Source organism: Hyperoodon ampullatus (genome assembly GCF_949752795.1).
Source record: "Hyperoodon ampullatus genome assembly, chromosome: 3".
Lineage (NCBI taxonomy): Eukaryota > Metazoa > Chordata > Mammalia > Artiodactyla > Ziphiidae > Hyperoodon > Hyperoodon ampullatus.
In genome coordinates this window covers 45,860,560-45,932,648 of record NC_136916.1, presented here as the reverse complement: position 1 = coordinate 45,932,648, position 72,089 = coordinate 45,860,560, and the positions used below count along the sequence as shown (strand labels likewise).

The following is a 72,089-nucleotide window of genomic DNA, read 5'->3' as shown; positions in this document are numbered from 1 at the left end:
AGGGTGGAGAGGAGGTCCCGCCCCCACCTCGCTCTCCTTTACGGGAAGTGATGTGGGGCCCGACGGAAAATACCCGCCGAGGACCCAAAAAAGGCCGTCAGAGGGTGGACGCGGCGCGCGCAGAAGGAGCGGCGTGGGGACCGCGGGCGGAGCAGGTGAGGCGACGGGCGCGGGCGGGGGAGGCGCGCTCAGGCCCGGGGCTCCGGGAGGCTCCAGTCACCCCGCGGGGCGACGGAGCGGGCGAGCGCAGGGTCTGGCCCTGGGGCGGGGGGGTGCAGCTGCATCTCCTTCTCTCCCCGCCTGTGGGCGGCTGAGCCCACCGGAAAAGCTGCTTTGCTTCTCCCAGGCCCTCAGCACAGACCCCACGATGACAGTGACGGGGGTGGGGGTCAGCTTGGGCGAGGTGCTGATTAGGTGGAGTCCCAGGCTGGGACGGGGCTGAGGTCACCTCCGGGCGGCATCCAGGTGCGAGGCTCCCCATCTCGGGGTGGGAGGAAGGAAACTTCTCTGGCAGGAGAGGAGGAAGGTCCCAGACCTCCTGCACGCCCCCCCTCCGCCCCCCAGCCCCCCGCCGTTCTTTCCTCCCTCCCTTTGTTGTCGGTTGAATGATTTAACGTCTTGACACCTTTGCTGGTGAGGGTCTGTACGGGCAAACTGCCCGGGTGGGAGAAGGTTCTCTCTTTCCCTGCCAATCAGACAGAAAACCCTACCAGGCAGCCAGGCTCTCGGGTCTTGACTGGTGGTAGGGCTGATGTGATGACTCGTTTTGGTAACTATTGCCAAAGCTTTTGTCTCTGTCCCAGTAGATCACCGATTAAGCAAAGTCAGGCCTGAAGTGAAGGAAATCTTGTGAGCCCTTGACTTCACCTTCCCAGCATTTCGGCTCCTGCAGGCCACATGGCTTCCTAATCTCCTGCCAGGGGGGTCCTCTTTCTTACCTCTATGGGCTAACAGCTATTTTTTCCTACTGGATGGATTATCACTTTTGGGTCAGCTCATCATTCAGATGTTGGGAAGGGGAGTAGTGTTATGCTGTATAAATTTTCTATAATTATTGGTGATATAATTTGTTGGTGCTTCACTGTTCTTGTTCCATTTATTTATTTATTTACTTATTTACTTATTTATCTATTTATTTATTTTAACCTTCTTAGAAACTTGCTTTAGGGGGAAAACACAGTCTGGAAAACAGAATTTCTGCAGACGGTTACAAATGAAGAAAGGTTAATGTAGTGCTGAAAAGACTTGACTGACCGTTATCCTTTTCTGTATTTTATGTTAGTTTTCATTCCTACTTTCTTCCTTTCCTTTATTCTTTCTTCCTTACTCCCTCCCTTCCTTAATTTCCATGGCCTGCCTTGATTTTTAACTTTGATGAAGTACAATTAATTTATTTTTTCTTTTGTTGCTCTGCTTTTGGTGTCAAATCTAAAAAAGCATTGCTAAATCCAAAGCCATGAAGATTTATGCCTATGTTTTCTTCTAAGAGTTGTATAGTTTTAGCTCTTACATTTCCATCTTTGACTCACTTTAAGTTAATTTTTGTATATGGTGTGTGGTAGGGGTCTAACTTAATTTTTTTGAATATGGACATCCCGTTCTCCCAGCACCATTTGTTGAAAAGATTATTTTTTCCCCTTTGAATGCTGTTGGTGCCTGTGTTGAAAATAAATTGACTGTAAATATGAGGGTTTATTTCTAGACTCTCAGTTCTACTCCACTGATCTGTATGTCTATCCTTATGCTAGTGTCATACTCTCCTCTTTATTAGCTATGTACGTGGTAAGTTTCGAGATCGGGAAGTGTGAGTCCTCCCACCTTGCTTTTCTTTTTTGAGACTGTTCTGGCTATTCCGGGTTCCTTGAATTTCCATATGAAATTTAAGATCAGCTTCTCAATTTCTGTTGCCTTGGTTTTAAAAGAGATATAAGGGTCTTAAAGTGGGCAACAGTCTCTAGGAACCAGACTCTTGATTTTCCTCTTCCAAACCCGCTTTCGCTTAGTCTCACCTGTCTCAGTTAATGGCAACTTCACTCTTCCAGGTGCTCAGGCTGAACACCCCAGGGTCACCCCTGATTCTTTTCTTTCTCTCACACTCCACATCTTGTCCCTCAGCAAATCTCATTGGTTCTATTTTGAGTCTATACCTAGGATAGGAAATTTCCATTTTCCACTGCTTCCACCAAGTTCCTTTCACTTCTGTCGCCTGGATTACTCAAAAGCCTCCTACAGGGCCACTCTGCTTCCACCCTCACCACTCTACAGTCTGTTCTCAACGCAGCAGCCAGAGTCAATTACGTCTCTCACTCCGGTGCTCAAAGCTCTCCAGTGGCTTTTTATCTCAGAAGGAAACCAAAGTCCTTACTGTGGCCTGCAGTCCCCTTACATGGTGTGGGGGGCTTCATCTTCTATCACTCCCCTCTCTTCACACTCTGCTTAAGCCACACCTCAGGACCTTTGTATTTGCTGTTTCCTCTGCCTGGAATGTTCTTCCTTCAGATGTCTGCACAGCTTACTCATTTCTTTCAAATCAAAAGTCATTTCTTTAGAGATGCCTTCTTGTACCATCCCATCTAAAATAGCATCCTTCACCCCCCACCCCCCCACCCCATCATTTTCTTCCCCTTTCCCTTGCCTTATTTTTCTTTAGAGTATTTATAGCACTTACTGTCATCACACACACACACACACACACACACACACACACACACAGAGATGTTGTACACAACATCTATCTCCCATTGGTGGAATACAAGCTCCATGAAGGTCAGGAATTTGTCTTGTTCACTATGGTGAGCATAGCACCTAGAATGGTTTCTGGCACATATTAAGCCCTAAAAAATCATGTTGAGTGAATGAAAAGGGAATGAGAGGCTGAGAAATGGGGATCACTCTGCTATTTCTTTCTCACTCTTCTTCCCACTTTATCCGAGAAGCAATGTCCATAGCTACATCGCAACTCCTAAATCTCTCCTCTTCTATTCTCCTATTTTCCTCAAGATAATGGCCTTACCCTCCTTGGAAAGGGAAAGGTCAAACAAGCAGAAAGGTGAGGACTTTGGGTCCTTCCCACCGTGGCAGAAGGGAGCCCTCTTCTCTGTAGCCTGGACAGACTGGGTGGGGGCATTCAGCATCTGCCTCCAGTGATTCAGTCTCTTGTGCTGATCTAGGGAGAGAGTGAAATCTCTTGGAAATTTGAGAAAATGGAATTTCATTTCCTAATGAATATTTTGCAGTACAGTGAATTTAATCTTTTTCTGACTTCTAACTGAAATTGCCAATTCTGAGACTCATTTTGGCCTTTAATGACTTAACGACTTTAGACTGTCAACTGATTATGTGTACGTGGCCTTATTTCCATGAGTAGATTGTAATATCCTGGAGTCAGAGCATTGGCTTTAGCTCCTTATGTGTACGTGGCCTTATTTCCATGAGTAGATTGTAATATCCTGGAGTCAGAGCATTGGCTTTAGCTCCTTTGTGAGTCCTATACTGCGAGCTATCATAGACTAAGAAAGAAGTGTTCAATAAACTCTTGCTGAATGTACCCATAAGTTAATGAATAAACTTGGATTTGTTTTCCTCATTAGAAACCTCTAGTCCATATATTTAGTTTTTCTTAGTGTATAGATATAAGTATCTTGTCTTAGTCCACCTCATCCTGCTGCTCCTGATAGAGCAATATTGGCAACAGTTGAGAGGGGTTTCCTGCGGACCTCTCTCAGTGAGAATTGAATTAACTGGCCCAGACAGCACAGTAATCAATCTTCTGTGTTATTTTGCAAACTGAACTAGCCTTCCATTGTTATTTAAACTTACCTTGGAATGTGCCCTGTCTGTATCTTCACTACAAACAATGAAAAAGGATTATTTTTACATACATGGAATATATATATATATATATATATTTCTAATAAATTATGATAGGCTTGATACCACCTGAAAAACTAAACAGGGCTCACATATTTAAAGTGTGAGTCCGTAATTAACTGGATGGGTGGGAGAATCCCTCTCACAATGTATATGTATATCAAATCACCATGATATACACTTTAAATATCTTACAATTTTATATGTCAATTATGCCTCAATAAAGCTGGCTCACAATAAAAAAAAAAAAAAAAAGTGAGCCCCTAGGCAGCGAGATTGTCTTGCCATTGTTAGAACAAGATTGCCTTCTGAAGAGAGGAATTTTTCCCTTTCACTGCCTTCGCTTTTTATGCTGTGTGCAGGTTTTGCTTGGATCATATTTATTCCTCTGCCTCTTGGTCAGGAAGTTGCAGTTTATGGTCTGGTTTCCCTTAAGCTGATTATCTTGGGAGCAGATGTGAGCACTGAGTTGGAGGAAGAGATAAAGGGTTTGTAATTAGCTTTATGTCCAGAGGGTGAGAGGTGTGGAGCTGTGAGCATCCAGCTTGTTTTGGCCTCCTGTCTGGTCGTGCAGTACACCACATTCTTTTTCTTGTATGACTGAGGTCTGCTAACACTCATATTTCACTTACTGTTAAAGAAAACTTGATGCCTCACTTACTCAAAAGAAATGTTGGAAGTTATTCTTCCTTGCCTGTTTTTGTTTTGTTTTTTGCCTCTGTGTATGTTACCCACGAGAAGCCCTCCCATTTGGTGCCTCAGCCACGCTTGGCACCACCCACAAATATGAAATCAGACTTTTGAGTCTTGAAATTGAACTTTTAACATGGGGTCGGAGGTAGGGTGCCAGATTTAGCAAATTGGGAAAAAAAAAGAAATTTGCATTTTGGATGACCAACAAGTAATATTTTACTATAAGTATGTCCCATGCAATCTTTGGGACGTACTTATGCTAAAAAATTAGTTGTTTTTATGAAAGGCAAAATCAACTGGTGTCTTGAATCTAATCTGGTAACCCTGGTTTGGTAAACCTAGGTTTATGCACAGGGAATGCATTGATCATGATAATGTCCAAAGAATGACTGAGCTATGGCTCACTTTGGTGATTGCACATGTGTCCATCTTAAGGAAGGAGGGGGCTTGTAAACTCAAGGAGTATTAGAACTAGAAGGAAGTAGAAGATTATTTTACTCTAGTGTTTGGTAGTTAAGGAAATTTTTCTCCAGAGATGTTAAGTCATTTTCTAAGGTCACACAGTTAGTAGCAGAGCCAGAATCGGAACTCTGGGTCCAGTGGTTAGTCTGCTACATAATGTCTTCCCTTAAGAGATCATGTGTAAGTTGCTTATGTTTTTGTGCTGACCTTTAATCACTTCTTTTGCCACCCTCCCATGATTGCTCCATTATCCTGCTGTCCTTCCAGTCCCTAGATCCATTATGTGGCAGGCAAAGCCATCCTCATGGATACCCTTGTCTTTTCTCTGAGAACCATAGGACTGTTTAAAGCCACCATTGGTTGTATTTCTGTGGTGATGCCAGAAAGCCAGAAAGCCTGTCTTTGCATGTGTTTTTATTCCTTTTAAGGTCTGGTTAATATTTTTGTCACCTTTGAGTGTTCATTGGAAGATGCTTTGATTTAGGAGGACTTGCTGAGAATAATTCCACAGCCACCAAGTACTGTCTCACTGTAAATCACTTGCTTTGTGTGGCCTATTCCTTTGATATTCCGTATCCTTTTGTATTTTGGTAGAATAAATATGGAAGCTACACGGTAAGGACCAATGCAGTAGATAGGTATATGTGACTTCCTATTTAGAGATGTGTCCTTTTAAAACACTGGGTTATTTTCTTACTGTTTTAAAGTTATTTGTACTTATTTGAGAAAGCAGTCTTGAAAACGAATATGCTTCCTCTGACTGCCACGAGAATACCATATTTCAGAGCCACTAATCCTGTTTTTTCATAGCTTTGTTGATTAATTCATATAAAGCCTGACCAGCTGCCAGGTCAAAGCATAACAATAAAATCGGTTGCCAAGAGACTGAAAAATCTGTTCGTTCTTACTAACTGCTGCTCATCTATCTTGCTCTGATCCCACCACATGGGCAGCTGGTCAAGTCTTATCTGAGTATGGCTGGTTACTTATCTCCTGTATATTTGTATCATTTGCAACCAAGACAGGGTCTCAATCAGCTAATAAAACTTACGGTAAGGTATTGTTTAAATTCTTGCTGTACTAGCCCTAATACGGGAAGGAATGAGACATACACCTGAGAATTTTAAAATATAATCCATGGTTGTGGTCGGGATTCCTTTGTTTCCTGCAATGTGTGAATCATTTTCATAATGAATCTCACCACTGCAAGGGAGCAACCCCAGGCATGAGTAAAAAGGTCTAGCAGCCCTTGAAAAGATAAGGTATCGTCCTTCTAGTCAGATACTGGAGACCAAATGTGGCCAAACAAGCTGCTAGCTGTTCCAGGCTGGGCTTCCTTCATCAGGGACAAGGTCAATTCTCCATTGCCCCCACTCTGCTTAGGCACAGAGGGCCGTGAAGTGGGTTGTGTTATTTCCTCAGGGAGTGACTCATCCCTGTGTTCCACAGCTCCTGCTGGAATGTGGAGGAACCAACACAGGCAGGAATTAGTGGATTGGTTTTTAGCTTCTAACACTGCCAATAATTAACTGATATTACGCCAGCGTTCTCAGTTGGGCTGGTTCCGACTCCCTCCTCCCGCAGAGGGCACTGGGCAATGTCTGGTTGTCACACCTGGGGAGCTACTGCTGGCATTTAGTGGGTAGAGACCAGGGGCGCCTCTAAACATCCCACAATGCACAGGACAGCCCCTCATGGCAAAGGGTCAGTCCTGCCCACCATGTCAGCAGGGCCAAGGCTGAGAAACCCTGCGTTACACACATCGTTGAACCTCTCTGGTGTGCAGTTTCCTGAGTTCCACATTCTCTCCATCATGTAAAGTTAACTAAGCCTAACTCTATCACTCTTGCCTTTCTAACCTCTCCCTCACCCCAATTCTAAGTCATTAAATGTGAAGTAGGACCCAGGCATCTATATGTGTACATAGTTTTTAATCCCCACCAGGGATGCTGGTGGGCAGTTGGGACTGAGAACCCTGTCCTCAGGGATCATGGAGTGAGGTGCCAGGTGGACCATTTGAGGGGAGTGGATGGTGTGGGGAGAACCTGCCAGTAGGAAGTGAGAGCCGGGTGGCAGGGCCTGGCTGCCGTGTGATTCAGCGCAGGTGGAAGGCTGCCAGAAGGGCCGCAGGGAGTGCTGTGACTGAAGGCTTGGTCCCTGAATTCCTCAGAGATGGGGCCCTCAGCCCCTCGGCCTGACGAGCTCTCAGCTGCCCGGGAGTGTCTGCTCCACCGATTCCCAGCTGGCCACCGTACCCTTGTGCCAGAGGTGCCACAGACCTCAGAGTTTCCCAAGGAAATAGTAGGACTGGCCAGTTTCTTCATTAACACCCCATTTCCTGCTTAGCTAGAGCCTCTCTGGGAGATTAAAAGTCAACAGCAAAAACCCCAACCCTGAGTCAGCAGCCCATTTTGCCACCCAGATAAGGAAACCTCACTTGTTACACTTACGGCATCGTGTAATTTAAGGGCTGGTAGGCACCTTAGAAACAAGGGAGCCCAGCCTCCCCTCCACCTCAGAGGTTCAGAGCGGTCCCCAAGGTCACATGACAAATTGGTGGCAGAGACGGTTCTAGAAGACAGGTGTGCTGGTTCTTTCTATGCCCCTGTGCTAATGTTTCTTAATTGTAACCAGCAGTGTCTCTTCCTTGAACTCTTCTGAAATATCACAGGAATTGAAGCAAGTATATTAATGATTTTCCCCTATGTTAAAGCAGTCCAGAAATATCTGTCTGCTATGGCTGTGTGCCAGCTGCCAGTTAAAGGCCACCATCATTTTTTTGCCTGTACTGTTGCTTTTCTTCTTCTTCTTCTTCTTCTTCTTCTTCTTCTTCTTCTTTTTTCTTGGCCACACCACGCAGCATATAGGATCCTAGTTCTCTGGCCAGGGGTCAAACCTGCACCCCCTGCTGTGGAAGCGTGGAGTCTTAACCACTGGACCACCAGGGAAGTCCCTGCTGCTTTTCTGGTCTCGTTCTGTGCCACCCATAACCCATTCCTCACACAAAGCCAGTGATCTTTAAAAAATGTAAATCAGATCATATCCTTCTTCTGTTTAAAATCCCTCAGTCGGGGCTTCCCTGGTGGCTCAGTGGTTGAGAGTCTGCCTGCCGATGCAGGGGACACAGGTTCGTGCCCCAGTCTGGGAAGATCCCACATGCCGCGGAGCAGCTGGGCCCGTGAGCCATGGCCGCTGAGCCTGCGCGTCCGGAGCCTGTGCTCTGCAACGGGAGAGGCCACAGCAGTGAGAGGCCCGTGTACCGCAAAAAAAAAAAAAAAAAAAAAAAAAAAAAAAATTCTCAGTCACTTCCCATTGCAGTTGGTGTAAGATCCAAATGTTCTAACTGTGGTCTGGAAGAGTCTCCGTGATCTGAGCCCTGTTGGCCTCCTTGACCTCAGTTCACCCCTGTGCCTCCATCTTTCAGCCTCATCTACTTCCTTTCTGTTCCTTAAAAATGCCAAGTTCTTTCCTTCCTCAGAGCCTTTACACTTGCCTATAATTCTTTTCTCTAGATCCTCACCTGGCTGGTCCCTTGCAGCAGAGTAATCCCTGATCACTCTGTTGAAAGTAGTCTCTACCCTATTATTGCACTATTGTCTTCACAGGACTTAGAACCCTTTGAAATTATTTTATCTCTATGTTCACTTATTACTGTCTGTGTCTTCCTGCTGAATTGTTCTCTCTATGAGAGCAGGGACTTTTTCTGTTTTGTGAACTCTCTATGCTTAGCACCTAGAATAATGCCTGGCACATGGTAGATGCTAAGGTAATCAATGAACGATAGAGTAACTAGGGAGTTGGTGTTAGAGAAGATTGCTGGACAGATTGTCCTATGTAATTCCTATTTTTTCCTACATTGGACTTTATTTATTTTTTTAAACCTGTTTCTTTTTTATAATTAATTAATTAATTAATTAGTTTTTGACTTCGTTGGGTCTTCGTTGCTGTGTGCGGGCTTTCTCTAGTTGTGGCGAGCGGGGGCTACTCTTCCTTGCAGTACGCGGGCTTCTCATTGTGATGGCTTCTCTTGCTGCAGAGTATGGGCTCTAGGCGCGCAGGCTTCAGTAGTTGTGGAACGTGGGCTCGGTAGTTGTGGCTCGCGGGCTCTAGAGCGCAGGCTCAGTAGTTGTGGTGCATGGGCTTAGTTGCTCTGCAGCATGTGGGATCTTCCTGGACCAGGGCTCGAACCCATGTCCCCGCATTGGCAGGAGGACTCTTAACCACTGCGCCACCAGGGAAGTCCTGGACTTTATTTTTTGAACTAAAACTGGAATGCCAGTTTGATACATGCGAAAAGTGCAACTGTTAAGCAGACTAGATTCCTTTCTTTGAAGACGAATGTAGTCACTTCCTCTGGTAAAATCTCTGTGGGAAGCAAATATAAAAGGACAAGGGTACTTGGTAAGCACAGACTCAGACACAGGGACTTAGAAATCAAACAGGTCCAAGAGCTTTAGTGCTGGATGGTGCCTGAAAGATCACCATGGGCATGGTTCCTCAAAACTGGCTGCCCATGAAAATCACACAGGGAACTTTTATTTAAAACATACTCAGGTGGGGACTTTCCTGGCGGTCCAGTGGCTAAGACTCTGCGCTCCCAATGCAGGGGACCTGGGTTTGATCCCTGGTCAGGGAACTAGATCCCACATGCTGCAACTAAAGATCCCGCACACGGCAACAAAAATCCCGTGTGCCACAACTAAGACCCGGTGCAGCCAAATAAATATTTAAAAAAAAAAAAAAAACCTAAAAAAACATACACACACAAAACCACACTTTTTCAGTCTCTCCTTTGGAGATTTTAATTTGCTATTCTTGGCATTAAGGCTGGGGAATCCATGTTTTATCTAAAATGCTGCTGTAGTATTGGATGGTGCACAGCCAGGTTTGGGAACCAGTGACTGAGCCCACTCCTGTTCCCAGGTGAATACACTGAGAGGTTCAAAGAGATCCCCTGTCTCACTCAGGGGCACCCACCTGGGGAGCTGGGAGATGGCACTCAAATCTCCCAGCTTTCTCTCTGCGCCTTTCGAAAAATGTAGTGAGAAACAGTCTCAGGGACAGAGGTGGCACAGCCTTGGAAGTTGTGGGTTTATTACTTTTTTCTTTATCGAAATGTAACTAACCAGTCTGGTGTCAAACAGGAAATGCATCTAGCATCGTTTCCCTTTTTTATTACAAACTGTCAGAACAATCTGATTTTAGTGGAGCAATGATCAAAGTGTGGCTCTGGGACCAGCAACACCAGCACCATCCGGGAACTTGTTAGAAATACAGATTCTCAGCCCCGGCCCAGAATTACTGATTCTGGAACTCTGGAGATGGCCCAGCAGTCTGTATTTTCAAGCCATCCAGATGATTCTGATGCCCACTGAAGCTTGAGAACCACCATCACAGGTACTTTTTACAACCCAACCATTGGTTAAAGAAGCTGGCCTCGGCCTTTTAGTTGGTGACTCATTAACATGCAGGACTTAAGCTAGCCGTCTGCTTTCCTTGGTGAAGTTTGTTCAAAATGGGGACTTTTGTTATAAATCTTCATTAGACTGCTACAAGGGTTAATACTTGTGGAACACCTGCTGCATGTGAGGCTCTGTGCTGGAAGCTCTTACCTGTTGTCTCATTTAGTTCTCACAACCATCCTGCTAGGTAGGTATTATTATCCCTATTTTACAGATTTGGAGTCTGAGGTTGGTGGAGGTTAAACGTGGTCTTTCCTCTGGGTTATTTGCCCAGAGATGGTTGTGCATTTTGCTGTCTGTTGTCTCCACTCAAACCTTTTTATGCACAATCAGGAGTCTTCTGGGAATCTTGTTATAAGTGCACATTCCCTAGCCATCCTCTCAGAGATCCTCATTCAGGGGCCTGGGTGGATTTGCTTCAGGTGCTCCAGGTGATTCTGCTGCCACTGGGCATCAGACCCTACTTGGAGAAGTTCTCTCCTGGATCCAATCACTCTTTTTTTTTTTTTTGCGGTATGCGGACCTCTCACTGTTGCGGCCTCTCCCGTTGCGGAGCACAGGCTCCAGACGCGCAGGCTCAGCGGCCATGGCTCACGGGCCCAGCCGCTCCACAGCATGTGGGATCTTCCCGGACCGGGGCACAAGCCCGTGTCCCCTGCATCGGCAGGCGGACTCTCAACCACTGCGCCACCAGGGAAGCCCCTGGATCCAATCACTCTTGCTTCAGTAGTTGGACCAGGTGTCTCTCAAGGCTCCTCGGAGGTTCTGTGGTTCACCAATGTTTTGCTCACAGGCCTTGGGCACTGGGTGGGGACACTGGCAGAAGAAATATGAGCATGGGAGGTGGGAGCTTGGGAGCCTGGACAGAGGAGTCTCTTACATGCCTGGTTGTTCATGCTCTCTGCTGCCTCTTAGAGTGCCCAGGCCATGTCTTGGCTTTGAGTAACTTGTGATCCTTTCAGTTATCTACCCCAAATTGTGCAACTTTTCTTATAGCAACTTCGCCCTTGTGTCGGTGGACTGCCCTGATGTGAGCAATTTCCTTCAGCTTTTGAGGTCAGAATGGCATTTCATCTGTTGGATGATAAGATCCCTTATTTTTCAGGCATAGAATGGACATACTTAGTGAATGAATTGTTAATCCATTAGGAGACAATGATTTGGTGCCATTATGAAGGAAAAAAGTGAGATGCAAATTAAAAAAGAATTTCAGGTGTGATTTCTGATGTCCTTCTTTGTGAGTTGGAATGCTCATTTCTGTCCAGAAGTTTAGAAGCAACTACTAACATAAGTACCCCAGGGCTTCTGTAGTAGAAAAGACACATGTATCCAAAGCTGGTGGAAACCTCTCAGGCCTTTGCCCAGTGGAGAAGTCAACATTGTTGAAATACTACATTTCTTTAACAAGTCTTAGTCCCTGAAACAAATTGTTTAGGAAAAGGGTGGAAGGAAATTCATGAAAGCAAATATTTCAGCTTCCTGGGATCCACTGTATGTAAGGTTAAATATTTTTCCAGTAAGAAAATAACCAAGGTACAGGTTAAGTTTCTAAGGATAATTTATTTTGCCACTGATATCAGAGTTGGTAATAACAATAGGTAACTGAGTCCAATAGCTAGAGCTATCATTTATTGAGAGCTTACTATGTGTCAGGAATTATATGAACATTCTCTCACTTAATCCTCAATAGACTTTCAAAGTAAATATTATCCTTCATTTTACAGCTGATGAAACAGGCTCAAAAGGATTAAGTAATTTAACCAGTGCTGGGACTGGGGTTTCCATGTATGCAGGACTTTCGGTGCTAAAATGCAGTCCCAGGTAAACTGGGATGGTTGGTTTCCCTGAGTGTCACCCAGCTCACTGACGTACAGTTGATAGTTAGAAAGTAAGCCCAAAGGGTTCTGAATTGTCAGATAGATGATTCATTTATGGAAATGTGCAGATTTGCCCCACAGAGAGACCTTCAGAACATTTTGTGGTGCCCATTTTTCTCCACTTTATACATAATTCTAATCTTGGTTATTTGGTTTCCAAGTGCCTTGTCAATTAGAAGCTGCACGTTGGTGGGGGAAGGGGTCACTCTAGAAAGGCCCACTGATTATTGTGGTGAGGGACAGCTGGCTAACTGACAGAGAAGGTGAGGGCAGGGAGAATGAAATATAAACTAATAAAAGACAAAATCAATACAGTGTCAGAAGGCTTTTTTTGCACAGGGGCAAACATACCTTAATAAGAATAGCTACTGTTGAACATTTACTATGTGCCAAACACTGTTTTAAGCAGTTTATAGGTATTACATAATTCAGTTTTTAGAAAATAATCCTGTTATTATCCTGGTTCCACAGATGAGGAAACTGAGGCACAGAGAGGTTAAGTAACTTGCTGAAGGTCACACAGCCAGTGAGTGGTAAAGCTGAGATTCAGAGCCAGGCAGCCTGTCTCCAGGGCCAGATCCTCAGCATCCTGTTTCTGTGTAGGCCCTAGTTCCTGAGGATGTAGCACACGTCAGGGGTGTTTATTGTGATGGCCTGACTCATCCAAGAAAAAAAAATTTAAGCTTGGGCATTACATTTCATTTTGTATTAATTAATTTTAAAGATTTTATCAGGGCATAGTTCTACAAGGCCTGTTAGGAGAAGCCATCCCCGCCCCCAGTTCATTTCCTGCTCCCCAGAGTCAACTGCTTTCAGTTCTTGCAATGAGTTGACTCTTGCTGGTTGTTATATCCCCTGTCTCTAAATGACGTACTTATATTTCTATGGCCAGTTTTTCAGTTTGAGGCATTATCTGTTGATGCTTTACTGTGGAAGAAGAGAATTTTAGCTTGTTTTTCCACCTACCCCTACCACACACGTATACCATTTCCATCTCCTCCTTCTCCCAACAAGTACATCAGAGTTTTAGCTAGATTGACATGTCATGGGCTCCTTTGTATCTTTCAGCATCCCTCCTGGGTTGGGCAGATTCTCCCGAGAAGACCATTTGAACCACCTGCCTGTGGAGTATGCCTGCCTTCTGGAAGTCCAGTGTGTAGGTGAGGGTGGAGGTGTCTTCATACTTACTCTGCAACTTCTCAGTGCCTCCCCCTGCCTCCACTGAAGTTGGTATGACTCAGAGACCCTCTGAGAGTCTGATACTCGGAGTTTTACTCTCTCCAGAGAATAAACCTTCGACTACTGCCAGAGCTGGAGGAGTCACAAGGCTGGCAAGGGTGGGGCTTGGGGTGTAAACAGACTTCCACCATTTTTAGCCCCACTTTACCCTCTCGCCTCCCTCAGAGGTGTTTGGGGCTCCAACTGCCTAAGCCTTTCTGGAGATTCTGTGATGAGTTGCTTGTTGGCTTTCTCTAACAGCAGGTAAGGAGTCTGCTTTCCTGGGTCTGCTAATCAATTACCTCTTGTTCATCTATTCGATACTTTCTAGCTTCCAACATTTTCTTCCTGTTGTTTCCACTTACTTTCTCTTTGTTTTTGTAAGTTATGTCTATAAGAAATAAAATTCTCTTCATTGTTATACTAGTGAGATTTGGGGAGGTAATAGAACTAAATGTATTTAGTGTGCCATCTGTATCCTGAAGCCTGAAAGACATTTGAGAAAGCTTTCAATGCAAAGTGGTCTAAAAAAGGTTGTGTTGCTCTAAGGAGAAGACTTATAGTTCTATGAAAAATGGGGTTGTTGAAGAAGTTTTACTTGCTACTGAAAGTGTAGTTCTAGGACTAGGAGCATCATGGTTACCTGGGTATCACCTGGGTGCTCCTTAGAAATGCAGAATCCTGGGCCCTACCCAGACCTATTGAATCAGAATTAGCATTTTAACAAAATCCTAAGATTCCTAAGAACACTGAAGGCTGAGAAGTGCTAATATGAAACTTTACTCAGCTTCTACTGTAATTTAGAATAAGCTAGCTATAATGAATTTTAATCTGGGATTTAAACATTTTGGTACATTCCCTTAATAAATTATTCTCCACATTCTAGAGGTTGCTGTGAGAAAAGAGGAGTATATAAGTTTTCCTTTATAAACCACATAAACCGAAAATTCCGTGTCATTTACCAGATGATGTCAGACTGGTTATGTGCAGGCTTTTTCAGTTGCTCACATTTCAGGTTGGTGATGGGATCGTGTAGATTGTATCGGTGGAGTCTTCAGTCACACTTTGGTGAAAGTGAGCGGTGGCTTCCCCTAGAGGCAAAGGATAGAGTGATTCGTTTTACGCCCAGCATCTATCCCAGTGACAGGCTTGTGTTCAACTAGTGATTTGTGGGACGGGTGAGTCAGATAAGACACAATTTCTGTCTTCAAGATATTCAGGGACTTCCCTGGCGGTCCAGTGGTTAAGGCTCCGTGCTTCCACTGCAGGGGAGCACAGGTTTGATCCCTGGTTGGGGAACTAAGACCCCACAGGCCGCACGGCACGGCCAAGAAAAAAAAAAAAGATATTCACCAACCAACAAGAAATAAATTGGAGGGCTTCCCTGGTGGCGCAGTGGTTGAGAGTCCGCCCACCGATGCAGGGGACACAGGTTCGTGCCCCGGTCCGGGAGGATCCCACATGCCGTGGAGCAGCTGGGCCCGTGAGCCATGGCCGCTGAGCCTGCGCGTCCGGAGCCTGTGCTCCGCAACGGGAGAGGCCACAACAGTGAGAGGCCCGCGTACGCAAAAAAAAAAAAAAAAAAAAAGAAAGAAAGAAATTGGATAATTACCATACAGGGTTACCCTGTTTAGGAAGAGTGAGCACAGAGAAGGGGCATCTAATGCAGCATTACTGGCAGAAGAAGGAGCCGAAGGACTAAGTCTCTGGGTGAACAGGGCTTGGTGGGTTCAGAGCAGGTTCCCTCTGGTGAGAGTATCAGAATCACCTGGAGGGCTTGTTAGCCGCCCCCATCCTTAGAATTTCTGATTCCATAGGCCTGGGGTGGACCCACGAATATGCATTTCTAACAGTTTCCCAGGTGCTGCTGATGACTCTGCTCTCCCATTTTGAAAATCACTGGTTTAGAGAATTACAACTAGTTGTGGTGGCTGCAGTCAGGAGGCAGGGATGACAAAGAAGGCAGAGGCCTAAGGAGTGGGGATGCCACTGTGGAGGTGGTGGGGAGCCGTTGGCTGCCTTTACAGAGGACAGTGATGGACACCCACTTACCTTTTGGAAAGATCACTTTGGCTGAGGCTTGGAGGATGGGTCCGTGGGGGGACCCAGTTGGGGGCCAGAAAACCAAACGTGTGGTTGATTGTAGCCATCCAATGAGAAATGATAAACACTTGGAATAAAGGCAAGAGGAGGAAAGAGCCCTAGAACTTGGTGGCTAATGGGAGTGGGAGGAGCCACGGAGGGCCGTCAGATGTCTGGCTGGGTGTGTGTTCCGATTGTGTTACTCAAGACACAGGAGGAGAGGAGGGTCTGAAGCAGGGTCTGGAGAGAAGAGCACAGGAGGTAAGTGGAGGGCAGGACATGTTGAATTTAAGATGCCAGCAAGATATCTGGGTGGACCGCGCGGTAGAGAGTTTCCCTCGTGAGTCTGGAGGCCAGAGTGAGAGGTGTGGGAAGTCCCGTCACTTCTGCCACTTAACACTGGTCTCCCGTGGTGTTTGTTTGGATCAGGCCTTGTATTTGTAAAGAAACAGTATTAATATAAACCTTCAGGACCTCGAGAACACAATACCTTTAAAGATGTTTTTTCAAGAAACATCTAATTTTTCGATGGGGGGGAAAAAGAAAAAGTTGAAGTGTGAGTCTTCTAACGTTGGAAGGCGGTTAATACAGCCACCTTCTGTCTGAGAGACCAGGAGATTGGGTTTTAGTAAAAACTTGAAAGGGGCAAAGTCACTTGACTGGTTTGCAGGCCATATGACGAACAGCTGAGACTAATTAGCTGGATTGTGGGTTTTTACAGAGATGCCTGATTTTGAAAGTTGATGGAGCAAATTGCTTTTCAAAAGACTCTTTTGAAAAACTTTTACAAGTAGGCAGGCGATTCTGACTTTCACATCTTTGTATTAGACAAAAAGTAACTTTTTAGAAGCAGACATGTGATTCCAAGTTGTCTAATTGTTGAAGTATTGGGAATGCCAGTCTCTAAAGTTTTAGGAAAATCAACCAGCGATTTATACTCTGTCAAGGTATGCTTTTGCTTTTTTTGTTGGTGGGGAGGGAGGTAGAGTTCTGCCATGCCAATTTTCAAGTACTTAAAACATGTGCAATTTAACATAAAATACCACTGCACATGTTAATTTTTTTTTAAACAAAGACTTCAAGGCATCTGCTAAATTTCTTGGGTTTAGTTTGAAAAGTGCATTTTCAATTACCAGAGAGTGAGTATGAATACTGACTGCATTCTTCCTTTCTTTTCTGTACTTTAACAAAGTAACAGAGGCTTTTATTCTCAGATAATATGTTGAATAAGAGAGCCGATTATGGAATTGAATTGCTCTAAGAGTCTCACTCATCCTTTGAGCATTTTATCCACAAAAATTCAAGCTTACTGGGATTTTGTTTTCAATATTGTTAATAGCTCTAGTGGAGGATTATGTAAGCGTGTGTTTTAGTATAAGGTGTATTTCTTCTGTCAGTTAAATTTGCCTTCAAATTATTAATTTTGTGATGTTTGGAAACAGCATTGTGAGGAAAGGTCCATCTATTTTAGAGATGCTTAGTGATAGTATGCAGGAATGAAAGATCTGGGTGATGAGTATGATGGGGTATCTTATTATACAATTCTCCCTACTTTTAGATATGTACCAGTTTGCTGGGACTGCCATAACAAAGTGTCACAGACTGTGTAGCTTAAATAATAGAAATTTCTTGTCTCAGTCCTGGAGGCTAGAAGTCTGAGATCAAGGCGTTGGCAGGGCTGGCTCCTTCTGGGGGCTCTGAAGGAAGGATCTGTTCCAGGCCTCTCTCCTTGGCTTGTATATAGCTGTCTTCTCCCTCTGTCTCTTCTTGTCATCTTCCTTTTCTGTGTGTCTCTGTTCAGAAATCTTCTTATAGGGACACCAGTCACACTGGATTAGGGCCCACCCTAATGACCTCTTTTTCATTTGATACCCTCTCTAAGGACCCTCTCTCCAAATCAGGTCATGTTATGAAGTACTACAAGTTAGGACTTCAACATATGAATTTTGGGGGAACACAGTTCAACTCATAACAGATAAATTTGAAAGATTTCATTACATCACACTTTGCCTCCACGTGCATGCAATAAGTATTTATTAAGCCAAGTGCCTAGACTGTGTTGGGTGTTAAGTGTGTGAAGATAAATAAGACATGGTCTCTGCCCACTAACATTGGTTTAATCATATGTATGGATATAACTTCGTGAATGTGCGTTCACTTAATCTCTTCCATTGAGTCGTGGCCACTTTCACTGGTGGGTGTCCCTGGAGACACAATCAGCATCTTGGCACAGGGGCACCTGGAGGGGCTCCCTTGCTCCGGAACACCCTCAAGATAAGTGAGGAGAGTAGAAGGACCCTTAACATTGATCTAGTCTGACCTCCTCATTTCACAAATGAAGAAACTGAGGCTTCAAAGTGCTCAAGTCATTTGGCTGATGAGTGTCAGAGCCAAGGCAGTGTCCTGACTTCCACCCCAGTACATCATTTTGTTTTCTTGGTCACAGTTCATGCTTTCACCTAGGAATGAACCCAAAGTCTCATCAGAAATCAGATGAGAGGGGGACTTCCCTGGTGGTCCAGTGATTAGGGCTCTGCACTTCCACTGCAGGGGACCATCCCTGGTTGGGGAACTAAGATCCTGCATGCTACGTGGTGTGGCAAAAAAAAAAAAAAAAAAAAAACCCATGAGAAAGAGACTTGATAAAACTGACATTCTCTGTTGAGATTCTTGTAAGTACCAAAAAAAAAAAAAAAGTTTTGGGGCGGAGTGTTTATTCATGAGGGCATTTCATCCATAGAATGTCCAGGTTGTATTTAATACATCCCAAAGGAGTTTGCTCCCACCTTGGTTAGTTTCTCTATCTCTTTCCACTTTCCCTTTATTCTTTCCAGGCACAGTGTTCAGTGACCCAGCAGCCGTTAGAGTACAAACAACATTTTTTCTTCTTTCTTGCTGCTGCTGCCGCCCACAAGACAGGAACTGTGGTAGAAAGAGAACGCTGATGCAACCTTACCGGCCAGCAGGATGGCGCCGTGGGAACCAGGACCTGCGCCTGTTTGGCAGGGCTGGGAGCCCAGGGCTGCCTCTGCCGCTGTTTCAGCATCTGCCCTTTCCAGTCCCTCAGCACCTGAGTGGTCACGGAGGACATGCTCCCCACTTCCCTCTGTTTTTCTTCTCTCTTTTGCTGTTATTCCCTTCTTCCTCCCTAGGAACTTGGTTGATTTATAGCTTGAGCCAGGGTGCAGCATATGTGTATGTGATAGCTGATGAGTCATGGAACAGGCCCATTAAAAACAAAAGCTGATTTTTGCAGAAGCCATCGTTCTCTGGGGTTGTCTTTGCAAGAGGACACCTTCCTGCTTTCTCCGGCGCTCCAGGTGTTGCTGTGGCGTGGCTGGGGCCCTGCCCTCTTGGCAGAGCAGAGGCTGGGTTCGGTGGGGGTTGGAGGGTAGGGAGGTGATGAGATGAGGGCGCTGCGTGAGAGGTGAGCTCGCATTGCTGCTGCTTCTCTGGAGGCAGAAGCCACTTTGCTCAAACACAGATGCAAATCATCCAAGAGCTGAGAGCATCGATTTTTTTTTTTTTTTGGTCTATTTGTTTTCTTGTTTTCCCTATTTCGTTCTCTGTTGGGCTTCTCTTCTCCCTGATGTAGTCTGTAAAGGGGTCCTTTATTGTAAGTGCTGGATTTATCACTCAGCAAATATTGAATGGATCCTCTGTTTTCACAAGGAGGAGAAAGTCCACACGACTTTAAGCTGGCACCTCTGTGCGGTGGTGACTGACCCAGCCTATGGACTGTCGTTTGAAAAATTTCCTTCCTAGTGTCCTTCTTGGATTTCTCTGGCTGAGCCTTACATTTTGGCTCTTCACTCTAAAAGGCCATCTTATCTCTCCCATTTTCTCAGTAAATCAACTGTGTTGATGGCTTTAAAATCTGTCGTGTTAACCCTTGTTTTTCTTTTGAGCCCTGTTTCTGTTTTCCACGTGCCAATTAAACACAACTCCCTGGATGTCCCTGAGACATGAGGGACATTTAATTGGTCTTGTCCCATACAGTATAACATAGTAGTTGAGAGTGTGTCTGGGTTCAAGTCTTGGCTTTGCCTTTTATTGGCTGTGTGACCTTGGAGAACTTAGCCTTTCTATGCGTGAGTTTTTTCTCATCTGTAAATTAGAGAATTCATAGGGTTGTGAAGCTCTAATGAGTTACTATTTTAAAGGGCTTAGTAGTCAGTGAGTGTTACTTATAATCATCTCAAACCAGCTTTTCCTCTCTTAGTTAATGATAATACCTTTCATTCAGTTTTGGTTATCTTTAACTCCTATACCAGTCAGTTAAGAAATTATACTGATTTTCTGCCTCCTAAATCTATCTTGAATTAATCCCTTCTTCTTCATCCCACTGTCACCAACACATGTCACTCACTGTTTCTCCTCATAGCTTCCTGGTCCTGTGTGTATTCCCAGTCTCCATGTGGCTGCCAGAAAGATCTTTCTAAGACACAGACCTTGTGCTCTTCTTCTTTGTAAAAGCCTGTAGTGGCTTTCCATTGCCCAGAGGATAACACAAGACTTTCTAGTGCCATATAAGAGTCCTTTCAGGCCCAGGTCCCAACTCTCTCCCATCTTTTCAGCCTGTCGGGACACCTCCTGTCGCCTCCCCGTGCAGCCCTATAGCGGCATGCATCTGCTGAGGTCCCCTAAGTGCATTGTAGCCTTTTCCCTCTTAGACCTTTGCAAGTGCAAATGCTCTTCCCCGACTCCCACCCTCCCATTCAGTCACCCCAGCACCTGCTCCCTTCTCATGGCTCTAAGCCTGGCCTATGTTTTGTACTTCGAATGTCAGACAGCCCTTACCTAATTCCATCAAAACTCGGTTACACCTTTCAGATTGGCATCAGTGATCATTTTGGTTGATGGTTTCCGTCATCTTTAAAGGATAATGCTTATTTGACATATGAGATGAAGTCCTTTACCACATCATATGTGAACTGTGAATGAATGAATTTTTGTTCATTCACATTTGTCACTTGTGTCTCTGTGTGCTGATGTAAGTCCTTGGCTCAGGTGCCCCTCTGTGAGGCGGCACAGTGGGCTCCCCGCCCCTCTAGCCCTCTCTGCCCCAGGCCTCCTGGCTGCCCAGCGTTGTGTACATATTTCTGTAACGTTCTTGTTCCACTGCATTTTCATTGTTCATTTCCATGTACAGCGCTTCTATTAGACCATTGCTTTTCTAGAGCCTTGTTCTAGGTGCTTAACATAGTGATGAGCGCAGGGCCTGTTCTCAGTGCTAACTTATTACAGGCATGATGTTTGAACTGATGTGCTCATCAGCCATGACCTGAATCTCTATCATTCATACCAGGCTCTCCCTCCTCAGTGTCTTCAGGCTTTGCTGGTATATCTTTGGATCACTGGTGTAGGACAGTCCACTTGTCAAATTTTATTTAAAATTATTAACACCTTTTGGATTGATATTTATATATCATTTTGCATTTAGTTTTGGTTATATTTAAGGACATTTGGTGTATGTATATTTCTTGGGAAATACTTCCGTATCCGTCACAGCCATTCTCCACATCATCCTATCCTTTATAATTTTTCTGATTTTGCATTTGTCTTTTTTGTTTTTTTGGTGGCACCTCATGGCATGTGGGATCTTAGTTCCCTGACCAGGGATCAAACCCACGCTTCCTGCAGTGGAAGCATGGAGTCTTAACCACTGGACCGTCAGGGAAGTTCCTGCCTTTGTCTCTTGAGCCAAGTTTTTCCTTTATTTATTTATTTATATAAATTTATTTATTTATTTTCCGCTGCGTCGGGTCTTCGTTGCTGCCCGCTGGCTTTCTCTAGTTGCGGTGAGCGGGGTCTACTCTTTGTTGCGGTGCATGGACTTCTTGTTGCGATGGCTTCTCTTGTTGCGGAGCATGGGGTCTAGGTGCACGGGCTTCAGTAGTTGTGGCATGTGGGCTCAGTAGTTATGGCTTGCGGGCTCTAGAGCGCAGGCTCAGTAGTTGTGGCGCACGGGCTTAGTTGCTTTGCGGCATGTGGGATCTTCCCAGACCAGGGCTTGAACCCGTGTCCCCTGCATTGGCACCAGGGATTCTTATCCACTGCGCCACCAGGGAAGTCCAAGATATCACCTTTTAAAAAGTGATAAGATCACATTTAAAAAAAATTTTATTGGATTATAGTTGATTTACAATGTTGTATTAGTTTCAGGTGTAGAGCAAAGTGATTCAGTTATACACATATTCATTCTTTTTTTTTTTTTTTTTTAAATTTATTTATTTTTTATTTTTGGCTGCGTTGTGTCCCTGTTGCTGTGTGCGGGCTTTTCCCTAGTTGCGGTGAGCAGAGGCTACTCTTCATTGCGGTGCGCGGGCCTCTCACTGCGGTGGCCTCTCTTTGTTGAGGAGCACAGGCTCTAGGCACATGGGCTCTAGGTGCACAGGCTTCAGTAGCTGTGGCATGCGGGCTTTAGAGCACAGGCTCAGTAGTTGGGCGCACGGGCCTAGCTGCTCTGAGGCATGTGGGATCTTCCCGGACCAGGGATCGAACCCGTGTCCCCTGCATTGGCAGGCAGATTCTTAACCACTGCGCCACCAGGGAAGTCCCACATATTCATTCTTTTTTAGATTATTTTCTCATATAGATTTTCATAGAATACTGAGTAGAGTTCCGTGTGCTATACAGTAGGTCCTTGTTGGTTATCTATCTCATATATAGTAGTGTGTGTATGTTAATCCCAAGCTCCTGATTTATCCCCCACCTTTCCGCTTTGTTAACCATAAGTTTGTTTTCGATATCTGTAAGTCTGTTTCTGTTTTGTAAATAAGTTCATTTGTATCATTTTAAAAAATTAGATTCCACATATGAGTGTTATCATATATTTTTCTTTGTCTGAATTGCTCCTCTTAGTATGATAATCTCTAGGTCCATCCATGTTGCTGCAAATGGCATTATTTTGTTCTTTTTTAATGGCTGAGTAATATTCCATTGTATATGTGTACCACATCTTCTTTATCCATTCCTCTGTTGATGGATATTTAGGTTGCTTCCACATCCTGGCTATTGTAAATAGTACTTCTATGAACATTGGGGTGCATGTATCTTTTTGAATTATGGTTTTCTCTGGATGTATGCCCAGGAGTGGGATTACTGTATCATATGGTAGTTCTATTTTTAGTTCTTTTTTTTTTTTTTTTGCGGTATGCAGGCCTGTCACTGTTGTGGCCTCTCCCGTTGCGGAGCACAGTCTCCGGACACGCAGGCTTAGCGGCCATGGCTCACGGGCCCAGCCGCTCCGCGGCATGTGGGATCTTCCCAGACTGGGGCACGAACCCGTGTCCCCTGCATCGGCAGGCGGGCTCTCAACCACTGTGCCACCAGGGAAGCCCCTATTTTTAGTTTTTTAAGGAACCTCCATGCTGTTCTCTGTAGTGGTTGTACCAGTTGACATTCCCACCAACAGTGTAGGAGGGTTCCTTTTTCTCCACACCCTCTCCAGCATTTATTGTTTGTAGACTTTTTGATGATGGCCATTCTGACTGGTGTGAGGTGATAACCTCATTGTAGTTTTGATTTGCATTTCTCTGATAATTAGTGATGTTGAGCATCTTTTTATGTGCTTTTTAGCCATCTATATGAAAAGCACATTTTTTGACTAGTAGAGGGAGATGGCAGATTGGGTAGGATCTAGTGCATAACAAGAGAGGTATAGTAAGGCAAGAAAGATGAGGGACCTGTTTCATACTCACTGTCACAGTCTTTTCTCCAAGTATCTGGGGAATACATTAACTTTTTTTTTTTAAACCGTAGCCTTCAGGGTGAGTCACACAGTTGTGTGTGTGTATGGGCAGTGGGATGGGATGAGGGGAGAGTGTGGATGAGGGTCTTTGGATCTTTCAGCTTTTCTATTCTCTCCTGTTCTACACTGTTGGACTGTAGCATGCTTTCCCCCCAGGGAATCCCAGCTTTAATGTACTATTTAGGGCAAATTACTTAGAGAACTTCTCCATCTCCAGACATCAAACCCTTTGTACACTTCCTCTCAGAACCTACCTCACCTGTATCTAGGTTAGGTGTTAATATCATGTGCTCCTTCCATTATGCCAGCCATAGGTGCTAACCACACTTGGAGTCTTGCTTCAGTGGTCAGTGTTCTCCGTTAGATGGTAAATTTGGGGGTGGGGGGCAGGTGCTGTATCTGTCTTATTTGCATTTCTATCACCTTGCACAGTGTTTGCCTGTAGTGGGCACTCAACTATTAAATGAATGAACAAAACAAACAGATAATAACCCCTCGTTAACACAGAACCTGTCCAGTCTTTTCTAGAGGTATAGCCTCCCTTGATGCAGCATTCCACAAATCAGATTTGTTCATCCTGCTTTAAGCAAAAGGAAATAACTATATTTTCCCCTCTATCCTCAGATTGTACAAATTAGATGATCATTGTGGCTGGTCTGGTTTAGGTTTGGAACCAAGGTTTTGAGGCATGGGCTGGCCCCTTTGGCTCGTAGTGTTGAATTGCAAATATATATAAGCATCACTTTTTATCTCTCTTAAGATGCTTACCATTTTTGAAATCTGTTACCCTCATTGCTAGGTGTTATAATGGCGGGGGGCACTTGAATCCCAGTACTTAAAGTCCAACATAGTACTGGAAAGAAAATTCAAAAGACAACTAATGATTTTCTGATATTTCTCTAGGGAGTAAAAGACTATTTCAGTTGAAAACTTTCTGTGATAATTACTTCTGTCTCTAACTGACTGCATCTTGAGTAACCTTTTTCTTTTGGCTCCAAGCTAGAGCAACCTATGTACACATGATATGTTACATTTGAAGATTGGTTTTGAGTAAATCCTATCAATTATGTGATACTTATTAGGTATTTCATTTTTTTATTCATTCAAATATTTATTAATGATTCTGAGAACTATAGCCTCCTCTCCTCAGGGATGGACATGGAAGAAACAATGACTTTGAAAGAGAAGTCTTGGGTAGAGAGTATAGGTAAAGAGGAGAAGTCAGGAAAGTTAGAGAAAAAACTAGAAGAAAGGAAAAATAAAGATCAAAGGCAGAATAATTGTAAAAGCTTGTAAATTAACAGATGGAAGGAGAAAAAAAAACCACATAATTTTCCCAATAGATTTAGGAACGAAATTTGATAAAATTGATATGCATTCATAATACTCATTCTTAGAAAACTAGGAATAGATGGAGCACTTCCTGAACCTGATAAGAGTGTGTACCAAAAACCTATAGCAAATGTTATTCATCACAGTGAAACGTTAGAATCAAGACAAGATTTTTATTCAATACTTTTGGAGGTCCTAACTAGTACAGTAAGACAAGGAATATAAATAAAAGGTATAAAGATTAGAAAATAAATATATAGAATGTATATATATATGTGTGTGTGTGTGTGTATATATATACTACATATATATATTTAAAAGATGTCACTTATAATAGTCACAAAAATATAAAGTACCAGTAAATCTAAAAATGTACAAGGTCTTCATGAAGAGAATTTACTTTGACAACATTTTTAAAGGCGTTAAAGAAGACATAAATAAAGGTAGAGATTATACATTACATGGATAGATTCAATATCATGAATATATCAATCTTCTCAATTTGATCTATAGATTTAATGTACTCCAAATCAAAATTTCCTTATGGTTTTTGAGGAACTTAGATGGAAGTGTGAAAGGTCAAGGATGTCCACAGTGAGGTAGAGGGGCCTGGTCCTCCCACATATAAACAATAAATATAAAGCTGTATTATAAAGCCATAGTAGTAGTTAAGACCATACGACATTGGCCAGGGATCATGAAAATGACCAAAGGAACAGAAGAGAGAGCCCTGAAACAGATCTAATCACATATGGTGACTCACTAGGGAAAGGATAATTTTTCTCAATAAATGGTACTATGATAATTAGGTGTCCTTATGGGGAAACTAATGAAATTGGATTCCTACATACACCTTAAAAATTCCCACTGGATTGAAGACTTAATGTGAAAGGCAAAATCTTTTGGAAAATAATGTAGAAGAATATCTTTATTACTTTAGGTAAAGAAGGATTTCTTTTACATGATATAAAAAGAACTATCTATAAAAGTTTGATAGATATGACTACTGGAAGATTGAGCCATTAAAAAAGTGAAAAGACAAACAGCTAGGTCCTACTGTAGAGCACAGGGAACTATATTCAATATCCTGAGATAAACCATAATGGAAAAGAATATAAAAAAGAATCTTTCGCACCCTCTCTCTCTCTCTCTCTATATATATATATATACATAAACTGAGTCACTTTGCTGTACATCAGAAATTAACACAACATTGCAAATCCAACTATACTTCAATTAAAAAAAAAAAGAAAAAAAAGTGAAAAGACAAACCACAAACAGGAAGAAGATATTTGCAACCTCTGTAACTGACAAAGGACGAGTAGCCAGAATATATGAAGAACTCCTGCATGTCCATAAGAAAAAGACAACCCATTAGAAAAAAAAGGGAAATGACATGACTATGCTCTTCCACAAGAAGAAATCAAATGGCCAACAAATTAAAAAAAAAAAAAAAAGAAATTGAATGGCTCAACCACATTAGCAATAAAAGAAATGCTAATTTAGATTACAGTGTGTTACCATTTTGAGAAGTCTGACAGTAAAATGTTGGTGAAGATGTGAAGTTGGGAGAGTACGACAATTATGCTGGACAACAATTTGGCATTGTCTTGTACTGAATATTATTGGACACGCACATACCTATGCCCCAGGAATGTCGCTCTTTGGTATCTACCCTTCTCCCCTGGTATGTTCTGAATTGGTTCAGATGTGTTGAGACAGTAAACGCTTCTTCTCTCACGGTTGTTGGGCAGGGCCTGGCATTGCTGGAATGCCCAGATCTGTGGCCTTCGATTATGAGCATTTGACCCAGTTTGTCAAACAAATAGCATGAAAAAGGTTGCCAAGCAATTTCCGGGAGAAGCTCTTGCTGGCATGCATCAGGAGACGGTGCACATGCATATTTACAGAAGTGTTGTTTTATTTTAAATGAGAACAAAAACATGGGGGACATGGTCTAGTTAGCTAATTCTCTTATGAAAAGCCACAGGCATTAAGTAATTAGAAAAGGGTTTGGGCTTGTCATTTCTTAATATCAGCGGTAAAAGTGGTAATTATTTCAAGCCGAGTGAGAGAGGCAGAGAATGAAGCTGAAGGAAAATGATATACCCCTGGCCAGTATGTATTTTTATTAACATGTAGTCAGATGGGTGGGATATAGGATGATGTTTTGAATCTGAATTGGTGCCCTAATAAAGGCTCCCCAAAGGAGAGAACAGTCTAGAGGCAAGGAGATATCCAGCTGTCCTCCTTGACATTTCCCTTTTACTTACTGTCAGATACTGGAGGCATGATGTCTGCAAATGAAGTTTCATCGGAACAGCAGGGACTGCCCATCATGTCCCATGTAATTTAGTTTGAGTGAGAACACCCTGCTGTGATCCTTCGTCTTGTGTGTTCCCTCTTCTGTGGTTTGTACAGTCATGGCCTTCTTTTTGGACCTTTCACTGTTGGCCCCTCTGCCTCTGTCCCAAGGACAGAGATAACTGTGGGACCATAGTGAAAGGGGATGGTTTTCAAGCACTTCTCTGTCATGAGGCTTTGTTGACCCCTAACTCTCAGTCTGTCCCAATCCAATCTCATCATCTTTTCCCTCCAAAAATCTGATGGCCACCCACAAGAACCTTCTGCCCACTTCAGCTTTCTCCCTTCCCCCACTTCAAATATCCTGTTTCTGTCAGCAGCCCCATTTTGCTGTCTTGGTCACCCAGTTTCATTCTTTGTAGTACTTTCTCTTTGCTGCTTCCTCCTCTAGCCAGTGAGGCACTGCATTTTATTATTATTATTATTTTTTATACTCTAACCATTTTATTTACCATCAAGAATCCACAAAATCAATGCAGATGTCTCTTGGATCTTTTCCATCTCATGCTCATGTCTAGGCTCTCGTCTTTAAGGAGTGAGAGGTGACACGAGGAACAGCTGCCACCATGACCCCATTTAAACTTCTCGTGGCTAAACTCTTCAAACGTAGAATGTTTGTGTAGGGAAGAGACCATTGACTTCAGCCCTCTTATTTCATATGTGAGGAAACAAGGCCTGGAGAAGGGGTGGTGACCCCATGCTGGATCACACACAGATGGTAGCAGAGCTGAAACGAGTACCCAGCACACTGACGGGTTCGTTGTCCAGCCTTCTTCAGCTTGCCACATTGCCTCATAAGCATTCCTTTGAATTTATAACCAGTTTTATAGTTATTTGTGGATTTGTCTTATGTTTCTCTGACTGTAAATTTTGAGGGAAAGAACTATATCGTATTTACATTCGTAGCCTTTGAAGTAGTTAACAGGGCTTCTCAATACTTGTTAAATTGCAGTCAAAACATGCTCTTGCACCAAACATGCCATCTTTCCTACTCCTCACCACTGAGCTAAATCCTTTCCGGCTTTGAAGGTGTTCAGCTAAGGCCCTGGTTTCTGCTTGAAGCCTTGGTCAGATTGTGCCCTGTTTCTGACCTCTTGGGGTCTTTAATTCTCCCAGTGATCTTGCTAGATAAATACTCCCATATTGAGGAAACAGGCTGGGAGAGGTTACGTGACTTGCCCGAGATCACACAGCTAGGAAGTAAGTTGCAGAATCCAGGTGTTCTGACTTCAAGCCCATTTCACTTTTTTTTTTTTTTTTTGCGGTACGCGGGCCTCTCACTGCTGTGGCCTCTCCCGTTGCGGAGCACAGCCTCCGGACACACAGGCTCAGCGGCCATGGCTCACAGGCCCAGCCACTCTGCGGCATGTGGGATCCTCCTGGACCGGGGCACGAACCCGCGTCCCCTGCATCGGCAGGCAGACTCTCAACCACTGTGCCACCAGGGAAGCCCCCCATTTCACTTTTGATATCCTGGGCTGGGTGACATTTTGTTTCCTGATTATCTTGTCTTATTTGTCCTTTGTTGGAAGTGAGTTCATTTTATTTGCTCATCCCAATTACCAAGTTCTTGAGGGTTCGCATATTTCTCTTGTGCCATTTGTAGTTGCCAACACAGTACTGGGCACATAGAAACTGCTTATCAAATACTGTTGAGTTGAATGAAAATATAATTTAATTTACCAAAAAAGAGCAGCTAGGGACTTCCCTGGTGGCTCAATGGTTAAGAATCCACCTGCCAATGCAGGAGACACAGGTTCAAACCCTGGTCCGGGAAGATCCCACATGCTGCAGAGCAACTAAGCCCGTGCGCCACAGCTACTGAGCCTGCGCTCTGGAGCCCGTGAGCCACAACTACTGAGCCCTCTTGCCACAACTACTGAAGCCCGTGAGCCTATCGCCCATGCTCCGCAACAAAGAGAGGACACTGCAATGAGGAACCCACGCACTGCAATGGAGAGTAGCCCTTGCTCGCCAAAACTAGGGAAAGCCTGCACGCAGCAATGAAGACCCAACACAGCCAAAAATAAATAAATAAATAAACTTATTAAAAAAAAAAAAAAAGAGCGGCTATCAGTGGAGCTCCAAGACACTTTATGAGTCATTCCTGAATGAAATCAGCAGGGAACAGAGGGAAACAGAGGAAGGAAAAGGCTGTCAGAGGAAGCCAGATGGTAGACACAATTAGCAGTTGAGTGACAGCTGGCCTGTTTTAAGTCCAGCGGTGAGGTGTGGAGGGGAAGCGACACACAAGAAGAACAGTCCAGGCAATACGCAAGTTTACTGGGGAGCTGAGGAATGGGAGAGGAGTACTCAGAAGTAGTGTAATACCCGTCCAAGTTAACCAAGATAAAGCACTCATACATATTGAGAAAACATTGGTTAAAGGAATATCCAGAGCATGATGTGGCCTAGGAGGACTGGTTTCCAGGGTGAGAGTGGAATGGATAGAGAAACTTTTGGCTTAGTTCATGATCATACTGTTAATTACTGAGACTGTGAGAAAAGGAACATAGTAGGTAAGGATGTTGCCATTGAAACAACTTTTCTTCCCCTTTCTCTACTATGGCGATCAGTAGGGTCTCAGTCCTGAGCCCTGATGGTCAGAAGTGAAGGGAACTCAAATGATTGCACGTGTCCTCTGTGCACAGAGGTGTGTTGTGATGGCCAACTCCATGGCTTTTCTGATACTGCTTCATTTCACTTTTTTCTGTGTGTATTTGCCCTATAAATTAGTGAGGTGCTTTAGAAATTCCAGTACTTTGGTAACTAAACTATATTCCCGATTCTGCCTTTTTCCCAAAACGGTCATGAAAATCCACTGACAGACCTCATGCCCCAGATTTTGGTTTGGAAAATCACACTGCGTCTCCTGAGTTAATAAACATTTTGCATCTTAACAAAATGTAAAACCTCTTGCACTAGAATGTATGTGGTAAATGTCCAGTTTCCTAATAGAAGCTTGTTCTCTTGCTGATTCATAGTTTCCTTGCTAACACAGAATCTTTATTTTGTGTTAGCAAATCTATATTGAGGTTTCTTTATTCACTCTTTTTTAACAAGGCCCTGTAGATTCCTTCTGAGCGGCCGTCTTGCTTACTGACTTTTGTCCCTATATTCTTAGTCCCCTGCCTTCAAATATCTTTCTCATAGGTGCATTCAGAAAATAGGAGCTTGGGCCTTTCTCCCCTTCTGCGATGGTCCACACTCTGTCTGTGGAGTGTTTCTCTCTAAATAAATCCACTTCTTACCCACCCCCCCCCCCAAAAAAAAAAAAAAAGAAAATAGGAGCTTGGTTCCCATAGGTGTCCTTATCCCAGGCTTGGCTGATGACAAAGACAGGTATGGCTTTGGGAACCAAGTTCTAACCTGGATGCTTGACTTTTCCATTTGCCCAGGGCAGCAGGAGGAAACTTAGTGAAGGAACCTGTTTGGGTTGATTAGGGAGCCTTTGAAATTGGATAGGTTAAGCAGGGGAGAGCAAGTAGATGGAATAAATTGCCCTGACTTAGAAAGGAAGAATCTCTCTGGCTTTTGATAAAGTAACAACTACCTGGGTCTTTTCTAGGTGTTGTTCCTACTGGCTCTGATGAGCAAGTGGTCTTCCCAGTCTGTATGGCTAGCTGTCCTCCTGAATTCCTCAAATCCACAAGCCATCTCTCCCCTTTTTGATCTGCTCCTCACTTTTTTGGTGTTTGACTTTGATGTGACTTTGTCCACCTGTCTGGGACCTCCATTTGTATCTCCCGCTTCTGGCCTGAAGTGGGTTCTATGCCATCTTCATGTGAGGCTGCCTGCTCTGGTAGGGAACACTAGGGATTGCTCTGTGCCCATCTTCCCCATGCCCTTTCCTCCTTCCCTGGAACTTTCTAATGGTTCTAAGTAGCAGTCCTTTCTTTTTTTTTTTTTTTAAATTAAATTAATTTATTTATTTATTGGCTGCCTTGGGTCTTCGTTGCTGCGTGTGGGCTTTCTCTAGTTGCGGTGAGCGGGGGCTACTCTTTGTTGCGGTGTGCGGGTTTCTCATTGCAGTGGTTTCTACTGTTGTGGAGCACGGGCTCTAGGCACGCGGGCTTTAGTAGTTGCAGCACGCGGGCTCAGGAGTTGTGGCTTGCGGGCTCTAGAGCACAGGCTTAGTGGTTGTGGTGCAAGGACTTAGTTGTTTCGCGGCATGTGGGACCTTCCTGGACCAGGGCTCGAAGCCGTGTCCCCTGCATTGTCAGGTGGATTCTTAACCACTGCACCACCAGGGAAGTCCCAGTAGCAGTCCTTTCATATGAAACATTCCTCATGACATAGCCATTAGCTGGAACAAGGGGTTCTATGGAGAAAATACAATACTAGCAATTTCTTTTGAATTTATAGAAAAAAGTCAAGTTAGTGGAGAGAATTTTAAGTTTTTCTCCCATCAGTATTTTTTTTAAATTTATGCTGCTTTGTGTTATCCTGTGCTGTACTTTAGTACAAAGTGGCTTCTGACGTAGCACAAAATAATATATTCTCAGTTATTTTAAGTTTGCTATATCAACATTTCATTGTGGTCTTCAAAGCATATCTTGACTTTTGAGGGTTCCACCCAAGCATAGGTTGTTGAGTCCATTGAGACTGACATGGCTATGTTTTATAATGCCCTTTGGGAAAGGATTACCAGTGTAGCTGGTTATAAACATCCTCCCAATAGTTCCCTTTTTCAAGAACACTGGTTTTCTGTCCCAAGGGGGATGCTGCCCCTTGCTTCACTTCTAGCCAGTTTGGTCTAGATTTTCCCTGGACTATTCAACCTTAGATCCACAGCTCTTCTTTCCCTTTGATTGACCCAATGATCATTGTCCTTTCCTACAGACTTATTCTGTGAAGCTCCAGGTAGCCCTTCTTGGAATTCTTACCAGGATCACCGAATACATTCCAGATTTTCAGTCCCAGATAAGAAGAGTCCTAAGGTTGTGGTAAGGGGACGAGATTTGAGAGATGGCATTTTTAGGAGATGCTGAATAAAAAAGTGTAGCATACCTTGTAATGAGGTGTCAGTTTGAGGTGTTTAGGCAGACAGGAAGTGTTAGGTACAAAGTTGAAGGTAAACGAGATGATTCAGAGCCATTTGAGGTCGTGCTTTCCACATTGATTTTCCACATATGTACAATGGAGCACTTGTTAGGACTTTGTTGGGTCCACAGGCCTTGGAGGTGGGGTCTTACCTTCACTTCTTTTACCAGAGTGGTTCTACTTTCACCTGTTTTATATGTTAAAGTGCCAGGTAAGAGTTCATTTGAAGAATCTTGCGAAAGAAAGTTTGCAACCAGCTGGACCAGAGCAGTTTTCTGAGGGAGCGAAAGATTTGCTGCAGTGACATTATGTAGCTTTTCTGAGACGCTATGCAAGAGTATTCAGCTGGCTGTGAAAACACTGATCTGCTATGAACAAGAAGTAACCCAAGCTCAGACAAGAAGCTCCCCAAACATAAAATCATCTCTGTAGTGCTCTATAATAAAATGTTAGGATGCAACATACTGTGTTCATTCCTTATTGCTCAATGGACTGTCCTAACTGGATAAAAGCCAACATGTGCTGAACAGATGTGCCTGAGCCTTGCTGTCATTTACTGAGTGTGGCTTACATATGCTTCCTTAAATATTCTCACAAGAGTGGACATGTGAATCCACTCCACATTTTTTTTAAAAAGGAAAGAGAATGACAAAAGCCTAGTGAAAATTATAGCCTTCTCAATTAATGACAGATTTACAAGAATTCCAAATAATATGTATGCACTAAAGGCAGAAGCAGATAACTTTGCCAGGCAGTAAGTGAACAATTTGGAGGTCTCTAAATGTAGTATATAACTCATTTGACTGTAAGTTTTTATTCCAGTTAAAAAAAATAACAATAAAGAGAAAAAGGACGTTTGAATAAAAGTTTATAGACTCCTAAAGAACCTCAATGGGTCCAAGAGTTCCACAGACTTGAGGCCTCTCTTATAAGAACTGCAGTGCCTTATTCTTTTATGATGTGTTATATTCATCTCGTTTAAGACATTGTCTTGTGCTTATTTTCTAAAAATAAATACGATCCAATTTTTTCTTGGAACCTAACAGGTGAAGTAGGAAAACATAAACAAGGATATATTAGATTGAAAAATACAACTAACTAGCTTGAACTAGTACATACGTAATTCTGCATACAACAAACAGGGAATACAGATCCTCTTTACGCAACCAGGGGACATTCGTAAAACTTAACAAATCCCCCCAAATTTGATATTAGGCAGCATTTACTGATTCAAAGGTAATAAAATTGGAAAAAACAACAACAATCGCAAAAAAGCCAACTGTGATCTGACAGGCTGATTTAGAAATAGGCTGGATGGCTGCAAGTACCTCAGTTCTCTTTTGCCTAAGTAAACCCAAGGCACGCCCTAGTCTATAAAAAGGTGTTGACAGAAATGCAAACAGTCCCTGCTAAGACTGCCTACTGCATAGGTGGAACGGGGCAAGAATCAATAAGAAGATATCAGATTGGACCTGCACCACAGGTGAGTTTCTCTTCTTTCCTTTTGATTCAGCTATGAAAGAATATGATATTTAGGGAGCAGTTAAACATGTATTGTAAGTATATTAAATGGAGAGAGTGGACCTGATCGAGGACCAGGAAGACCTATAGCTGGCTGTTTAGAGCTTATTGACACCAAACGAGAGAGGCTAAGAATCCTAGTACTGTTGTTTTGTGGTGCTAAAACATCAGGAAATAGTTTGATTCTTCTGAGCCTATTTTACTGTTTTTAAAAGAACTAAGTTAACACATGGTGGAATATTTACAGACACTAGTATTTTTTAATAAATTTATTTGTTTTTTATCTATTTTTGTCTGCGTTGGGTCTTCGTTGCTGTGTACAGGCTTCCTCTAGTTGCAGCGAGCAGGGACTACTCTTCATTGCGGTGCGCGTGCTTCTCATTGCGGTGGCCTCTCGTTGAAGAGCACAGGCTCTAGGCATGCGGGCTTCAGTAGTTGTGGCATGCAGGCTCAGTAGTCGTGGCTTGCGGGCTCTAGAGCACAGGCTCAGTAGTTGTGGTGCATAGGCTTAGTTGCTCCACAGCATGTGGGATCTTCACAGACCAGGGCTCGAGCCCGTGTCCCCTGCATTGGCAGGTGGATTCCTAACCACTGCGCCACCAGGGAAGTCCTCAGACACTAGTTTTTTAAACTCATGATTAACTTGTGTCAGTATGCTGCCTTTTCATCAGTATATGGTAAACCCCAAACTGGCACAGTGGGGAAGCACTTGGGTTTCTGAAATGGCTCTGTTCCCAGACTTAGCTGGGGGAAAACTTTCCTTATTGGAAAAGCAGAAATCCCTGAAGACAGAGTAGCAAATGAGCTTATGGAGGAGAGTCCAGTACCTTGAAATTGATATAGCAGGTCACTGTTACAAGGAAAGCACCAGTATTCATGGACTGGTGTTTTTGGTGTGAGGTCAGTTTTTGCACACACAAACTGGAGTTTGGGAAGAGTACGTGGAGATGAGGGACAAGAAAGAGTAGAGAGGCTCAGGGTAATGGATAGAAGTGGGAGACTGTTAGAACCCAACATGGGGTTGTTGTAGGGTGGATAGGAGACTATGGAAAAGAAAACCGGCTATGCATGGGACTTCCCTGGTGGTGCAGTGGTTAAGAATCTGCCTGCCAATGCAAGGGACAAGGGTTCGAGCCCTGGTCCGGGAAGATCCCACGTGCCGCGGAGCAACTAAGCCCATGCACCACAACTACTGAGCCTGCGCTCTAGAGCCTTCGTGCCACAGCTACTGAAGCCCGCGAGCCACAACTACTGAAGCCCGTGTGCCTAGAGCCCGTGCTTCGCATCAAGAGAAGCCACCACAATGAGGAGCCTGTGCACCGCAACGAAGAGTAGCCCCCCCTCGCTGCAACTAGAGAAAGCCCGTGTGCAGCAACAAAGACCCAACACAGCCAAAAATAAAAGCAAACAAATTAATAAATTTATTTAAAAAAAAAGAAAGAAAACCAGCTGTGAAGAGATGGAATCCTGTGTGCTTTTGTAAGCCAGACTGCACCTGAGAAGCATATCCCTGGGGGTGGAGAACAGCTGTGCCCTGGTGTGGTCAGCGTGGGTGAGGCTGTGGTGTAGGCAGGACGAGGGAGAGGTGAAGCCCTGTCCGGTGCATCTTAGTGGCCTTTGTAAGTATCTGTGTGCCAAACTGATGCTTCATCTTAGCCTTCAGAGTAGGGTGTGTGGGATAGGAGCCCTCACCATTCACAGTTTCTGCAAGTATACAGTTACAGTATCTCATCACAGAAAAGTTGAGGTATGGTCTATGCCCTTTGTTTAAGAAGTCAGGGAAATGGTTACAGTACACTGTAGAAGTCACCCTTACAAAACAACAGTGAAAATAATATCCTGGTATACAAATGATTGGGTCTGGAAAGGCAGGGTGGTGGTATATTCTGGACACAGTGTCTCTACGGGGTGAATAAATATAGAGCGCTCATTCTAGTTTTTAAAAAAGGCAATGATAAAGGAATCCCTCTCCTCCCCAGCTACTGCCAGCTCAGGGATATTAATCTAATTGTTTTTATTATTTGGACAGTCATCCTCAACAGGTCTTGATTCTTTTAATTCACAATTGTTTTTCCATCCTAAAATTTTTCTTGGAATGAAAGAAGCATCATTGCTCCATCACAAAGTGAAGTGATTCTTTTCTTGATTTGGTGCATTTCCTCTGACAAATCAACATCTTTCCTGTGTTGCAGCACATGAAAAACTTTGAGGCAGGTGAGATGCAGCTAGGGCAGCTAGGTTGTGTTGGTCAGAGGCCTTACAACCCTCGCATACTCTGGGAGGACCAGGCTTGGCAAGAATCCCTGACTCCCTTTCTAGGTCATAAATGGAAAGGTGTTCTGTGTTTTGCAACCTTAGAAATGCACTTTTTACTTTATTTTTTTATACAGCAGGCTCTTATTAGTCATCCATTTTATACACATCAGTGTATACATGTCAATCCCAATCTCCCAATTCATGGAAATGCACTTTTCAATTTCAAGTCCTTTGAGTGCTACTTGATTTGTAACCCTTCCAGTCCTGGCTGCGGTAGCAGCACAGTCACTCCTAATATTTCCACCTTTGAGTCTTGGGCCCAGGAGTTTGGCATCACTCTGACATAGACAAAGGCTCTTCGCTTCTACCTCTTCAGGACTTAATAGCCGAATTCCCTCTATGAATCAGTTGGTCTTGCAGCTACCTTCCAGGTAGCTTAGGTCACTCCTCGTTTTCCGTTTTCGGAAAATATTTTTACTCCATTCTTTAGGAGATTTATTAGGTTCAGTGTCCCTCTTAAGGAATAGTGGAAAAAGCACCAGTCTTAATGCCATAAGGTCAGTGTTCAAACCTTAATCTCTCGTAGTCATAAGAACAGCTACGATATATTGATCTTCATCATGCATTTTGCTACTCACTTTACACCAGTAGGTGGTTGGTTCCCTGTTTGAATTGAGGAGACCCTGACTCCAACACCTATGTCGTACTGTTTTCTATGTGCTCACAAAAAGCAACCACTGAGTGGGAGTAGACTTTACAGGTTTTGCACTTCTGTGGACTTAGCCATGGGTGGGACATTCCATTGCAGGGACATGTGGTTGTGGCCATTATGGGGCTACTTTCACCTTATTTGAGATATTATTCAGCAAACCAAACAGCCACTCCTATTGCCACTGTATGGTCTATATTTTACAAAGGACAGATTCTGTAGTACGCCTTTATTCCTATTACCCTGTGTCTATAAAATAAGATGTACTTGTCATAAACTGTAAGTAAATAACACCCAGTATTTACTTTCCATAAATTTCTGTAAACAGTTATATTCTGATCGTAAAAGAGGCGTGGGCAGTAAATAATGTCTTTTGAGTAAATGAATCGATGATCTCCATATCTTTTTTTTTTTTTTTTTTTGTGGTACGCGGGCCTCTCACTGTTGTGGCCTCTCCCGTTGCGGAGCACAGGCTCCGGATGCACAGGCTCAGCAGCCATGGCTCACGGGCCCAGCCGCTCCGCGGTATATGGGATCCTCCCAGACCGGGGCACGAACCCGTATCCCCTGCATCGGCAGGCGGACTCTCAACCACTGCGCCACCAGGGAGGCCCTCCATATCTTAAGAAAACAAAAAAGCCAGTATCTCATTTGAGTTGTTGACAGTGGTCTTCCAGAAGAACATTTACTACTTTCAAGAATCATTCCAGTGCCCCCTTCTTTCTTAATGTGTAGTTGCTTGTATTATTTGACTACTGGCTTATGTTAGTCACCTACTGAGGTGATGGTAACATTTCAGAAATAGTAGGTCAACTCCTGGATTTTTTCTTTATTCTTTATTCTGGTCTTTCTCTTTAATAATCATAAGGAATTGCAAATGGCTGAAGGATGCTTTTACAAATGATATATTTGGATGTCCTGGTAGTATTTGGGAATGTATATTTAATTCAACAGTGTCTGTAGATGATTTTATTTTTTCTCTGAATAACTTACTATGTTGGAATATCATCGAATACTATAATTTAGTCTTTTCACTTTGTGTAATTGGGGAAAATGGAATATTCCTGTGTAACAGGCACATTTATAAATATTAAGCCAAATTGTATGTAAATTTAGATTGTCAGTTTTTAGCTATGTACCTCTCTTCTTAGTGTTAAGGGTGGATCTATTATATTACTATGAACCAGATTCCAATTTCTGTCTATTCTTCAATGCCATTACATTTCTACTTACTTCTCTCTACCTAAGATCTTTGCACAAACAAGATAAGCTCTTTGTTTATAATTTCATCTATTCTACTGTCAATCTATTCAGGAGGGCAGAAACCTATCTACTCACACCAGATCAGAAATTGAGAAGAGGAAGGTCACGTGCACAGAGGGCAGAGGCTATCTCCTCTTGTGGAAATGGGGAGCCCCACTCTTGGGCAGTACACATCTTGCTTTTGCAGTGAAAGTAAATGTATTTCACTTCAGGGTATAGCAATTGCAGTGATCTAAGACAGTTGTAGCCAGGGCTCATCTGGTAAACACAAGTTGCCCCTACTCATATCTTGGTACATTATAAAATGCTGCTTTTTTTTTTTTTTTTTTGGTTTTTCCTTGTGGCTTGTGAGATCTTAGTTCCCCGACCAGGGATCGAACCCAGGCCCCCTGCAATGGAAGCATGAGGAGACTTAATCACTGGACCACCAGGGAATTCCCCATTATAAAATGCTTTTATGATGAACACTCTAGCTCTGAAATTGCCAAAAATCACCCAGTTAAAACTCATTGTTGGGCTTCCCTGGTGGCGCAGTGGTTGAGAGTCCACCTGCTGATGCAGGGGACATGGGTTCGTGCCCCGGTCCGGGAAGATCCCACATGCCACGGAGCGGCTGGGCCCGTGAGCCATGGCCGCTGAGCCTGCGCATCCGGAGCCTGTGCTCCGCAACGGGAGAGGCCACAGCAGTGAGAGGCCCGCGTACCGCAAAAAAAACCCCAACTCATTGTTAGATTGGAATGCCAAGGTAGCTTTTGTGATAGAGACCTCATAAATGATTGCACCTAAATTGACTTTCTTTCTCTATTTTTCCTAAAGGTTCAGGTACTGGTTACATTAAGAATAGGTTATAAAATTACATGCCTTGCCTAATAAGAACTTGATGAGGCTATACGTTAGTAATAGTATTGCTAAAAAGAAGTTTCAGTTGTTGAACACTTAACACAAACCAAGCAATGTGCTAAAGCTTTCTGTGGATTATGTCACTTCATCCTTAAAGTAACCCAGTGAGGTTAGTAATGTTATCTCCACTTTGTAGTTGAAAGAGAGGAGACTTAGTTTGAAGAACTTGGACCAAGTCACACCAAGAAGAGTCCAGAATTTGAACCCAAGCCTACGTGCCACCACATTAAGAAAACAACGTTCTCTTTATGTCTTACCCAGACATTAAGTTCCACTTAAGGATGATAAAATAGAACCATGTCTCCTACCATTCATGACACATAGTAGTTGTTCAGGTAATATTATCCCTCCCTGCTTTTTTACTCTCTGTATTAAATGTGGTTGATAGAGGGAAAATTGGGCTTTTAAAAACTGGCTTATCTGGAGTAGATTTTGAATGATTCTGCCTAGTGATTGGGGATCGTAAGGTTGGAATCTTTGACTGAATTTAATAGGAAGTTTCATGGAGAATTTGGGCTATAGTGTGTGTGTGAGAGAGAGAGAGAGCTTTCCCGTTTGCACTTAACTAAAATCAATTTCTTCTAATTTCCTGAAAAGCAATTGAAATATATTTTATTTTTTAAATAAGGAAGAAGATCATTGACTTTCTCTCACCAGGCAATTATCACCACATGGTACATGTTGAGGAAGTAGGTGTTCCTTGCTTTCTGTTGTTAATCTGATGAGGGTGAGGGTGTAGACCACTTTGAAAAAATATTTGTGTAAGGAGGAGAGAGAGGTGTGAGATGAATAAGAAAATCTTTTGCCTGTCTCAAATTGAGGGCAATCTTGACTTTTTAGAAGACATTTCCTTGAGGTATTTAGATGCTACTTCCTCCAGGAGGTACAGTGTTTAAAGAAGTGACCTTAGGTTCAAGTGCTCTCCATAGATCCTTTTTTTTGATAAAATTTATTTTATTTTATTTTTTACATTTTTATTGGAGTTTAGTTGATTTACAATGTTGTATTAGTTTCAGGTGTATAGCAAAGTGAATCAGTTATGCATATACATATATCCACTCTTTTTTTTTTTTTTAAGATTCTTTTCCCATATAGGCCATTACATCTCCATAGAGTCTTTTTTTTTTTTAAATCTTATTTTTCGATTAGGGATTCAGTTCTTTCTTCATTTCTAAGAAAGAATATTGCCTTCGTATTGACCCTTCGGAGCTAGACTGCTTGATGATGCTAATAGCAGTTAATACTTATACAGGACTTACTGTGTGCCAGGCACTGTTCTAAACTAAACTTTATATGTATACTCAATCCTCACAACAGCCCTCTGAGATAGGTTTACTGTTGTGCTCCATCGAATCTAAAATGTGTTGATGCTGCATTCTTGATTTTGCTTAGAAGTTGCTAATGAAAGGTTTCACACAACTGTATTTCCAGTGCCACCTTATTTAATAACAATTGCAAGACGTCATGGGTGGTAAGACTGTGAAATATAAGATGCATCCCACTTACCCCACTTTTAAAGAAGTTAAGAAAGCAGATACATGATAGTATTAATAAAATAGTTTATCATTCCCATTGTTAAGATGGGGATCCTGAGGCAAAAGACATTAAATTTTCTAAAGTGACATGACTGGATTCATATCCAGGTGATTCAACTCTAGAGTCCTTGCTCTTAACTTCCACTTTTTTTATGTCTCTCAACAATTCATTGGAATTGAGCGCATGTTAATATGTGGAGAGACTGCCCAAGAACCCACTTCCTCATCCTTTCATTGTGGCATTCATGATAGACTGGCACCGAGATTCTTCCGAGGGAGGAAGTGTGTGTGATGTATGTATCACCTGCCTTTAGGGCTGTGATGAGGGCTGTTACACTAATGCATGTAAAGTGCCTGACATGTGGGCATCTTACTTATTTTTAGCAAGAGCAGTGCAATTGGGAGGCCTTGATGAACTAGCTTCCCAAACATCAATACGCTGGAGTGCTTGCTGGAAATTGTGTGCACAAAATGCTGTTTGGGTGCCCCAAATTCTGCATTGTGTATTTTTACTGTTTCCCTGTCTGCTCTAAAATGCCAACATAAAAATAATTTGTTATTTCCATAATTGGGGAGTAGAATATTTTTTTTTCTGAAGAATAGTTTCCAGAAACACCGCCCAGGACTTGAGTAACAAAAATAAAAAGCAAAATTAATTTTAATTTTTTTAATTAAAAAAATTTAAAAAATGTTTATACTTTAAAAAAATTTTTTTTTCTTTTTTAAAAAATAAATTTATTTATTTTTTATTTTTATTTTTGGCTGCGTTGGGTCTTTGTTGCTGTGTGCGGGCTTCCTCTGGTTGCGGCGAGAGGGGGCTACTCTTTGTTGTGGTGCGCAAGCTTCTCATTGCGGTGGCTTCCCTTGTTGCGGAACACGGGCTCTAGGCACGTGGGCGTCAGTAGTTTGGCACGTGAGCTCTAGAACGCAGGCTCAGTAGTTGTGGCGCACGGGCTTAGTTGCTCTGCAGCATGTGGGATCTTCCAGGGCCAGGGCTCGAACCCGTGTCCCCTGCATTGGCAGGCGATTCTTAACCACTGTGCCACCAGGGAAGCCCTGATTTTCTTTTTTTTAATGTGGATCATTTTTAAAGTCTTTATTGAATTTACAATATTGCTTCTGTTTTATGTTTTGGTTTTTTGGCCCTGAGACATGTGGGATCTAAGTTCCCTGACCAGGGATCAAACCCTCACGCCCTGCATTGGAAGACGAAGTCTCAACCACTGGACCGCCAGGGAGGTCCCCAAAATAATTTTTAATAATATGAAGATGGTTCTATGTGAAGACCTACCAGAAGCTGAAACTTAACATTTAGTTGTCTTTACCTCGTGGTGGTAAGCGGTGACGAGACAACCACATATAGGACTGCAGGATGGGTTTGGGATTGTAGTCTGCTATGGACTAGAATTATTTTCTTCTGAAAGATGGAATGATTCCATTAACTCTAGGCTTTGACTAACTGACTGTAAGCTCAGATAAGGAACCTGTCACCACCAATACCCTAAAAAATCTCTGTCAACAATTTGAAGAGCTGCCTGTTCCCTGAATACTTTTATTTCCTAGCAGCTTCCTTACTCTTTAGAATTCTGGTTTCTGTTAACCCAGACCAGCCTGGTCATTGTGACCAACTTAGGGCAAACTCTAAATAGCATCCCAATTTGCTAAAGGTTCCCCCTAGCTGAAATCTCTATTTTATTGTTGGATTACAGATCAGTGTTTTGCTGCCAGGTCCTTGAGATAAGGCAGGAGGTGAGTTCTCAACCAAGGAAGCCTGTGTCACTCATCATACCTTTCCCTGTTGTTTATCGTATTCTCCTCTGCCAGTATCCCTTCTCCCAACCTGTTTACTGTACTCCAACACGTACAAGCTGTTCAAGTGTAGAAAGAGACTATACTGTGATGGAGATAAATATTTGAGTACAGATTGTCTACAGTTGGGGTAATTATAAGTAAAATTTTAAGTTTGTTGATTTGGTATAAGTTTAAAGCACCAAACCATTGCTTTTGGTGCTTCTGAGTATCATTTTACATTTTTAGTCTTGAACTGTTTGAACATCTTATCAGTCAACTTGGACTGTTTTGAACCAGTTTTTACCTTCAACTACAAGCAGTTTGATAAAATTAGAGCAACTATGACCCAGTTGGAGATAGATTTAATTGGTCAGCACTAGCTTGATTCAGTAAAATATGCTCTGAACCAATCAAACCTTAGGTGAGCCAGTCAGAACCTACTTGTCCAGGTCAGAGCTTATTTGAGCTAGCTAAAACCAGTGTGAAGCAATTTGAGCTCTTAAAACCAGACCTAAATGATTTTGGTTAGATACATGTGGTTTTAACCAAAGTGGCTTTAGATCAATCAGAAATGGTTTTGTAGGTAGAATGTCTTTGAACTTAACTCTTTCACTCTGAACCAGAATGAACCATTGAGATCCTTTTGAACAAGTATGAATTTTTTAGTATGGATCAGAGTGTTTTATACAATTTAAACCTGTTCTTAAGCTGGTCATAACTCTTTTGAAATTGACATATCTACTTAAAATTAATTGAAAATGGTTTGAACCAGCCAAAAAAGAAGGTGATGTTTGCTGACTCGGTAAACTACTCTGAGCCAGTCAGCAATCTTTTGTGCCAGAAATACATGTTTTGAGCTGCCCAGAGGCAATTTCAGAAATTGTTCTAGGTCTTCAGAGCCTGTCTGATCTGTCCAGAATCGGGAGAAGAGAGTGAGGCAACATTTACTGGGTACCCAGCATATGCCAAGCATTGTGCTGGGCACTCCACGAAGAGTATCTCATTCAATCCTTAGAACAGTGGTGTGAAGTAGTGTACATTATCTTCTTTTTCATGGAATGGAAACCTGAAAATCCAAGACTGAAAAACATCTGAGTAGCCAGTATGTGGGAGATATGGAATCCAATCCAGCTCTGCTTGACTTCAGAAGTCACATGTTTCCTGTTAGGCTACCTTGTATGATATCCTACCTGGTCACTTTTAAACCCAACATCCATTTGTAAAAACTTGAGTAATGGCCACAAAGCTTGAGGTAGAATGGACATTGGACTTGAAGTTAGGAGACACATGTTCTAGACTGTGCAAATGAGTTAAACTCTCTGGGTTCTGCTTCATTCTTTAGCAAACTGAACCCAGAAAATGGAAGGTCTGAGCATTTATTTTCAGGTCTGCAAGGCAGATAATTGTCTAAAGGTGCAGTCTGAAGAGTATAAAATATGATTAATTTCAGTGGTGGTGTCTATACCTTCAGTTGTGGTATTTTGTTTGTTAACACTTCCTTTATGATGGTTTGGTTTGGGAACAAACTGTTATATATTGCTGTCATCACGAATAGAAGACAAAACCCATGAAGATCATTTGTAGACTTACCTGTGTAATTCTTCTCCCATGATAACTAAACATATTAAATTTTGGTGCAGCAGAGATAGGTTCATCTGTCTTTGAATGCCATTCAACTAGGCTTAGAGAATTCTAGAAGAGTATGCCATTGGTGACAACATTTTCTCCTGTACCTGAAATGATACAGAAACTAGTTATAAAAATGACCAACTTTTTTCAAAATAAAAGTAAAGAGGAAATAAGGTAGCCACAGCACTTCTTGCATCATTCTCCTTGCAAAATTTGGAGTTGCTTTCTGCTTCCTCATTTATTTGGAGGGGAGCCCCCCCCAAAATGATTCAATGTTATCTGGACCTACTTTTCAATTCTTAGCTCTTATTTATGAATAACTTGGAGCCAAGTGAGATGCTGTGATAAAACATACTAGAATCTTTATTTGTATCCAAGTGGTCATCTTCTGGAGAGGCATTCTGTTACACACCATTAATACTGGCAACCCGCACCTGTGAGTACAGAAGCTATAACATAGGAAAGCCATCATCTGTACAGTGTCACACCTTATAGTGTGCAAATAGAATGCCAAATGTTTGTAGAGGCTTTGTCCTTGTCGACTGACCAGCCATATCTGAATGTGAGGCCACAGCTCTGCACTAAGGGACTCTGTGGAAGTCACTGCGGCAGCTCTTGGGGATCAGAATTCAGGATTTTTGAGCATAAGGTGAGTCACCAAATTGAGGATAGGGTGGGGGAGGCAACCTTGAAAATCAATAAATGTCCTTGCCTGAGCTTTTATGAATTTTATGGATCTATAGAAATAATCCTATAGGAAGCGTTGAGAATTGTGGTAAAGTTTCTGGGCAGGAGGTGGCTGGGTGAAAAGGGGACAATGAGAGGAAAATCAGCAGCATCTAATGTAGGGCATATGGTGTGTATGTGGATGGGTGAATATGCATGTTGAATGGGCAGGTAGAGTTGTCAGTAGTAACGGAATAGCTGATTGTTTTTCTGATTTTCAGGAGGGTTTATCGGTATTAGAAATGGGAGGAAACAAGAAGTAAGCCTTCCCTGGAGACAGACTATATTTCTAGTCAGACTGATATTTTGAATAGTTTGAATCTATTTAGAGGATAAAAACAAATCTTGAAAAGTGCTGATTGCAAAGGATAAAAAGTAACCATGGTTAGGTCTTGCTGTAAAACTAAGAATATTTCTTCTCAAAGGTAGACTTCTGGCCAATACTGAAGAGCTGAATTGGTAGCATTTCCTGTAGAATTCCAAGGCAAATGTAGATAAATGAGCCCTTCATGGTGGAACTCAGTTCTCAAGTGAGCAGTGATATTCTAGAAAGATCTGATTTAACATGTAGCAACAATAATAATTTGTAAGGAAGCTGCAAACCAAGTTTTACTTGTGAACTTAACATTATCTTTGAAGGAATGATAAGCACATGTGAAAATGCATAGGATAAATGAAATTACCTCAATGTCCAAGTAAAAAAAGAAAAGTCAAGGATGCAGCACTAGGAGACTTTGAAAAAGGAGGGGCAGTTGGAACCACTTGCACTCTAAGAATTATTGTTATTCCTGTAATATTCTCCTTCCTCCGTTCTTTCTTTGTTTTGTCAACTCTTGTTCTACACGATCTGCGTATAAGCCTTAGTCACCATTATCTTCTTGATTTTCATTCTCACTTGGAATTTTTGTCTTAACAGTACTATAATATGCACGATAAATTTAACCTAAACTGTTAGTTATTTACAAGTTCAGTAGCATCTCATCTAGCAAATGATTAAGTCCTTGGGAGAGTGAATAATGTCTAATCCTCTCTTCACAGAACGCTTAGGCACATAGGTGTTATGTAGAAGTACTTGATGAACTGGATATTAAAGGAGGTCATTTTATTCATGGAAGATTCTAATATTTTCTGATCGGTTTTTGGTAAATATACATTTGTTCGTATTTTTCAGGTGAACCACTGAGTTCTTCATTATGTCTGATGGAGACTATGATTACCTCATCAAGTTTTTAGCTCTGGGAGACTCTGGAGTAGGGAAGACCAGTGTACTTTACCAGTACACAGATGGTAAATTTAACTCCAAATTTATCACGACAGTCGGCATTGATTTCAGGGAAAAGAGAGTGGTAAGTTCTGTATCCTTCTATATAAAAACATAATCTGAGTCAACATTTGCCTGTCTGTTTTGTTTACTTTGTAGGAATTAGGAGGACAAAGGTTGGAATCTAAAATTAAAGGGTACATATGAGAGTTTATTATGTTCAGTCTGGGCAATGTGATTAAAGGCTGTAACTGAGGACACTTCATATAAAACCAAGCAGATAAAATAAAAGTGAAGATTTAAAAAAATTTCCTTGATACTCTTTTGGCTGGTATGTTCCTTCTGAGTTCCACAAAGTTATTTGTGGAATTTGCTTCGTACCTTTGTTATGAAGCTTGCAATCTTCCCTGCTCCTCATACCCCTGTTTTGTGGGCTACTTCTTCCATTTTTGATATCATTTTTAATGGATCTTCTCTTAATTAAGGCCTCAGCTATCGCGTGTGGAACACTAAGTGGCAGAACTCATTGATCCCACCAGGAGTGTGAGGTTGGAGTAGGGATGGGAATGGCGGTAGGGCAAATGGATCTGGGAGGTAACCAAGGGAACAGCAAGGTTCTGCAGAATAAGGGAAGAGGATATTTAAAAAATATATATTTAATTTATTTTTCAAAGGACAGCAAGACAAGTTATTGTGGGGTAGGGAGGAAGGCAGGAGGTTAGTATGTCCAGGAACTACATTTCTTACTGAAAAAGCAGCTGTTCCCATGAAGCAGGTCAACAAGTAGTCAGGAGATTAATGACAAAAACCCTGCAGTGGAGAGTATTCTACCTGGGAAAAATGAATGGTCTCTGGCTTCTAGGACAGAAATATTCATTCCCTCTGATCCACCCTAAGCCTTCCACTACCAGAGAGTCTGGTTTTTTTTCTTTTTTTTTTTTTTCTGTTTAAAAATTATTTTTAAATTGAGGTATAGTTGCTGTACAATATTGTATAAGTTTCAGGTGTACAATATAGTGATTCACAATTTTTAAAGGTTATATTCCATTTATAGTTATTATAAAATATTGGCTATATTCCCCGTGTTGTGCCATATATCCTTATAGCTTATTTATTTTATATATAGTAGTTTGTACCTCTTAATCCCCTACCCCTATCTTGCCCCTCCCCTATATGCTTGTGATTATATTTATTAACTAATCCCCATTTTATAACTTTGTTTTTTAAAAATAACTTTATTGAGATATAATTTATATAAAATTCACCCATTTAACATGTACAATTCAGTGGTTTTTTAGTATATTCACAGTTGTGCAACTGTCATCACTACCAAATTTTAGAACATTTCATCACCGCAAAAGAAACCTCATATCCTTTAGCATTTTTCCATTTTCCCTCCCCCAGCCTCTAATCTACTCTCTGGATTTGGATTTATCATGTAAATGGAATCATACAATATGTGGCCTTTTGCGTCTGGCTTCTTTTACTTAGTGTAATGTTTTCTGCATAACGTTGTATCATGTATCAGAACTTTATTCCTTTTTATGATCAAATAATATTCCATTGTATTGGTATACCACATTTTGTTTATCCATTCATCCATTGGTGGACATTTCAGTTGTTTCACTTTTTAGCTGTTATGAACCATACTTCTATTAATATTCATATTAATAAAAGTATCATATCATTTCAGTCACCATTAAGTGTAATATAAGCTGTGCATTTTTCATAGATACTGTTCTTCAGGTCAAGGATATTCCCATCTATTCCTAATTTGTTGAGCATTTTTATCATGAAAGGTGTTGGACTTTTTCAAATGCTTTTTCTGCATCTATTGAAATGGTCGCATGGTTTTAGTCCTTTATTCTATAACTGTTCTATTCCATTACAAATCAGTATTGATTGATTTTTGTATGTTATACCAATTTTGTTGTTCTCGTGATAAATTCTACTCAGTCATGGTATATAATCCTTTATATATTTTTCTGGATTCTTTTTGCTAGTATTTTGGTGTCTGTATTCAGAGTGGATATTGGTCTGTAGTTTTTTATCCCCTTGTATCTTTGATTTTGGTGTCAGGATAATATAGGCCTCATAAAATGAGGTGGGAAGTATTTCCTTCTTTTCTGTATTTTGGAAGAGTTAGAGAAGGATTTGTGTTAATTTTTCTGTAAACATTTGATCAGATTCATCAGTGAAGACATTTGGGTCTGGCCTTTTCTTTGTGGGAAGTTATTTTTATTATGAATTCAGTCTTCTTATTGGTTATATATTTCTTTAGATTTTCTATTTTTTCTTGAGTTAGTTTCAATTGTTTGGGTCTAGGAATTTCTCCATTTCTTCTAAGCTATCTAATATTTTGGCATACAGTTGTTCATACTATTCCTTTATAATCTTTTTACATATGTAAGGTTGGTAGTGTTGTCCTTTCTTTCATTTCTGATTTTAAGAATTTGAGTCTTCTATTTTTATCCTTGATTAGTCTAACTAAAGGTTTATCAATTTTCTTGATTTTTTTTCAAAGAAAAGTTCATTTATTTCTACTCTAATCTTTATTATTTCTTTCCTTCTGCTTGCTTTGGATTTAGTTTACTCTTATTTTTCTAGTTTTTTGAGGTTGAACTTTAAGTTATTGATTTGAGATCTTTCTCATTTTTTAATATAGGTGTTTACTGCTAAAAATTTCCCTCTGAGCACTGCTTTAAGTTCACTTGATATTTTTTGTATGTTGTGCTTTTCATTCATCTAAAAGTATTTTCTAGTTTCCCCTGTGTTTCTTCTTTGACCCATTGGTTATTTAAGACTGTATTGTTTAATTTCCACATGTTCATGAATTTTCCAAATTTCTTTCTGTTAATGATTTCTAATTTTACCACATTGTGGTTAGAGAACATACTTTGTATGACTTCAGTTTTTTAAATTTATTGAGGCTTGTTTGATGACCTAACATACGGTCTGTCCTTGAGAATGTTTCATGTGTACCTGAGAAGAATGTGTATTTTGCATTTGTTGGGTGAAATCTTCTGTAGATGTCTATTGTGTCTAATTGGCTTACAGTGTTCTGCAGGTCTTCTGTTTCCTTGTTCATCTGCCTGCTTGTTTTATCCATTATTGAAAGTAGAGTATTGAAGTCTCTAAATATTATTGTCAAATTGTTCATTTCTCTTTTTATCCCTATGTATCCTTAATAAATCAGCCCTTTTATCATTCTAAAATATCCTTCTTTGTCTCTAATAACTCTTTTTGTCTTCAGGTCTGTTTTGTCTCATATTAGTATAGCCACTCCAGCTCTCTCTTTGTTATTGTTTGCATGGTATATATTTTTTTCATCCTTTTCCCTACACCTTTTTGAATCTAAAGTGTGTCTTTTGTAGATAGCATATAGTAGGATCATGTTTTTAAATCCATTCTACCAACCCCTGCCTTTCACTTGGAGTCTTTAATACATTTACATTCAATATAATTACTGATAAAGTAGGATTTATATCTGCCATTTTGCTACTTGTTTTTTGTGTATCTTATCTTTTTTCTGTTGTTTCGTTATTTCTTTGCAACTGTGTTACATAGATATTTTCTAGTGTACTATTTAAATTCCCTTCTCATTTTTTACTATATATTTTTTGAATTATTTTCTTAATAGTTCCCCTAGGGATTACAGTTGTCATCTTAATTTTTAACAATCTAGTTTGGATTAATACCAACTTAATTTCAATGCCATACTCTGCTCTTATGTGGCTCTATTTCCTACCCCTTACTTTGCACTGTTATTGTCATACAAATTGCATCTTTATACACTGTGTGCCCATCAACACAGGTTTATGATTATTAATTTATGCAATTGTATTTTCATCAGATGGAAGAAAAGAGTTGCAAAAAACCATTTATACTATCTTTTATATTGACCCACATAGTTATCTTTACTGGTGCTCTTTATTTCTTTGTATGGATTCAAATTACTGGCTAGGGTCCTTTCATCTCAGCCTGAAGCTCTGTCTTTATTATTTCTTGCAGGGCAGTTCTGCTAGCAATGAATTTTCTGTTTTTGTTTATCTGAGGATGTCTTAATTTCTCTTTTAATTTTAAAGGATAGCTTTGCTGGATATAGGATTCTTGGTTGACAGTCTTTTTTCTTTCAACACTTTTTGTCATCCTACTGCCTTTTGGCCTTCATTTTTTTTGATGATAAATCAGCTTTTAGTCTTATTGGGATCCCTTGCATGTACTGAATCACTTTTCTCTTGCTGCTTTTAAAATTCTCTCTGTCTTTTGATTTTGACAGTTTGGTGGTGATATGTCTAGTCAATATCAGCAAGCTTATCCTTCTTGGAGTTTAGTGAGTTTCTTGAATGTGGAGATGAATGTTTTTCATCAGATTTGGAAAGTTTTTGGCTATTATTTCCTCAAATATTTTTTCTGCCTCTTTCTATCTCTCCTTTTTTTTTTTTCGGTACACGGGCCTCTCACAGTTGTGGCCTCTCCCGTTGCGGAGCACAGGCTCCAGACGCGCAGGCTCAGCGGCCATGGCTCACGGGCCTAGCCGCTCCGCGGCATGTGGGATCTTCCTGGACCGGGGCACGAACCCGCGTCCCCTGCATCGGCAGGCGGACTCTCAACCACTGTGCCACCAGGGAAGCCCTCTCCTTTTTTTTTATTTTTATTTTTTTACGGGATTGCTAGTATGCATACATTGATATGTTTGATGGTGTTCCATAGGTCTCCAAGACACTCTTCACTTTTTAAAAAAAATTAATTTATTTATTTTTGGCTGTGTTGGGTCTTTGTTGCTGTGCATGGGCTTTCTTTAGTTGCGGCAAGTGGGGGCTACTCTTCGTTGCCATGCACAGGCTTCTCATTGTGGTGGCTTCTCTTGCTGAGGAGCACGGGCTCTAAGTGCATGGGCTTCAGTAGCTGTGGCGCATGGGCTCAGTAGTGCGGCTCGCGGGCTTCAGAGTGCAGGCTCAGCAGTTGTGGCACGCAGGCCCAGCTGCTCCACGGCATGTGAGATCCTCCTGGATCAGGACTCGAACCCGCATCCCCTGCACTGGCAGGTGGATTCCCAACCACTGTGCCACCAGGGAATTCCCTCTCTTCACTTTTATTCATTCTTTTTTTTTTTCTCTTGTGACTAGACTAGGTGATCCCAATTGACCTATCTTTAGATTCAGTGATTATTTCTTCTGCCAGTATAAATCTCCTCTTGAGCCCCTCTAGTAAATATTGCACTTCAGTTATAATTTTATCTCCAGAATGTCTGTTCACTACTTTTTATAATATCTATCTCTTTACTGACATTCTCTATTCAGTGAGGCATTATTCTCATACTTTACTTTGATTCCTTAGACATGATTTCCTTTAGTTCTTTGAACATATTTATAATAGCTGATTTAAAGTCTTGTAAGTTCAACATCTGGGCTTCCTTAGGAATGGTTTCTTTTGGTTGCTTTATCTGTGTGTGTGTTCCTATTTCTTTGTGTGTCTTATAAATTTTGTTGAGAACTGAACATTTAAATTGATAGAATGTAGCAACTCTGGAAATCAGGTTCCTCCCCATCCCCAAGGGTTTCTTTTTTTTCCAGTTTATTTTTGTTGTCACTGTTTGTTTAGTGATGTTCTTGGGCTAATTCTCTGAAGTCTGTATGTCTTGTTATATGCAGCTACTGAAGTCTCTCCTTAGTTAACTTAGTGGTCAGCTAATGAGTGGACAGAAAGTTTCTTAAATTCTTGAGCCAGCATATCTCTCAGCTTTCTCTGAGGGACTCGGTGTGTGTGTGCTGGGATGTTTGCTTAATGCTCCTGCAGGCAGTTTACAACTCTGCCTTAGCCTTCACTTCTGCTTGAGAAGAGCCTCAAGGTCAGCCAAAGGTGAGAGATTAGGGCATTTTTAGGTCTTTCCTGGACATATGTACAACCATGCACATGAGCCTGGCCTATTAGTTTCCAAGGAATATTTTGAAACTTTTCAAATCTCTCTGTGGACATTTCATATCTTATCTTTTAGATTTTTGTTAGGTCCAACTGGTCTTGCTGCCTTTGGTAGCTGTGATGTTAAATAATTGCTGCTGATTGCTTTCAACAAACGGTCTAAGGATAGGGTTTTCTCATAGAGCAAGTTAAGTCAGATAAAATAAAGATAAGACTTGGGAATGGAGCTTTACAGGCAGATTTCAGACACTACTCTGGGGATGAGACTTTGGGGGAACTCCAAACCTGTTCTGCCTCTCCTTCCTACAGTGGTTGCTGCACTGATGGTTTTCACAGCTAATGTAGTTGTGCATTTGTTGGTTTTCAAGGCTACAGTGGAGCTGGGGAGGGGGAATGGGAATAGGACAAGTTAAAACGGCACAAAATTTACAATTTTTACTGATATTCAGCTGCTTTTCTTGAATAGGTGCTCCTTGGAATGTTGCAAGCTTTTGTTAATTTTAAGGGTTTGGAAAAAGTTGATTTTGACTATTTTTGCCAGTGTTTTTATTGCTTTGATGGAGGAAGAGATTTTCAGAGGCCCTTCCTGTAAAATTGTTTTAAGAGTACTTTTTAAAGATAGGATGGGGAGAAGGTAATATTTCCTGAAACTAGTGACCTGAGGGGACTTTGAGGAAAGGTGAGCTGATTATTATTTTTTAATACAAATTATGTATTACTTGTATATTTTGTAATATATTTATAAAGATATATAATGTGCATACATCATTTAATACAAATTATTGTGTTACCCAAAGATGATTATTTGGAATAAAATACAATAAGATTGTATTCCAGATGGGATTTCCTTTAGAAGTTTAGATGCTTAGGGGAGTTGTACTGAATAGGAAAGCAAGAAGAAGTTCTCTCAGAAGTTCTCTTTTTCTCTTTCATTTTTCCATTTTAGGTGTACAGAGCCAATGGACCAGATGGAGCCACTGGCAGAGGCCAGAGAATCCACCTGCAGTTATGGGACACAGCAGGGCAGGAGAGGTATGAGATCTTTAGTTATGTGCTCCTTACTGGAGGAAAGGGGAAAAACAGCTACGCTCTTCACACAGTGACCTGAGCAGGAAAAGGCCAGCTGATTAGTTGATTTGCACCTGGATAAGACATGCTGCCAAATTAGCAGGAAATGTATCAGTCTGAGATGATAATGGTGGCTTTATTTCATACAAGGTCAAAGGAAAAATGAATCCTTTTCAAAATGGAGCCTTTTACTTATGGACTTTTTTCTTTTTCTCCCACCCTTTTTTTAGACCTGTATACTTTTCTCCATTTGCTTTTGCTGTTTACTCAACCACAAAGAAAGCTGTAGAGTTGTATGCATTATTCTTACCTGATTGTTGAAACCTAGTAGAAAATATCATTGGAATTAATTTATATGGTCAGAGGTTGCTTGACAAAAATGTCACATGAAATCTTAATATGAAGTTACTTTTTAAAAATTGCAGTATAGTTGATTTACAGTGTTGTGTTAATTTCTGCTGTATGGTAAAGTGATTCAGTTATACAAATATATACATTCTCTTTTATGTTCTTTTCCATTATGGTTTATCAGAGGATATTGAATATAGTTCTCTGTGCTATATAATAGAACCTTGTTGTTTATAATAATTTGCATCTGCTAATCCCAAACTCCCAACCCATCCCTCCCCCACCCCTCTCCCCGCTTGGCAACCACAAGTCTGTTTGAAGTTGCTTTTAGTTAGCTATAGCTATGTTATCCCTCACAATTTCCTTGAAGGATTTTGTTTGTTTAACTTTTTATCATGGGAAACTCCGAGTATATGCAGAAGTAGAGAGGGGAGTACAGTGAACTCAGGTACTAATTCCCTGGTTTCAACAGCCATCAAGTTGTGGCCCATCTTACTTCACGTATATCCCTCACCTTTTCTCACCACCCCCACCGCCCAGTTATTTTGAAGCAAATCCCAAATAGCAAATTATTTCATTCATAACTATTTTGGTACGTATCTCTGAAAGATAAGTACTCTTTTTGTAAAAACATGGATTAGAAATATTTGAGAAAACTTAAAAGAGCGGATTAGATGACAGATTCTTACCAGTATTTTCTTCCCTGGAGCCTATGCCTGTCAGTTGCAGGCTTTGCATAAAAGCAAAATAAGAGAAAACCTGCTACTAGAGGGGGAGAGAGAGGGGAGAGAGCAGGATAAATCCTTGGTAGAGAGAGTACCAGGAAAGGGGAGACTGAGGCAATACTATCCCCACCTTAAAGCCAAAGAAATGGTTCTCAGAGATAAGAGATTTCTTTAGAGACTGAAAATTAAAAGGTCATGGAACACATTGTGATGTTAAATCAAGTCAAGCTTTCACAGGACAAAGAAGACAAACACAGCAAGCACCATTGCTTTTGGCCTTTTTAACTCTTAATTATACAATAAATTCTTGGCTGAGACTAAGGAATCACGAGCTAGTTCTTGTCATCCCTGTCCAGCAGGCTGGGTTTTTAAATCACATGGCCTATTAACACATACACTTTTATCAGTTAGATAAATAACTGTATTATACATGTTTGGAATATCATCATCTAACTTATTTAAAATTTTTTAAAAGTTTACACAGATGGTCTTTATTTTAAAAGAAAATTGCAAGTTTAACTTTGGATAATTGTTGGCATTTTAGAAAGTCTAGATTTGTTTTCACATATTCTTTCTTGCTCTAGATAACTATTTACTATATTTTGTATGCTATCCAATATCATTGATTAAGTACATAATTTTACACTGTTGAAATTGTCTATTAATGTAATAGCATACTTCAGTAAATCTTACACAAATAAGATTTATGCATGTATAATGTGCACATATAATGTGAAGTTACTAGAAACAGTGGCATGTTATTAAACATCTAACTTGTTTTTGATGAACTGTTGTAAGAGGCTGAGGGCACTGCTGGTGGCTTTATATTTCAAGAGTGGGGCCGTGGTTTAGGTGACCAATCTGCTTTATGTTCCCAGGTTCCGCAGCTTGACAACCGCATTCTTCAGAGATGCTATGGGGTTTCTTCTGCTTTTTGATCTGACAAATGAGCAAAGTTTCCTCAGTGTCAGAAACTGGATAAGTAAGTGTTAATAGTCTCCCTGCCTCTTGCTTCCCACTCTCTGCAATAAAACCCCTTTTATATTCTACTTCTTTTGTAAGTTGTTCTGTAAGAGCTACTAGTGCTGTTTAAGATGCTGTTTAAAGGAGCAACGCTCTTTAACACTCTTTGAGGGGTGAAGATAACTGAAATACTCTGCTTTCCCTAGTCATGCTAACTTTCATTTGTCGAGTGCATCCTGCACTCTAGATACAAGGAGTGCTTTCTATGTAATCTCTTCATCAGTCTTTTCCACAAAGGGGACTCTTATCTGCATTTTATAGATGAGGAAACAGAAGCCTAGAGAAGTGCTATCAGGTATTTTACCATCCCAGGGTTTAAAACATATATTACATTGACCCTTTTGAAAACTTAATGGACCCTACCCCTGGCTCCATGTCTCTTCTGCATTTAGAGGCCCTCTTTCTACTTTTAGGGCCGGAGCATTTACCAGGAGGATCCCGTCATAGAAACCTCTAGAACTGCATTGGCCAGAGTGGTCCCCAGCACAATATATATGAACCTGCATTTTGGCTCTTTGGAGACAGCCTAATCTCTTACATGATTGGTTATAGTAGCCATTTAAAATCCTGCCACTTGACCAAATGTATCATTTTCTTGCCTTGCAAATGTACATTTTCCTCTGTTGGTTGTATTAGTGTTACCTTAGAGAATCTATTGTGAGGGCTGTGATGTTAAATCCTTAACATCCAAATCTTTAAAGTGAAAACACTTATTTCGAAACACCCACTACTTAAAAATTTGGAGTTTTGGTATTACGAAAGGGTAATGGGCCGTGGTTTTTATAGTAGAAAACCTTATTTTAAAAAATGAAGGACCTCCCTGGTGGCGCAGTGGTTAAGAATCCGCCTGCCCATGCAGGTGACACAGGTTCATGCCCTGGTCCAGGAAGATCCCACATGCCGCGGAGCACCTAAGTCCTTGCGCCACAACTACTGAGCCCACGTGCCACACTACTGAAGCCCGTGAGCCTAGAGCCCATGTTCCACAACAAAAGAAGCCACCGCACTGAGAAGCCTGTGCACTACAACGAAGAGTAGCCCCTGCTTGCCGCAACTAGAGAAAGCCCGCACAGCAACGAAGACCAAATACAGCCAAAAATAAATAAATTTTAAAATAAAAAAAGAGTTTTTAAATAAGTAATTTATTAGTGCCTTGTTGTTTTCAAAGCATTTTCACATAGTTTATGTCTGATCCCCACGTGCCCCCTGTGAGCAGATGCAGGGAGGTGGTGTGTCCTAATTTTAGGATGAAGATGCTGAGCCTTACAGAGTAACAGACTTGTCCAATGACATGGAGCTTTTGGCTTTTGATTCAGTGGCCTTTTTTTCCCCTTGATTCAGTGGCCCTTTATGTTCTTTCTCAACTAAGTTGATCACTAAGAGTTGAAGAGCTATTTAATACTTTAAATATAGGTTCCCCAATTTAGTCATGCTTACTGGGCTTCACTTCATTAAATGCCTGCCCGAGTCACACACCCTTACAATTGAATGGTGGTGGCTATTTCTAATCTCTTCTCATTCCTTGCTCATCATTCTCTCCTTTGCATCATCAGAACAAATTCTGGGGCTTTCTTAAGTCAAGCACTTTATAAGGATTGTTGTTAGAGATGGGCTCATAGAATCTTAGCATCGAAAGAGCATCAATCCACCTATTTTTCACTGGCAGAAACTGAAACTCTGGGCAAGATAAATCTTGTCCATTTGGGCTTTATGGCTAGTTAGATGAAGAACAAAATCATGTGAAATTATGTGTATGTATGTATTATTTTGTGTTTTCCTTATAGTGTAAAAGAATTCTTTTTGCCCAGTTGGGTAAAGAAAACATGCATATTGGAGATTTCACATCTTCAATGGAAAGTATTCTCCTCCCTCCAACCCCGTTTTTAAAAGAAAGGTATAAGGTTCAGTGTCAGAGGTGGTAATAGCAAATCTTAATTAGGAATAAAAATTTGTTAATTATCTATACATTTTATTTTTCCGCTGCCTGTTAGTATTTTGACTATTAGAGGGATCATTCGTTTCTTCTTTTTTTCGGTCAAATTAAAAAAAATATATATATATATATACACATCGATGGTGATAGAAGAACAGAGGCAGTGTTGCACTGAGCAGGTAGCTGAGTCCTGGGCGCTGAAGGCCCGGGGGGAGGAAGCAGGTCTGCCCCCTCCCTTTGCTTCTGCAGAGCTGCATTGCAGTCCCTTCTCCCTTGACCCAAGATCTGTTCGTGCCCTCTTGGGCAAGGGGTAAGAGTCCCAAGGTGATCCCTGCTGAGTTTAGGGGACTGAATAGAGAGCCGTGTCCTCTGGGCCTGAATGTGAAATCTGAGAGGAATCAGATAGTTTTGTATCACTCACCTGTCTTTCTGGAGCTTGGAGGACGAGCCAGTCATGCCCACAGGCAGCGTGTTTTGTAGGGAAACTCTAAAGCAGCCTATATTTCTAAGCTTTTCTTCTGTAGCCTCACATAAATGGGACAAGAGCCCAGCAGATATATTTTTAACGTATTTTTGCCTTTATAGTTTTATTCCTGTTATTCCCTCTGCCTGAAAAGCCCTCCCCACACCCACTCCCATTTCCTTAAAAAGTTGAGTTTTACTTATTTGTTAAAATATAGCAAAATATGACCTCCATGAAATTTTCTGTGGTAACTTTGTTGGATTAAATTTTTTCTCTCCTCTTAACTCCTATTACGTTTTGTACTACTTACAGGGTCCTTATCACATACCACCTCTAGTTGTAGTTATTTATGTATGTGCTTTTTTCCTTGGTGAGATTTTTTAAAAGAATTAATCAATTTACTTAAAATTTTTTAAAATTTATTCATTTGGCTGTGCCGGGTCTTAGTTGAGGCATGTGGGATCTTTAGTTGCAGCACGCGAACTCTTAGTTGTGGCATGTGGGATCTATTTTCCCTGACCAGGGATCGAACCCGGGCCCCTTGCATTGGGAGCGCAGAGTCTTTAGCCACTGGACCACCAGGGACGTCCCTAATTTACCTTTTCTTCTTTTTTGGCTATGTTGGGTCCTCATTACTGCACACGGGCTTTCTCTAGTTGCGGCAAGTGGGGGCTACTCTTCGTTGCAGTGCACAGGCTTCTCATTGCGGTGACTTCTCTTGTTGCAGAGCACAGGCTGTAGGCACACAGCCTTCAGTAGTTGCAGCACGTGGGCCCCAGTACACGGGCTTCAGTAGTTGCAGTGCATGGGCTCAGTAGTTGTGGCACGTGGGCTCAGTAGTTGTGGCTCATGGGCTCTAGAGTACAGGCTCAGTAGTTGTGGCACACAGGCTTAGTTGCTCCACAGCATGTGGGATCTTCCTGGACCAGGGTTCGAACCCACAGTAAGTAATTCACAGATTTTGTAGAAAAGTTGGGAAAAAAGAAAAAGACAAATTATCAATTATCGTACTTCCCAGACTCCTCAAAATAAATACTATTAAACATTACTACTGGTAATACACAGCAGCTCTAAATTCTTTATTATATTAACTTAATGGTTGTCAAGTGCAAGCATGCATCTAGATCCCCCCAGAGGGCTTGTTAAAACACAGATTCCAGGCCTCAAACCCAGCCTTCCTGATTCAGTAGATCTGGGGTGGTACCTGAGAATTTGCATTTCTAACAAGTTCCCAGGTGATGGTTAGGCTGCTGGTCCATGGACCTTACCTGAAGAGTTGCTGAATTAACTCATTTAATCCTCACCTAAACCCTATGAAGTCAGTACCGTCATTATCACCATTTACAGATGGGGAAACTGAGGCACAGAGTGGCCACATAACTTCCTCAAGGCCACACAGCTAGTAAATGGCAAAGCCAGGATTCAACCTTAGACACCCTGAGTCCTGAGTTCATGCTCATAATCAGGACACTGAACAGACATGGTGTTAACAGAGCACAGAGTCTCTCTGGAGACCAGAAAGGTTTCACAGTAGAGGTAACTGAGAGGCAAGTCTTAAAGGAAAGGTTGGGAGTCCCTGAAGGAAGGTTGTGTTTGGGTATTCAAGGGTGTGGGGACAGCATGTGTAACAGCCTGGAGGAAAGAAGGGACGTGGCTGTTGTTGGAAATGGTACACAGTTTGGTTGCCTGTGTAGGTCTTGTTTCCCCTAACTGTCCCTTGAGGGCAAAGGTCAGTGCCCTGAATTCTACACCAAGTATCAGGCCTCCCTTATTGCTCAGTAAATACTTGGCGATTTGACTTTCTCATGATAAGATATAGCGAACATGACTTTATAATGAGGAACTAAAATGTCAACACTTTTCTGGTTAACCATGATAAAAAATAAATTAAGCCATACATTTTTGAGGATGTCTTATTGTGCAAGTTTGGGTTGCTTTCATTTCATTGTGGAGTGTGATGAGGAAGAAATAAGGCTTTATTTTCCTTCTTTGGGAGATTAAGCTCTTTAGCTTAGTTGAAGTTCCCTTGATTTAACTGCTATTAAAAATTATTGCCTATTTACAGGTTTTCAGGTGAAAAGAAATAGCAGCTATGGAGTAAAAATTGTAGTCTCCTGCTTCTTGGTTCTGGTGACAGAATCATTTGCTATTTATTCTGGGTTTTCTATCTTCATTTGATCCTATATTTTGTTTGTTTTAGATAAATTGATTCTGCCTTAGGATAATAGAAAAATGTGAAAAACATTTCAGATGGAAATAGGTTAGTTTATAGAAAGACAATTTGTTTTAAAATGTCATTGCTATGGAGAGAAAATATGTGAAAAACAGAGCTTTAAGATTAGCCATAAGCACTAGTAAATCCTCCAAGTGTTTTTTTTTTTTTTTCAAATGGCCTTCATAAGAAAGACAGCTATGTTGTATGTATATGCATGTGTGTGTGTATGTGTACATAACTTTTGGAGAGAGAACAAATTCTCCCATTCCTCTCCGATATAAATAAGCTGGGGTATGTGCATAAGCGTAGGATTAGTTTTACATCTCTGCCCCATCCATTTAGTTTTATAGCTTAGGGTCTTGGTGCTTTGAAAGAATTATGTCAGTTCCTTATATCTGTATATCATTTACAGTTTCAAAGCACTTTTGCATGTATTCTCCACTGATCATAGACTTACGTTACTTATCTATAATAAATTTTCTTATATTAATAGGCCAGCTACAAATGCATGCATATTGTGAAAACCCAGATATAGTGTTATGTGGAAATAAGAGTGATCTGGAAGACCAAAGAGCAGTAAAAGAGGAAGAAGCCAGAGGACTTGCAGAGAAGTATGGGTGAGTATTTTTGTGGAGGAATCTACAGAGCAAGTTTCCAATACAAACGTTTGCATATGAATGGGTAACACAAAGGGCAAAAGCAAAAAATGGAAACACTCAGATGTAGCCCTTGGGGGGAGGTGTCAAATACCTACTTTGCGTATTAATATTATGTGATATGGGAACCATAGCAACAGCAGTGGGCGAAGGCCCTCATTCAGCACTTCAGTGCCGTTTTTCTCAGTCTCTTGGTGTTTGAAGAAAGACAGCTTTGAGGTCAAACGCCCTAACTATGTAAGGCCTCGTTTCCAAGATGCAGGTAAGAGACACCCAGGATAAGGAAATTCTCTGTATTCAGTGAGGAAATTTCAAAGCCAGTTCCTATGCTGCTGTAGAGAGCTCCCGCAGACAAGAAGGCCTTATTGGCTTTGGAATATCTGTGCTGGGAGAGGACTGTGAAGATCCCCTTTGGTTTAAGCTGTGTTTTTGTGCTGGAGAATCAACTAAATACTGTCTTCCTCCTTTAGCTCAGGGAATAGGTTCGTAGTAGCAGCAGCATTAACTGAACACAAGGGAAGGGGTCAGCCGCTGCTAATTAAAGTGTCTGGGGCACCTCTACAAAACAATTTGTGCTTTACTTTCTTTCTGCCTCTAATGTAATGAGAATGCAAATGTGTATGTATTAATTACCCTTAATATAAGTGGGAGAGAGAGAGAGAGAGAGGTGGTAGGCTGTGTGTAGGGGCGTTACCAGGCTGGTGGCCTCTGTTGTGAGGCAGGCCCGAGGAGGCCGGAGGAGGCCCTTCCCTTTTCCTTGTGTGACCCCTGCTTTGTTCTTCCTTGGGCTGACTGAGTTCGGAAAGCACTCAACGGTGGGGTTCACACCGGGGGTGGGGGGGTAGTGGAAGGCCCGGTGGGAAGGAGCCAGAGTTTGGAGAGCTTTTGAACACCAGGTAAGAAGAGTGGAATTGATCTCGTGGGACACAGGAAGTTGCTGAAAGCCTTCAAACGTGGAGGGCTGTTATGAGTACTTTCCCAGGTCAGTCTGGGGATGACAGGTGGGGTGAAGTGGAGAGCTGTTGGGCAGCCTCTGTAAAGTGTTGCTTTGTCTCTGACGCTGGAGCCCACAGGGCAGGCAGTCAGAGGGAAAGATGGATTTGAAGTAGCGGAGAGACAGAACCAGCTGGGACTCGTAATGATGGACTGAAACTTGTACCAGTTCTTACGGCTTCTGACCTGGATGGTGTGGGTGTCCTACAGAAGCCAAGACCCTTTGCCACAGAGCTAAACACACACACCTGGCCCAGGAGTTGGAGAAGCTGAAGGAGGATCTAGGGGAAGGTGGAAAGGGGGCAGGCCTGGTCACTGGCCTGTGCCAACGAGATGAGCCAGCGGAGAAGCGTCGATGTATGAGCAGAATGGCTGCTCCTTCACTTCTGCCCTCTGCATCCCCCCCGCTGCATCTCTCTGTGGTCCACCCTGACTGGGAAGGGAATTCTGGGAAATATTGTTCAATCTAGCCAAGCTGACAGATTGCAAAGTCACCACAGGTAGGGAGTGGGGGCCGGGCACTGGTATCTTTTAAAAGCTCTCTGTGTGATTTTTGTGAGCAGAGGTTCAGAACCTCTGACGGAGGTGATTCTGAAATGGAGGCTGACAGAGCCCTGCAGGCGATTCTGATCACCTGATATGCCCCCTCCTCTCGTGAGAGGCACTTGTGTAAAGTAGTGGAAGGAAAGAGGGAGGGATCAAATATCATGGAGGATTCTGAAGTGTTGAATCTGGGTGCTGTGTTGCAAGGGGGTGAGGAGGAAGTAAGTGATGAAGCAACGGAAACTGTGGACTATGCTTTTGAGAAGTGTGTTCGCAAAGACCAAAAAAAAAAAAAAAAAAAAAAAAAAATAGGGCAGCTAGGGGAGTTAGCTGGATCAAACAAGCACATTCTCAAGCTTTGTGGGGGAGTCTGGATTGATTTCTTACCCCTCTGGCCTTCTTCAGCCCTTTGCTTGTTTCCTCTGGGTGGGTTCTTAGGATTCCATCTCCTGCCTGGTGTGAAAGAGCCTGGCATTGCTTTCTGACTATATGGGGGATCTGGGGATAACAGGGATTGTCTTCCCTCTGTGCCCAGGTTGGAAGATCTGGGGAGTATTTCATAAGAGGGACTCAATGTAAAGTTTCTGAACTGAGTTAAAATAAGGAGAGGAGAGATTAGCAGATAAGATAATTGAAATTATTGAAGAATGGAAAGGGATGGAAACGGACATCCCTTAGGATTTAGGAAGCATAAAATAGAGTTCTGTAGGCTGTTTGGCAGTTTCAGAGGAAGGTGTAAAGGGGAAATTTGGTTCACATGCATTTTACAAATTTGAACATAAAAGTTTAATGATTATTTTCACAGAAATCTTTTTTTCATTTTTAATAATCGTAATATTTTCATTGGTTACACATGCACTAGAGGACTATGTTGGTTAGTCCATCTATGTGCTAACAGTCAGAAAACAGTAGTTTATGGCATATCTTCATATTATTTGTATGTTGTCTGATAAATTTGCATTTTTTGTTACTATAGTATTGCCTGCTCTCCTCAGTTCATAAAAATGGGTCATTGGTTCGCAGGTGGTTCTCTGAAATATACATGCATTTGGAGAGTGAAACACTATGTCTCAGAAAAACTTTGCAAACCTAATAAAAACATGTTACAGTGCAAATATGGAACATAAATCTGTGTCTGCTGGGACAAGTAAATCTGAGAATGAGGGCTTCATGCAGCAGCCCAAAATAGAAAGGGTGAATTGGATGCATGATGGTGAATATTCAAAAAATTATTTTTAGTAGACTAAGAATCCCTTCACCCCTAATTACCTTATTATTTTTTTTTTGCTATAAAACTTGGTTAAATTGTAATGTGAAGGTCACTTCCTAACACAACAAAGCGATGTGCCCCGTAAACTAGTCGTTTTTTAGAACAGCTACAAAATAATGCTTTCTAGTATGTAATATTGAATAATATTGTCAATGAAATTGGAGAAGAGAGCAAAACAGAGGGTTATTCAAATTTGTTCTTCTGCCAGTCAAAACTATTATAGTTCACACTGTTGCTGAAATACTTTTAAAAATAGCTACATGGGCTTTCCTGGTGGTGCAGTGGTTGAGAGTCTGCCTGCCGATGCAGGGGACACGGGTTCGTGCCCCGGTCCGGGAAGATCCCACATGCCGCGGAGCGGCTGGGCCTGTGAGCCATGGACGCTGGGCCCGCGCGTCCAGAGCCTGTGCTCCGCAACGGGAGAGGCCACAACAGTGAGAGGCCCGCGTACCGCAAAAAAAAAAAAAAAAAAAAAAAAATAGCTACAAAGTCAGTGACAAATATATTAAAAGAGAAAGCAGAATGCAACATTGACAACATTCGTCTGTTAGATGATACTGTTGGATCTCAGACTTTAGTGTGCTCCAGCTTCACGTGAACGCTGTCCCACTGAGTTTCTCATTTAGTAGGTCTAGTATGAAGCCCCACATTTTACATTTCTAGCTGATTCCTAGATGCTGCTGCTGTTAGTGATTGAGGATAACACTTTGAGAACCACCTGTGTAGATGTCAAGTTGCTATGAGCTGTGCATGCTGGCAGATATTTTCCTTGACAGCAGAGCTGGACAAAATCATTATGCACAGAATATGAAGCAGGTATCTACTTGTGCCATGCTTGGAGAAGGGAAATGTGCTCAATGACTTAACATCGGAAAATCCATGCTAAATCCAGGAGGATTTTTTCTCTTGCACAGTTAATGACATCAGCTTTGATACAGACTGGGCAGGGACACTGAGATTGGTACCAAAGGAGCACCAGCCACAACTGGGTAGGAAAGGACTTTATTGTGAGTGAAAATGGTTGCATCTAAGCATCCTTCTACCCTCTTTATTCACAGAAGATAGTTGGTGATCAATAAAAGCCTTTTGCTTTTGATTCAGGGTCGAGGGAAATAGAGAACATTATGAATATGATGAAAGTATGATAATTCAAAGTATGTATTTCACATGTGCTGTGCAAAGAAAGAGTCAGCAATTTTTAAAAAAATGAGATATAATTGATATATAACATTGTATTAGTTTTAGGTATACAACTTAATGATTTGATTTATGTATATATTGTGATATGATCACTACAGTAAGTTTAGTTAACATCCATCACCCCATGTAGTTACAATTTTATTTTCCTTTTTTTTTCTGGCCATGCCTGGCAGTGTGTGGGACCTTAGTTCCCAGACCAGGGGTGGAACCCATGCCCCCTGCAGTGGAAGTGCAGAGTCTTAACCACTGGACCACCAGGAAAGTCCCATGTAGTTACAGTTTTTTTTTCTTGTGATGAGAGCTTTTAAGATCTATTCTTAGGGGCAGCAAATATAAAACAACATTTTTCCCCCACTGGAGACTGCTGGCTAGTGATGAGGAGGGTGCTCAAGAGTTTCTTGAATGAAGGATGTGTTAAAAACATTGATCTACAACATTAGTAATAAGAGTACAGACCATTTCTGGGATTTCAAGTGGCTTAGCTCAGCATACTGCTGTCAGTGTCTTATCTAGTCTGAACTAGATGAAATGTATGAATAGCTTGATCTCTAATAGTTTTTTATTCTTTGAAAACTTGTTGACATCCAACCCTTATTCAAGAAATAAATTAATGCCGTATCATTGCACACATTTTAAAACCACACACATAAGCTGCAACTAAACAGACAAGGCTGATTTCCAGAGCCCCAAAGAACGCAGTAGAGGACCTGAATTTCATTTGGGCACAATCTCCCAGGCTGAAACAGTTTATACACTCACTCTTTCCTGTAAATGCTTGTTCATTTACCAGCCAACAGGCCATGAAGAGTAGTGAGACTCGCTTCTTACTTTAGTGAAAAATATCTTCATAATTTCTGGATCCACACGTGAGCCAGATATCTAGAACCACTGGACAGAATCACCAAATACACTTGCTTTCATTCCTGGGATCTAAGATCTTCTAGTGTTGTAGAAATAAGTCATGGAAAAGAAAACATCTAAAAATGTGGGTCCTAATCTATGACATGAGCTGGATATAGGTGTCTCGGTGAAAAGCTGCAAATGGTAATGCCTACCCTAATTTTCGTTTTGCTCATTTTTTTAATTTAAAAATTTGTGATTTATCTATTTATTAAAAGCACATCAAAATTTGTGTTCTGCATGTGTTCCAAAAGGTCATTAAGTGCTTGTTTACAGATTGATATCAATTAGCTGCACAGGAGTTTTTCAAATGTTTGGCGGTACTGCTCCCTAGTCATGCTGCTCTAGCACCACCATGTGGCGAGAAGGAACAACACACCTGTCTCCATGCTTAAAAGGGGGACAATTGATCCTCTTGAATTTAAGCTAAGATTACTAAATTTTTGCCTAGAAAGTTTTAGGAAAAGCAGAATATTATTTTTAGAGAAGAATAGAACCCCACTAGATGAACACTGATTGAGCACTTGCGGATGCTAGGCTTGTGTTAAGCCCTTTACGTGTATTATCTTATTGCCTCCTTATCAAGACCCCATGAAGCACTGTTACACCTCTTTACAGACGCGGAGAACTGTTCAGATAAAGTAGCCTTCTAAAAGTGAGCATCAGGAAGATATGGACATAAAAATATGACTGACTCCATCCACTAGACTTCCTATGCCCTTAGGACAAGCTGAGCAGTCCAATTTTCAAATGTGAGCACAAGGCACATTTCTGTGTCTGGGGCATCATTTTATGCTGGAACAGAAGTCTTAATTCAGCGTCTTTGTTGTGCATCTCATCTAGTTTGCTTTTCATCTGGCAGCTCAAAGAACTGAGAGTAGAGAGGAGTGATCTCTAGCATTCATTTATTCCTATAGAAACAAAAACCGTGTTGCCCCAATTGCTCAGAAGACTCTGAATAATTAGTCCAAAGATTTTAAGGTTGTTAACCTGACTCCTGGTCACATCACCTGAAGATTCACAGATGGCCAGGAAATATATTTTTAATTTTTAATTTGTTACTAGAATTTGAATTAGAACTCTAAACTATAGCTTATTAATACTGTACCTCTTTTAATATGAGTGACTTAAAAGTGTACATCTTCACTCACATACCCTGAAATTCTACCAATTAAATATTTGCTGAAGTTAGTAAATAGAGAATAGCTCATAGTTCTGCTAGAGGCACCAGTCATTTATACTTCAGTATTGATCAGTAAAGTAAGATCCATTTTCTCTCAGCATTTAGTGATGATCACTTGGGGGCAGTAAGGAACCTCTTTTGGTTTGACAGGGACTGGAGGGAGACAAATGCTTCGAAGCATGAAACATTTTGTCTAGGACAGATCTGAGTGAGCCACCTCTGACGTAGGGAAGCATGGTTCAATTTACCAGAATTTAGGGCAGGGCTGTATATCAGCTACATTATGGATTAAATCAATGCTTATGGGCTAGTCTGGAAATTTAATGTTTATAATCTTGCTGAGGTCTCTTGAAGCTATGATTTTCCATGATTCAGTGACATTGTTTTTATGTGTCCTAAGTTTTAGACAACAAAATTAAAAACAAACTTTTGTAACCTAACCCATTACTGCGTTGGAAATAAGAAATGTTTATCAATGACACATTTGTCAAAAATGACGCATTTCTAAGTGCTTTAAATGTTCACTCTTTTAATCCTTAATAGGAAGATACTGATATTATCTAGTTTTATGGATAAGGCAACTGAGGCACAGATGTTAATAGCTTGCCAGGGCTACACAGTCGGTAAGGAGTCGTACTAGGACTTGAATCCCGGCAGGCTGGCTCCAGAGGTTATGGCTCTTAACCATTCTCCAAACTGTCTGTAACTTCCATGCATAGGTTTTATCATTTTTTAAAAAGTATTTTCAACTGTGCTTTCTCATTTATGCCTTAAAAATTATTGTGAGGTAATTACCAGGAGCTGAGATGGAAGAAACTATGGAAAGTAGAAATAGCTTAATGGAGATCCTGTTGAGGAATTCATTGAGGCTGAGGACTCTATAGCTGGAAAGATATTTTTAATTGACTTTGAGGAAATTTTAAAAGTAAGATGTACACTATTATGACTAGTATTTACAAGAAAGTTTACTGCTCAACTACTTTTTTATTTTTGTATTTCCAATTTCAGCCCATTATTCTCTGAGGGAGAGATGAGTTTTTCAGTTGCTTTTCCATTAAACAATGGCTTTCTGAATGGTGATAGAATGATCAAGCCTTCTCCTTAAGTATAAGAAATGTTCTGCAGATATTAAATGATTCTTCATGGGTATAATTGAGAAAGAGCATGATGGAGAAAATCTAAGTATTTAAATTTTGAGAATTCTTAATCTAAAATTCAGCTGATGTAAAAATGGCAGCATTACAAAGTGTCCCCAGGACTTAGCTCAATAACGTAGGTACTTGATAAATAAGTATTTATTCAGTCCCCACAAAGAATGTCTTCTTCAAACTTGGTAAAGAAATACTGCATGTGACCAGGGGGATGGGAAAGATGTATTACCTTCATTTTGTGGCTAAGGCGCCAGGTGAAGATGTAGGGAAAAAAGACTGACAGTAACCAAAGAGATATCCAGGCAAGAGGTTTAAAAACCACTGAGATGATATAATTTGCCCAGTGGACCCTTCTCTGATTAAGATATTTTAGAGTCAGCATATGAAGGGCTATGAACATGGTCATGGTAGAATCAGTGGAGCAACTATGTCCTTCAGAACTCACAGATAGGTAGATAAATCCTCAAATGAAGTGATGGTTCCTCAACCGTTTTTTAAGAGCTATACTCAAACAGGAGAGGATTGTAGAGTCCAGCTGCAAGGCCTGTTAGCTCCCATAGGAAGCGAGCAGATAATAAGGCAACATCTTGAGGAAATCATGGTGGACAGACAGCCTTCCATCCCTACACATGTGCCCCTGATGTGCTTCTTGGTGACACAGGAAGCAGAACAGTTGTGAAAAGATCTGTAAAAGTAGTAAGAAGGTTAAAACAAATCTGTAAAAGCTCTCCTGTGGAAGCTGCTCCTAGCCAGGAAATAATGAAAGAATAACCAAAGTTGTAATCAGAGTCATTGATGTAGTGTTAACATGCTATGAGAAGACAGGAAAACAAAGACATTCTTCAGGAAAAGTATTGTAATAGAGTTGGATGTTAAAGTCTCTATAAATGTAAGGAATATTTTACTGAATTCAATTGCAGGGCTCCCAGAGGTGCTAAAACAACTTTCTTTTGTAGATTTTACATCTAAGAGCATTTTTGGTCAGATTCCTTACTAAGTGGTGGGAATGAAATCAACAGTTTGAAGAAAATACAATTTTATCACTATTTTCATGACTTTATTAAGAAGGAGGAAGAACTTGGCAGGTGATTGATTAATCCCCTTGCAAAGACTGACTCTAAGTATGAAAGGTGACCACCATGACAAGACTGATGTCTTAAGAATATGTGAAAAGTAGCCTTACAGTTTTGAAATGATGCTTTGTGAGTTACTAAAAAATTACACCTTGGGCTTCCCTGGTGGCGCAGTGGTTGAGAGTCCGCCTGCCGATGTAGGCGACACGGGTTCGTGCCCCGGTCTGGGAAGATCCCACATGCCGCGGAGCCTGTGCTCCGCAATGGGGGAGGCCATAACAGTGAGAGGCCCGCATACCACAAAAAAAAAAAAAAAATTACACCTAACCTCGGGTCCTGGGATAACAAAACAAACATGCTTAAGACTGATAATACCTGAGGAACTCTGAAGTGCTGTGGAATTCAGAATGTCTTCAAGTGTGTGGTCCAGGAATACAGCCTGGAGCTGACAAGTGGCAAAGCCTTTGACAAATACAGCCAGGGACTTCTGAAGTCTCTCTTATATCAGCTTCCCCCCCACCACCGTATGTATCAAGTGAAACAGAGTTTTCTGTTTTGGAAATCCTCATGCAAGTATGCATATTTGGAACCAGTGGAGCCTGTGGTTTAAGTTGGTTACACTAGAATCAAACAGCTGTGGATTCAAATCCTGGCTCCGCTACTTTCTAGCATTATGAAATTGGGCACGTTACTTTATCTTTCTGAGCTGCAGTTTAATCATCTGTTAAATGGGAGTAAACACTTCCAGAAGTTTTACGTCTGTTAGGAATGCAGTGTCAATTATTTTATTTTTCACTTTTTAATGTGGCCTGTGTGGCAAAATGCTTTTGTTGTCTTGTATATTTGTATTCTTCCGATTTTTTAAGTTGAATTATCAAGAGCAAAGGTCACTGTCCTTTCCCTCCACATGTTGTTACCCGAGTTGTCACTGTCTTCCAGAATCCCCTACTTTGAAACTAGCGCTGCCAATGGGACAAACATAAACCAAGCAATTGAGATGCTCCTGGACCTGATAATGAAGCGAATGGAACGGTGTGTGGACAAGTCCTGGATTCCCGAAGGCGTGGTGCGATCCAACGGTCACACCTCTGCAGATCAGTTGAATGAAGAAAAGGAAAAGGGGTCATGTGGCTGTTGAAGAGTCCAGCGAGCTACACAGTAATTCAGGTGGCTCATGTCTGTGACCTTCTCTACGGTGATACACTTACGGCACAGGGAGAAATTAACGGGCATTGTGTACAAACTGCTTCTCACCATCCCAGTTAGACCTATCAGTAAAGCATCCGGTTTTAAAATTACTTTGCTGCAGCTTTGTAAATATTTCTTTAAGATTCAGCCTGAGAGTTAGGAGAAATATTTCGCATAGCCAAAGTGCCTTATAAAACCTTAGCCCATGGCAGTAGATCATTCAAGTATTCAGGATTTTGTAGCCACAGAACAGTGCATTTATTATGTAGAATGACTGAAGATACTGTCACCTGCCTTAACACAGATAGGCCTGGAGTCTCACATTCAAGATCTTAGACGTAATATCAGTGTTTAATCCAAATTTAAAGACCCTACTTGCACCATAGGGGACCTTCTAAAATGCCATCTAAACCATTTGAATGTTAAATAAGAATATACACAAATGATGGTTCAGTGTCTTTGAGCATTAATTTATGTAAGCATTCTCTTTAAAATGAAATAGGGCAAATTATTGGCCGTATCTATAGACCTTGGATAAATTGGATCGAGAAATTATATGCTCACTGTGACTGTTGCTGGTGGGAAAGGGCTTGGGGGTGAGGCCTGGGGTGGCTTAATGTTGTATAAGCAGCTGAAGGGGGACTTCTGGCTTCCTGCGAGATTCCCATTGCTCTGAAGGGTTGATTGAAGGGTCAGGGAGCTAGATTTTTATGGCTTTCGTTCACTGTGATCTGTGCATTTATACTTGGCCTATGTGTTGGCCCCATCTGAACATAGCTGGTGCTTATGCTGAAGTTATTTGTGATAAGTAAACATTTAGCTTCTTTTTCTTCATATTTATAATGTTGGTCTGGCATCCTCAGGCTGCAGTTTCAATTAGCTTGTGAACGACTCATCTTGTTTTCACCCTCAGTCTCTATATTGTTGATCTTTGCAACTTGTTTTATTTTTACATTGGTGGAATTGAAGGAATTATCTTATAATTACATAAAATATCTGTTTACTATTTGGTGGAAGATGGATGTTTGTGTTTAAGCAGTTACATTTGTACTCTAGCTCAGTATAAGAAAAACGGAGTGTTCTGTAGCCTGTAGTTTTCCTTGAGATCATGGGCACTTACTGTACTTGCTGGGTCTTTCCAAGGTCATGTACTCTTCCACATTGCCAAAGTGTCTTTTTACCAAATTAAAGGTGGTTTCAAAATATGCTTCATAGCAGTTGCTTATAAAAATCAAAGGGGAAAATTCTTATTTATTAAAGTAGTTTAAGTAAAGTAGTTTAAAATTTCCAAAGAGCTTAATGGCTATTTAGGAAGAAACACCCACCACTCATTATAATTTAAATAAAGAATAAAAATAAATGTATTGTGTGGTGGCAAATGTTTGGCATAACAGTAATTAGAAAAATACAGCTATGATGGAAAGTAATTACTTTTATGATAATTTTCAAACGGCTTTTTGTTGAGCATCTGTCCTGTTTTTTTTTTTGCCACTGCCCTCCCACCATCCCCTTAAGAAACTTAGCTGTGTTTACTAAGATCTTATATATTTCTATCCTTGAAATGAGGACCTTTTTAAATACTAAGGAGTCATTGAGTCCTATGCGTTTGAATTGTGTATCCTGGTGAGAAAAAGATCCAGACATTTCAAGGGCAGGGTCATCATCACAGGCAGTGCCTTCTAAAGTTGCCATAAGACTTAAGTGGAGTAAATAATAATTTTATAGCTACATATCAGGGAACATTTTATATGATTCATTTGTATAGTTAAAAAGAAGACAATATCAGTATGCTCCAGCCTATTTAGGAACCAACTGAGAAGTTAGCTACAGATTCCATTGGCCTTAAACATAATACACAATTAAACATATACATGATATTGGCACATGCAAGAGCCATCTTTAATTATTGACGTAAATAACCTGTATTCTCTTTGGAAATCATTTGTTTAAATTTATGTTGAAGTACCAATATATATTTTTTTGTGTGTCAATGTATTTTCCTATTGACAGGCTTCTGTAAAAGTGAAGTGTATCTTTAGTGAACTTTGTGCCAATTAAGCTTATAATAAAAAAGTGGTTTAATCTGTCAAGTTTGGATGTGAACATAACTTCATTTCCCATCACAATAAAGTTTCAACCAGAAGTCATAATGCTAAAGGAAACCACATTCAGAGACACAAATTCCATTAGGGGCGTGATGAGGGACCAGCCAAGACAGCATATTCTGGAGAAGATAATTCACATATGTTATCCTCGAACATTTATGGAGCATCTACAGTGCAGGAAATGTACTAGCTGTCCTCAGGTGAACAAAGCAAGGATGGTAAGGGTGTGGACTAAGAATGGGGCTGACAGATGGGTGCAAGAGGCATTGGGAGTGGTGTAGTACTTGACTGGATGAGGAGGGAATATGTGGGGAGATGGACACTTTTACCTTATTTCCTACCACACTGTTCACCCCACTCACTCCTCCGCAGGCATACGGGCC

General features: G+C 41.3%; 1 protein-coding gene across 1 annotated transcript; it reads left to right on the top strand.

Moving 5' to 3' along the window:
• Nucleotides 1–45,679: 45,679 nt before the first annotated feature.
• RAB27A (RAB27A, member RAS oncogene family) lies at nt 45,680–69,711 on the top strand (the record flags this gene model as incomplete). Its single annotated transcript, XM_079701013.1, has 5 exons — nt 45,680–45,832; nt 52,616–52,701; nt 54,689–54,792; nt 59,938–60,061; nt 69,353–69,711. 5 exons carry the CDS (start codon nt 45,680–45,682, stop codon nt 69,549–69,551), a joined length of 666 nt encoding a protein of 221 aa, XP_079557139.1. The 3' UTR covers nt 69,552–69,711.
• Between the last annotated feature and the right edge of the window lie 2,378 nt (nt 69,712–72,089).